This window comes from Haliotis asinina, chromosome 11 (genome assembly GCF_037392515.1).
Source record: "Haliotis asinina isolate JCU_RB_2024 chromosome 11, JCU_Hal_asi_v2, whole genome shotgun sequence".
Lineage (NCBI taxonomy): Eukaryota > Metazoa > Mollusca > Gastropoda > Lepetellida > Haliotidae > Haliotis > Haliotis asinina.
The window spans coordinates 9,516,914-9,589,002 of record NC_090290.1 but is presented as its reverse complement, the minus strand read 5'-3'; the positions used below and the strand labels follow the sequence as shown (position 1 = coordinate 9,589,002).

The following is a 72,089-nucleotide window of genomic DNA, read 5'->3' as shown; positions in this document are numbered from 1 at the left end:
GAACCAATATCAAATTATTATACTTCATGAAAGAATGATAATTAGCTTTGTGATTTATCAGGACAAGTTACTTTGACTACTTACCTTGATGATCTTCACTGAAAACTTCAAAGTAGTCATGGAAGTTGTCAGATGGTGATGGTTGCACTATGTTCCGTTCATCTTGTTCCTCAGGGGTAGGCACATTTAGTTGGAGTTCATGCAGTGGGCCCTTTTTAATAAAGAGAAGATAAACTCAAATAATTTAGACCTCTACTAGTTTACATTGCTGGATAATTGTCAAAATGGAATACTCAGGCAATACATGAATATTCTACAAAAATTATATGAATGGTTGAACCCAGCAGCATATTTTAAAATAGCTACTGCACTTCAGTGAGTATCAGTGTGATAATATTCAGTGAATAAAATGTAATCAATGATGATGTTACTATGTAAATATTGATGAGAACGTTTTTGGAGAGCAAATAGCGTAATAATTTACTGGTTGAAGCTTCAGTCTCTTCCTAGGATTTCGTGCCTTCGGTGGTAGGACATCTTGCGACAAGGCTGACAAAAGATCAGGATATTCCGTCAATGAACCAAACATGAGCACGTCGTGAATTACATAGAGTCAGATTTAATCTGAAAATGCAAATACGATATTTGAAAGTGCATTTGAAACATTACCTTCAGATGGTCCGTTTCCTCCGACGAAGTGCTGGCTGCAAATATAAGTCTCCTTCCTGACTTTTTCGATGGTAAAATTCTTCCGTCCGCAAAGAGAAATCCACTTTTTACATTTTTCTAAATTCGTCCTCGGTTTAGGGAATGGTATGAAAAAGATGCCACTGCTTGACGAGTTCAAATACCGCGAATCAGACCGACAGAGGCCGTGACAGCAGTGTTTCACAAGCATGTTGCTAGGGACGCTTGTCCGGTAAAATGGCGACTTCCGGTTAAAATGTCGCTTACAACAACCAAAAAGGCAGAAAGACTATTGAGCAACTCCAGATGCTACCATGGGAACCGGCTTAAACGACCAGTTGATGGCACTTTACTGCTGTACTCGTACTCGATGTAAACGAGTGCAGACAGCAAAACCCTTTGGTTAACCTTTTTGCTTACAATGTCGATAAACATCAGGTTTTGGCACGGGAATGTTTCATTGGAAACCTCCGACTAAAGCCCTTGAATATATATAAGTTTGATAGTTACAAATACACCCCTTTAAATTTATGAGCCACGATCTGACATATGACCCCATTTTGCATGTATGGGAGCGCCCTCCAGAACATCCATTTGGAAAAAGAGGGAAACGGGTCGTCGTCTACATATAGTAAAGTTAAATTTCCTCGTACGAATCGTGTTGTGACGGTGTTTTAAGACACGTGTTAAACCGTACCTGTATTGGTTTCACGCCATGGTCAGCATGTATTGCACGTGCTGAATCGACAATTTACCTGTAGCACCCAAGTGTATTCTCCAGACTACTTGCCTCACCTGCTTGTCACAAACGCGTTCACTGCGCTGGCTCATCTAATACTTGTCAAGCAGTAGACCTGCTTCATTTCAGACGTTAGCTTTGCAGGGACGACGTAGGTCATAGATTTCATCCCTAGTGTCGGGGACTGTTGTGTGATACATTATGCAATTATTCACAAGTCGGTAATATCACAGTCATTAGTCAGATAATGTTACTGTCAGCTCCCGATCGTTTTGACTTTTGCTATTTACAACCACATTACGATAGGCTATGGAACTTAATGTTTATCACTGGGCCGTTGATGAATAATTATGCAATTCTGTATAAATACCTCCGTGAACCGTCCTGCCACAGATTGTATCCGACAGCAGCTGCATCTAGCTGTGCTGGAACCCGGCAAGTAATCTACTGATCAAGACAGATAGCTGGACTAGTTTCAGGTTCGTTCAATGTAGTACACAGTTTCACCGATAGGCTTGTATTGCTGAGTTCTCAGAGATGGATGTCAAGTCGGTTCTTCTCTTCACTGGATGGATGCTAGGTAAGGACAATCTTTCAAAGTGTGTCAAAACATCACCTTGAATAGTCTGTAAGTTTTACCAGGGTTTGTTAGTTTGGTCCGAAACGTTGATAGATTTCTTGAATTCTACTTAGCTTTGATCCAAGGCTGTACTGAATGCTGAACCTAGGATGTATAGTAATTCTACACTTAGAAGAGGCGAGTATAGATAAGCCGACAGTACAACCCTAGTATGCTATGCATTATTTCATAACGAAGGTATCATTTATTTTTACGTTAGAGACTTGTGGATGTATTATACTACAGGACCAAGAACCACAGTTGGAGAGAATGTAACCTTCTGAACAGATAAGATCCTGTATGGGGAAATAATTGATAGGTCGCTGATTAAAGCGAGTATTTGGTGGCAGAAATAATTTGAATGTTTAAGGTATAAGGCGGTTGTACATGACGTTGGTTTTCACATCTCGTCATACAATATGATAAACCACGCCTCCTGTTCTTAGTGTTTCCTGTGTAAACCTTGAACTATGATATGTTTTCTTTCCATCTCCTGTTATTGATGATGAAGCGTGTGTATCTCTGTGTGTATGACGGTTTCCTTACACCTGCCAGTATGCTCTTCTCTCATAATGTATCTTGTGTGTCTCTGTGTTCCCGGTTTCCTTACACCTATTGTTATACTGTTCTTTTATGGTGACACTTATGTGTCTCTGTGTTTCCGGATTTCTCAGACCCTTTGTTATGCTGTTCTTTCATGGTGACTCTTGTGTATCAAGGTGTTTCCCATCTCCCTGTACCTAACATTATGTTGTTGTTTCATATCCTTGTATATCCCCGTGTTTCCTGTCTCCTTATACCCGATGTTATGATGTTGTTCCACGTCTCTTGTATAACACTGTGTTTCTGACCTCCTTGCACCTGATGTTATGATGTTGGCCCATGCCTATTCTGTGTCGTTATCAATGTTTTGATATATCCCTACTCTTGTGAATCTCAGACAGTATTCCCGCCTCTTGTCCATCTCTGCTCTATTGTCCCGCCTGCTCCTGGTTTGCTCCTCCTATCTGTCGCTCATGATGTCCTGTAGTTTAACGCCTGCTGTCTGCCCGTGATGATGTCCTATTGTTTAGCATCTGCTACCTACCCATGATGATGTCCTGTTGTTTAATATCCACTGTCTGTTAATGATGATGTCCTGTTGTTTAACGCCTACTGTCTACCCGTGATGTTGTCCTCTTTTTAGCGTCTCCTATCCATTCCTGATGATGTCCTGTTTTTAATATCTTCTGTCTGTTAATGATGATGCTCTGTTGTTTAACGTCTAATGTCTGTCCCTGATGATGTCATTTTGTTTCACATCTTTTGTCCTTGATTGCTATATTTTGTATATGTGTATATAGTATTATACTGGCAGTAAAATATAGCCACATAGATTGTTATTGGCTGTATACTCGAACGGACTTAAAGTAATGTAAACCTATTGTCCTCCTGAGAGGATATGTAAGTACCAAAACAACTGAAAGTTAAACTTATCAGAATTTATAAACGTTGTGGGGTTTTTTTTAAATTATGGCTAAAGTTTCACACTATCGCAGAGTGTGTGCTTGGGCCTATGCAGGTAGCAAAGATACAATAAGTCCCCCTAACGGTCCCCAGTCTGGTGATCCCTCATTTGCTGACGATCTCTAGTTCATTGTAAATGCTGTAATGTCAAAATAGTATATAATTTTAAGCTACATTCTAGTTTTATAACTCTTTTTGTGATATTCTTGATATTTTACAGATTTTATAAAATATAATGATAAAGTATTAACTGTTTTAGTGTGATATTCTTATTTTACTATCCTTTGGCGACATATTTTATAAAATGAAATGATAAAAGAATTGACTGATTCAGTCACGGTACGGCTGAAATATTGCTAAAGTAACTTTTAACTCACTCACATTGTATTGTCCTGTTCGGTGGTTTCGTCTGTTTATCTCTGATCCTGTTCTGTTGTCAGCCTCGGTTGTTTGCAACCCCAAACAACGCCTGGTTGCGGATTTGTTTCGAAATTACGACAAACGGGTTGAACCCTTTGGTCCTAACACCACCCTCGATGTGAGGATGGATCTCACCCTTGTCCAGATATCTGACGTCGTAAGTGTTTCTAACCAGAGATGTTCCTTCACGTTGTATAACGGAATGTGTGAAATGCAAGACTCGCGCACTACTCTGGAACTCTGTAATAGCTATAACGTAATATTTACTGGTTCAATAAATTTGCACACTTTCACAGTGCCATTAAAGGTTCAAGAGAAACAACGTTGTATTTACGTTATATATTGAACACCGCGAGAGAAAAATGGTTGTTTCTATTATGTATGGAATACATCAAGGGCAGTGCTAATATATTTACGTAAAAATAGTATTATTAAATGTAAACAATGATGATGTTTACCTTCTTGAATATTTGAAGAAAATATACTTATGCCTTTACGATAAATATTGCACAGTTCAACACAGTTTGTGTTAGAATAGACTAGTTTATCTGCTTACCTTATATTTGGAACAGTTCAAGAGAACTAATGATAGCCTGCATTATATATTGACTAGTTCAAGAGAAATAGTGATATGATTTCGTTAAATATTAAATAGTTGAAATAAAATTGCGACACGTTGACGGTTGCATTTTACTTTGTTTTGAACAGTTGTGTCCTGAGTACATAACATTTTACTGAGTTACTGATTTTATTTGTTGTCCTGTCTGATTTTTAAATATGGAATGAAGTGATGTCATCATTATTCCTTATCAATTATTGTAGGATGAGAAAAAGCAAGTGCTGACTACAAACTGCTGGATATCTTTGGTACGTACGCGTGAGTTCGGTTTTAAGACTGTTTTGATGAGTATTCGAGTTGTATGACAACTGAACACTTTCGTATGGGAGTAATCCGAAAACATGATGCAGGCGGGGAACTTCAAAGTATTTCTTTGTATGTACCTGGAACAGAGCATTCACATATAAGTACAAGTCATCAGCTTCTGGTGTAACGTTACAACTGAAACTAGTAAATTTTCCCACATTTTTATAACATTAAGAAATTTACATCATTTCTCCAGAATGCTCATCTCGACTAACCAAAAGCAATCAAAATTCTTCAAAACGCCGCGCTGTCCCATATTTGGCTGTCTCGAAGGTTCCCTAACATCCACAGGTTGAAACGTCATGTCATTTCATTAACTGACCAGTTCAATGAATCATGGTATTCCAGTGCTCAAATTCCATCTAAAGGAAACATTAATTTTATCATTAAAAAGCTCACTCACTTTAGAACCTTATCTTTTTGATCTCCCATCAAAATGTCGTACCTGTTTGACAAAATTAAGAACTTCCGATCAGAGGTTGTCCACTGAAACGGGAGGACGGTTTAATACTGATCTGAAAACTAGAACATTTACAATTTGTAAAACATAATGTTTTTGTGACGACGTTCATGTTATTGTATTATGTACACATCTTAATGTTGAATGTAAGAAGACCAAAAATCCACAAATGGACAGATGTATGTCATTTATGAAATCAGATTATAAACCACTGCTATTTTTAGTCATTTCTAAATCAAAATATCAACTCATATATTACTGCATTATACTCGGTTGTATGTCCTCTATATCATTCTGTATGTTGCAAGACAATCACATTCGGTTCTATTCTGTTCTTCAACTTCTCCACACAGGGGGCCAATTAAAGGAAGCCATTGATTTGCACAACGTTAATGCTCCGTGAATTTTATTGTGATATACAACCCCTTTTCATCTAATAATACACTCACTTCTTTTCTACCTGACAGATGTGTACATATGGAGTATTGCCGATGATCCTGGTTGCAGCAAGTAATGTGTTTCTTAAAGACCTTTATTGGTGTTTGCTACCGAACCTGAATATGCCTCTGCAGGTTTAGGAGCATTGTGCAAACCATATTAAGAGACAGTATAGCATAAATCAAGGTATATTTTGTAATCTTTTCCTAGACATGGATAGATGCAGCGTTAGCATGGCAACCAGGAAAATACAAGAACGTGACAACCATACGGATCCCGTCTGACTCTATCTGGACGCCTGACATGAGACTAAAAAACTCGTGAGTACCTCCCGATATCAATTATAACATGTATTATGAGGAAAGTACTTAAGAACTAGTTGATCTTTGACGTGGATGTGTGTCCTTGAAATAATACAATACTTTGAAATAGTGTTGGGTATACCACTGTCAATGAGATGTTATCAATCATCATTTTACATCAATACCGCCCTCTTGTGTATGCGTAGGTGTGTGTGTGTGTGTGTGTGTGTGTGTGTGTGTGTGTGTGTGTGTAGCGGTAGTGGGGGTTGTATGAGGCCATATATGTGGGTGTGTAATTTTGCGTGTGCTTGTGCGTGTGTCAGTCTGTTTGTGTGGGTGCGTGTGAGGCTGAGTGGATGATGCTGTCATAATTTTCGAAGTGCATATTTGAAAGGTCTGAACACATACATTTCTCTGTGAACAAAGTTAACAACTTGTATAAAACCTTGTTTTAGCTGCATTTTAGAAGTTGTGACGAACAATATTGAACGAGCTTTTATGGACAGCAGCCTCTTTATTTCATGAGATTCTTTTTCGGTCAATAAATAATGGATGGTGAATTTGACACGGGGTTGGGGGGTCGGGAGAAGATGTTGGTTCCTAAAGAAAGACCAGAGTAAGCACGAAGATATCTATTTGCTTCATTGGTAAAGCAGCGCATCAGATCAGCCAAATCCTAAAACTTCTATCAAGCACACACACAAAGGACTTTCTCTGCATCCTCCACCCTCATCAGTTTTCTTCATGCCAATGGAGGAAAACCACCTGCCGTGAGCAACAACAACCCGAAATCTGTTGTCTATGAAATAGACCGTAATTGTAGACAAAACTACACAGGCAAAACATCGGGACCCGTCAAAACTAGTGTCAAAGAGCATCATGTTTCCATTACCAATTCGGACATGAAATCAACTATTCCTGACCACATCAAAGCTAACCCCAATCACTATATGGAGTGGTTTGAAATCACTACATGCAACTCACCGAAGCATTTTCTGTCAAACGACAAAAGCCGACTGTCAACCGTGACCCTCTTCCACCATTTCTAATCAATTGTATAAACTCAATCTGTTGTATAAACATCTTCTCTTTTGTAACTGATCTTTTTTTAAACCATAACAACAACAACCTCGCCATACTTGTTATGCATGTCCTTTCGCCTGCCTTTGATACCTTTGACCACAACAGTTTGATGGACTGACTACATACTCATTTTGGTACCTATGAAACTGTTCGGAAATGATGCTTCACATACTTCTCTCACAGAACTCAATCTATTTAAATTGGTGCGCTCCAGTCATCTCCCTCAGTAGCCAAATGTGTACCCCAGGGTTCCGTGTTGGGACCAGTCCACTTCACGATGTATATCAAATCTTTGGGTGACCTTATAGCATAGTACCGGGTCATTAGTCACTTTCATGATGATGATTTACAACTGCTTGACAAACTCAGTGACTAACCAAGCCTTCTCCATACACAACTTGGATAGCAAAACCAAAAATCTCTCCATGGAAACTGAAATAAATCAGCCGTACAAAACTATTCACTGTTAACACATCTAGCATTATGGCACCAACCAACTCAAGACACCACAGCTCTGCTTGTTCGCTCCCTCATTCAGTCAAGACTGGATTCCTGCAACAGTCTGCTTACAAGTGCAACATCTCCCCTCGCCCCACCCCCAAATAAAAAACCCAATAAACCCAAAACAAAACAAAAGAAAAAAACAAAACAAGCGAAATAAATACAAAAACAAATAAAGCACATGCAGTCTCCCCAAACCAAAGATGCCCGTCTTGTTACCCGCTCTAAGCCCACCTGTGACATACATTGCATTGTGAATGCCTGGCACTGGTTACGAGTGCATGAAAGAATTGATTTCAACCTACTCAATCTCGCTTACCAGTGTGTTAACTCCATTGCTCCCTCACACCTGTGTGATCTTCTCACATCATGCAATCCTGCTAGTGCCCTCAGATCCAGTAACCAACACCTTCTTTATCCGCTACCATTCAACCACAAGGCATTTGGTGTCCGTTCTTTTGTCTCAATTGTAACTACATCATGGAAGTTACTTCCGCTTACAGTATGTACAGTCCCATCTCTTCAAGTGTCCTAGCACAACCTGAAAACACAACTTTTCAGTTGATACAAACGGTAGCTCTCTCCAAATTTACGAAACTCTACTACTGATTCATGTGACTTTTGATGTGTTTGGGTTTGAGCATGTCCCTTTGTGGAATGGAGTATTGGGCAGTAAATGTATTGTCGTTATGTTTTACATAACAAGGTCCGGAGTAGAGTAGGCCTTCAGCAACCCATGCTTGCCATTAAAGGCGACTAAGCTTGTGATAAGAGGCGACTAATGGGATCGGGTGGTCAGCCTCGCTGACTTGGATGACACACAGTATCAGTTCCCAATTGGGCAACTCGATGCTCATGCTGTTGATCACTGGATAGTCGACTACAGGCTGCCGCCACATAGGTGGAATATTGGTGAGTGTGGCTTAAAACTAAACTCACTCACTCACTATTACATATTAAATCTAGTATGCAACAGAGAGGGTTCAGGTAATCCCAGCAGTTAGACTGGTAAGGCTATCATCAGCACAGTATGGAATACTGTAAGGGACATTCTTTCCATCTCGCACTTTTGACATTTTAAGCTTGTTTCTAAAGGTCGAGATCGCGTATTGCATAGCTCAGGGTCTTTGTCTCGCTCTAAACACAGCTCAGACGGCGAATGTGACTTCTAACAGGAAAGGCTGCCTAGTCAAACCCACAAAGAACTTTCCAGAGGATATGTAGGCCTGATCTTCCACAAGATGATCAATAACTTCTCCCCCGTGTAACGTGATCGTAACTGATCCATCATTAGCTACCTTGCCACGTTTGAAATAAAGGATATTACATTTGTCGAGTCCAAATGCCATGCCATTACCATTAGAAAAGAACTCAGGCAGAACTTCTTTCAAAATGGTAGCTCCATGTCATCCACGTGAAGGAGATGAGTAAGCGATGCTTGGGATCTGTGCTGTGGAGGTCCAGGATGGTAACCGTCCTCTTTTTTTAGCGGAAAGCTCAAAGGATTTAAAGACAGACAAAACAGCAAAGGCTTAAAGGAATCCTCCTGAAATATACCCCAGCAGATTGGAATAGATTCCGAAATCTGCACCTACCCTCGAGAGTACTGAAGCTGAATCGACCAGAAAGTCATTACAGAGTAAATCAAGTAGCCGCACAGACAGGTCAATATAGTGAAGAGACTTCAGAATCTTTTTGTAGTCAATCGAACACATGGAGAGGTTGCGATGGCATGTTTTTGCTTCTTCTGTTATCATTTTCTGTAAAAGAAGTTGATCCTTGCACCCCCAACATCCTTTTCTTCTGCTCTGTGTAAATCATGTCAGAAGGTGACACGTGGTTTGTCAAACACTCTCTGGATAGTTTGTATTGTGTATTAAAACATGCGATAGGACGGAAGGATTGGTTGTCAGTCAAGTCTCCTATCTTTGGGAGAAGCATTGTGCCACCTTTTAGACCTATGGAGGAACATGACCTGTGTCCACGACAGTGCTGAAACAGTGAAGTAATGGTGTTTGGACACAGGAGAACAGATCACAATACCGCTTTTGAAGGCCATCAGGTCCTGGTCCTGTATCAGATTTGGACTTTTTAGGACAATTTTAGGAGATGTAACAGGTAAACGACCTAGTTACTTTCTCACGCATTCCATATTCATAATCACTGACCCATGGTGCCTCAAGTATACAGTCACAGGATACAACCCATTTAATGACCCTTTCACTGGCGTGCATGGGAGGTTATTTATCATGCTCACCATCACCACTTGTTTTAACTTGCCTGTAGAAGAGCTTTTCATTATTTGTAAAAGGTGTAGCTTTTTCGATAAATTTGTTGCTTTTTTCAATTTTTTAAGGAAGTCGACAATTTGCAGACGTACCTTTTCTTTTGTTGTTTTGTTGTTTTGCAATAAAATTTTAATTTTCTGCAAACTGGCTTTTTTATTTTAGACTTGGAATTCCCTCACGATCTTAATTTAAAACACAGCTCCACCTTGGAAAAATTTCTTCCAGTTTTCATATAGCTGGAATATTGCTGAGTGCGGCGTCAAACGTAACGCACTCACTCACTTCCTGCACCATTCCTGTTCACAACGGTTAAAGAATCTAGAGAACAGAGAATTTGTTCAATCAATAAAGCTTCTTCAATACTGTCTAAAGCCTCTTCACATATTCACATTTTAGACTGAAAGTGTTTAATCATTTGTATTCACTTCTGGTGCAGAGCAGAAGTAGACAACCAAGTGTCATGAAGCGGACTAAACAATGCCGTTCTGGTGTCAAGTGGAATCGTGTCTGTGTCCTACCAGGTCATCTTGAAGACGTGGTGTCAAATCGACGTCGCATTCTTTCCCATGGATCAACAACAGTGTATGATGGCGTTCGAATCGTGGACATACAATGGCGATCAACTCAATATCTCAAATGGTGAACGAGGGCAAGCATTCTTAGGTGAATACATTGCCAGTGCGGAATGGGAACTGACCTCATTCCTGAAGTACCGACAGACCTTGCAATACCCATGTTGCCCGGAGCCCTACTTTACATTAATATACATAGTGACCCTGAAACGGTGGCCCCTATTCATTCTGATGTACCTCATGATACCCTGCCTCATCATCACTTTGGTGGCTCTGCTGGGACTCCTGGTGCCCAACGAATCCGGAGAGAAAATATCTATTGGAATCACTTCTCTTCTGTCAATGATAGCGTTGTTGCTTGTTATTTCGACATGGTTACCACCGACGTCGTCTGCAATTCCTCTGCTTGGTACGTTTTGGGTTTTTTTTATGAATAGTTTTACTCACTAACTGACTCACTCAGCATTACTGGCAACTTTCTTGAGATTTTTATCCCCTCTGGTTCATGTCCACAAATTCATTTACAAGACTACAAACGAAACAGTTCCATTTCCTTTGAGTATAGATAAACTTTCTCATTTTAGCGATGTTTTGACAATATATCATGCACATCTCAACTGAATCCTACCCATGAGAGAGAGACCCAAATCAGATTCATCTATAGAAACTTTTGTGACATTTACCACTTTCATTCCTTCTTGTCTCAAACGTTGAGACCAGCAATTATTGATGAGGTTTTACTTCATTTCTTACATGTACTGGTGAGTGAGTATGGTTTTACACCGTTTTTGTTGCAAGATTCCGTCAAAACCATGGTGGGAAACAGAAGAAATCGGCTTCCCAAAATGTACCCATGTGGGGAATCGAGCCGCAGTCTTCGTGCGGATGCTACGACCTTTGCCCCCAGGGTACACTATATCACACACCTCATATATATCATGCATACTGCATTTGTGCTACATTATGCTATATTTTCACTATATTTATACTCTGTTTACGTATAGGAGAAAACACGCGTCCGAGGTTTTGGTAGACATTGTAAAGCCGGAGGCGAAGGGATTCCCCGTCCCCGATGGTTTTATATTGTCTACCAAAAACGAGGAGAAGTGTTTTCTCTAACATATATACCGTCAGTGATGGGTAATGAAAATGTAGATAATTATTTAATGAACCTACATAACAATAACCGGAGCGAGCGTAAAATCAATTTAATGAAAGTAACTATAAGTAGATACTTTAAACTCATCACCTCGATCGAACCAGTGGCCGTGCGGTAGAGCGTCTGACTTCCGATCTGATATTTGCGTTTCTAATCCCACCAGGGAAACATTTGTTTAGTGAGTTTAGTCTTGATCGAATTTCTCAGATGATTTAAAACACTCATGTATCATTTGAATATTGATGTTCATATAAAGTTAGGAAAAGTAAAATCTGGTAAGCGGTCTTACTGACGAAAAGTCAAAACTATCCCTCCAAAGGAGAAACTTCAAATGTGTTTACTCCCTGAAAACAAGGCACGTTACCCATGAGACTGTTTCACTGATTATGAAAACACAAAGATATACCATCTGTTTCTAGCACTCATACACCAAAATGTTATGTCCCCACCAAATCTGGATTTTTCTCTCGCAGGTCGGTACTTCGTGATCAATATCTTCATTGTGTCTCTGAGCATTTGTCTGGCTGTGTTAACTCTGAATATCTATCACCGAGGGACGAGAGGACATAAACTGCCACGACTTGTCAAAACGCTGTGTTTCGGTTTCCTTGCGAGGATCCTGCTCATCAAAATTGACCTGCCACAGACTACCGATGAGAACATGGTATGTTTGTGATGTTCACTCTTCGATAATATAAGCTATGATGAAAATATGTGCTGTGACTGAGACAGTTACAAATATCTATTATTGTCGAGATTTATTGTATAATTTTCACACGCAGACACCAATTCCTGCTGATGACGAAGCTATGGATGAAGGCAAAGCAGCACTCACGGGGACGGAGGGACAGCCCGGTGGAGGGAACAACGTAGTTGATGTTCTCAACCGACTGCTCCACACAGAAGAGAAGGCCATGGACCTACACAAGAGGAGGATGACAACACAAGACAGCCTTGACGAGGCTACATATGAATGGAAACAGCTGGCCATCGTTCTTGAACGCGCTCTGACCATCATATTTCTCGTTGCCACTGTTTGTACTGCATTTGTAATGTTCAGATAGACACACCGCTGACTAAAGTGTTTGCTAATCAGACGGTATACCTAGCTACTAATTCTTGTGAGTGAAGCACCAGATGGTAGTCTCATGAGTTACGCGTTTGCTAGTCAGATGGTATACTCAGCTGCTATCTCCGGTATGGGTAGAACCACGAGGTAGCCTTGTGGTAAAAAAAAAATTGTTCACGCATCAGACTGCAGGCCTTGCTTCTATTCCACACAAGTATGGTGATCTACCTTCAGTTGTTGGTGATATATAGCCCTATTTTACATTGTCTTGCCCAAAAAGTGATATTAGTTTTACCTTTCCACACTAGGTTTTAAATTGTAACTCTGATGTTCTAGTTGTTTGATTGTCCTTTGAAAAAAGTTTTGTATGATATACATAGATTCCATTTCAGTGTTAAATGTTCTCGTCACGATATGGCTGCAGAACTGCCGATGTGACGTTAAATACTAACTCACTCACTCATATATGTTCTACTTTCATCTTCTATTCTCCAGCACAGGCTAGCAGTTAAGCGTTCATTCATCAGGTCATTAACCTGACTGTCACATTTGATCACAACTCTTACAGCCTCGATAGCAGGAAAATGTAGAGTGGTGGGTACTTTTACTGACTATACACACGTAAAATTATTACATTTGGATCGTTGTTGTACAATGAATAACACAACCGCATCACAAGAGGAGTGACCCGGAGGCCGCCTTCCAGTGAATATGTGGTACCACTTCACAAACGTTATTGACTTCAATATTGAGGCGGTGCCTATCCCCCAAAAGGAGATATTTTGCTTTGGCTGTGGTTGAAATGACCAAATGCATAATGGGATTTGTAATAGCGCTACCAGTAGCAGGATCTAGTCTCAGTACGTAATTAAGGTGAACATATTGGTAGTGAATGATGCGTCAGACAATCTCAGTATATCTCTGCATGTTGTTTTATGTGACAATTAATTGTGTTGACATATTGGTAGTGAAAAATACCTCAGACAATGCCAGTGGTTACTACGTACGAGGGTGAACATACCGGGCCTCATATTTTTCATACAATGCCCTATGAATATCACTTTGGCATGGTGGCGTGACGTCATGAAACGATGTTTCTTTTGTGATGTTTGTATTTACATGCGGCAACAGTGAGTAGCCAACGTGTTTGAAAGTAGTTTTTAAGTTCATTATCTTTTTTGTGACGACTTCGTTATAAACAGAATAATATATTCGTGGCCCGCTGTCTTACTTACTCGCTCGAGAAAACCAACATTTATGCACTAATGTCGTCAACAAACCATGACATGGTCACTCGTATGGTATCCTCTGTATCGCTATATGTTGTGTTAGGTGACAGTCAATTGTTTTCTTGGTAGTGAATAACATGCCAGACAATATCGGTACATCTGTGCATGTTGTCTTATGTAAGAATTTATTGTTTTAGCATACTGGTAGTGAATACTACTTCATTAAATATCAGCATATATTATATCTCGGCACGTTCTGCAATGTAAAGTTCATTGTAAAAATCCTGGTTGTCAATAATACACCAGACAAAAATATCAATACATCTCTGAATGTTGTGTTATTTGACAGTTAATTGCTTCAACATGGTAGTAAATGATACGTCAGACAATAGCAATACCTTTCTACATGTTGTGTTATTTGACAGTTAATTGCTTCAACATGGTAGTAAATGATACGTGAGACCATAGCAATACCTTTCTACATGTGTTATTTGACAGTTAATTGCTTTAACATGGTAGTAAATGATACGTCAGACAATAGCAATACCTTTCTACATGTTGTGTTATTTGACAGTTAATTGCTTCAACATGGTAGTAAATGATACGTCAGACAATAGCAATACCTTTCTACATGTTGTGTTATTTGACAGTTAATTGCTTCAACATGGTAGTAAATGATACGTCAGACAATAGCAATACCTTTCTACATGTTGTGTTATTTGACAGTTAATTGCTTTAACATGGTAGCAAATGATACGTCAGACAATAGCAATACCTTTCTACATGTTGTGTTATTTGACAGTTAATTGCTTCAACATGGTAGTAAATGATACGTCAGACCATAGCAATACCTTTCTACATGTGTTATTTGACAGTTAATTGCTTTAACATGGTAGTAAATGATACGTCAGACAATAGCAATACCTTTCTACATGTTGTGTTATTTGACAGTTAATTGCTTCAACATGGTAGTAACTCTTTAAAAGTCATATTGGTCTAAATATATTCCCACATCAAATAATATTCAATGTCCCCATTTTTGAGAAGCTCAGTCTTTCGTGACATCACCACTTACGTGTCAAACAAAAATTAGCGATTATACATAAAAATGTCAGCAATTTCACCGAGCTTTGTAGTAGTATTGACTGTGTATTTTTTTCTACGAAAACTCGCAATCTGATGAACGCATCCAGCCCAAGGTAATTTCAGTTATAAACAACCTTGTAGAATGAAATCCAAAATGTTCCTTCAGAAGCATCATATTCTTGTGATCACAAATGGTGAATCAGCTTACTAGCTGTCCCATTCAATAAAATGTCTGTGAAACGAATTCATAGAACAAATGAACAGTTGTGTGGGCAGCGGATGGACCGTTAGATGAAGAGACTGTGATTGCATGTGGTCCCATTTTTAATCGTTTTATCAGTTTCAAGGTAAATTCAGAAATTTACGTACATAAGAACAAATATGGATGTACACAGCTATTGTTCCCTTCACAAACAACTGAATTTGTTTCCGAGGTTAGTCATGACAGGATTTTCTTCTCTTGTTCTATATTGAGTATACAAAGCAAACCACACAATCCTATCTTGACTCTCAGAAGGAAACAAACAACAAAGTAATCTTTTCTAACAATGAAAAGATGAATCCAAAACGATAATGTGCAATTGTGTCCATGAGCTCATAAACTCACAAACTGGCTCTAACATGCAATTCTGCAGAGGGTACTGGCTTAATTTGTTTTCTGCAGAATTCTCGTACCCTGCAAAATGTTTCTGTTATATACGATCTACTATCTACCAGAATTTTTAAAAATAGGTTCGTTCATAACATGGATTGCATTGGATTTTTTTGTATGAATTTTCATTGTTTAAATAACACACACTGTTGGGTCTCCATAGAACACTTTGCGCACCATGGAGAGTGTGTGAATGTTACCAACTACATTTGGTGTTCCACCATACATAGGCAAAATTGACATGTTGCATGTCTCACTTCCACTTACCGCTGAAAGTGTCCTGGATAAAAGACTTCTAGATGTGTTGTAACTTTTTTATTGAGTAAACGAGGCTTCCCGGCGAAGAAGGTTCAATTATTTTGTCTGTTCTGCTTTACATCCTTGCAGTTCCGTTGCCTGTGTCCCATTTGTTCAGAATCTTTTTGAAGATAAAATTCATTCCATGTCACTGCTATTACAGCGTCGCCTCAGCCCGAAACGTCTTCATCTGACAGTATTCAGCCATTATTCCATGCCGGGGAGGGAAAATGTATCTATAGAGGACAATACAGTGTAAAATTGAGGTATAGGTTGCCAGCAACTGAGGGTAGATCACCATACTAAGGACCATGGGGACTTACAGTACATTTGCTTCCTGCATGGACCTTAGTTGGATTTACATCATCCCTTCAGCTGTTAGCAATTTAGACAAATCTAGCCGTAATAATAAAAGAACATTGATTCTAAGATTAGAAACCTGGAAAACATAAATTTACTTCAAATGTTTTTGAATTTAAGAACCCTCTCAGGAGGACAATTATTTTACAGTACTTCAACCCCCTTTGGGGGTACAGCCACTAACGATTTGAGTTACTAATTTAATCTTCCAATTTTTTAATATTTGTCTATTTACAAATCGGTTAACAGATCTAATTCTTTTAAAAGTGCGATAATTAAATGAGAACTAGCATTGTTGAAAAAGTCCTTCATAGTTCATGATTTGAAGTAGTTGTCCTTTGTGTTGGAATACTCAACACAGTCAAGTAAGATATGCTTGACTGATTCTTTCATTACAAGGGATGCAGAACGGAGGATCCTCACCTTTTAGTATGAATTGTAGGTTTATAATCTGAGTACGGTATAGGAAAAGGTGTCACAGATTGGCAGCATGATCGGCCATTGTGTTACCAGAAATGCCTACGTGGCTGGGTAACCAACAAAAGACGATGTCGCATTGGCCAGTAGCAAGATCATTATACAATTCAATAATTTATATCAAAAATGGATAAGTTTTTAATAGCCTGAAGACAAGAAAGCGAGTCTGAATAGATTACGTACTGTTTATGCTTAGGATGTCTTTGAATATATTTAAGAGCTGTTAATATTGCATTTGCTTCAGTTGTGAAAATAGAGCTGTTTTCCGGCAATCTAGACGATATTGTTCTGGACCCAATGACCGTGGCATAAGCTTAGAGATAACAGACAACTGTACATGTACAGTTAATATATTCACTTCTGTGTCCTATAATTGTTGTCTCCTACACAGCTGCTCACTGTTAAGTCATTGCCAATATATATCAAGTAATTCAAAGATATTGCTCTTCACCAAGCTCTTAGACATATTCTCCTTTTCTTGTTTAGCATCTTATCACTCGTTAACTGCGTGTTACTTTTTTCGTGCATTTATTCAGTCTCCGATGCCTCTACTCTTGGTGGATATCCTATTTGTATCCTCAAATGATGTTCGTATTTTGACAGTAGTTTCCAGCACTCCAGTGGTGTCACTGATAGCTTTTATTGACGGGCGCGTTGCTCAAAGCTATCGTACCTCGAGATGAGCCATAGCTTTGTTCTATTCAAAATTGCTGACAGACGAGTGGCAACTGAGTGGTTTGTGAAAGCAAGTCCAGGTGGACAATAAACTTGGGTCATGCGAACAGATTCCAAAGAGATTCTGACAAGAAGATTTTCATAACCGCGTGATACTGTACTACTCTGACATACATCTACCATCCCTCACCACACACACCTCCCCTGCTGAAGATCAGTGACAGATATATCCTGTCGAAAGTCTATCTTAGTCTTAGTCATTAGGCGTTAATGCATACTTCATTCGTTACACATAGTCTAAATTCCACAGTGACAAATCCATGCAACAGGAATAAATCCGCACCTGTGTGGAACCTAGCAAATATTCTGCTGATCAAGAGAGATAGCTGGAATAGTTTCAGGTTCTATCAGTGGTGTACACAGTTTCACTGATGGGCTTGTGTTGCCGAGTTCTCTGATATGGATGTCAAGGCGACTTTTTTCTTCATTGGATGGATTCTAGATAAGGACAATCAGAGTGTGTGAACATGATACTTTGAATACTATGGACACACTGGCTTCAGCGGACATTTCATGTAAGAAGTGATTTGAATGTTTAAGAAAATAAGACTGCAACTACGTTCACACATTGTTGTTTTCATCCTGATGTTATATCTTACTGCTCCTCTAGTCGTCCTAATGCTTACTGTGCCATTTTGATGTTCCCTCGAGTCATCTTACTGCTCTTCCAATAATACAATTTACAGGGAGCAAAAGGGAGGAGAAATGAATTTTAGGGATGCAAGGACCAAACTCCAACTCATTCACAACTGGAGCTATCCTCATGCTGTTATGTGATAGGTGTTGGGTGTGATAGTTGTTGGTAACTTTGGAAAGGAGGAATGGAAAGGTTTGAAACCGGCCAGTAGTTTTTCTGATTATCTCTATCTAGGTTAGTTTTTATTGGGAGTAGCTGAATGACATCAAGACATCGGGAAATGTGTCCTGCTGTAAAGATAAGCTAACAATCATTCATACGACTACTAACAGAATGTCCAATTATTAAAACCAAAGCATCGTGGGAATTGGATCCTCAGAGCATGTAGAAAGATGAGTTATAACTTCGCGTTTAACTTTGTGTATCCCTGTGTCTCTGATCCCCTTACGCCTGATATTATCCCGTTGTTTCATGTTTTCAATCAGTGATGATGGTCTGTTGTTTCACGTCTCCTGTCTACCTATGAAGAAACTGCTACTAGTGCGCATTTTCTATAATTTGTATCATATTGGATTAAGTGATAGTTGTGATAGTTATGATATAATGACTTGGTCACTTTTCGTATTGTAACTGTTCAGTGGTACCAGGGATTTAGCGGCACACCCATTAAGGGAGCGCTTTAGATCTGAATCCCTTTAGGCGCTCTGCTGTAAATGAGTATGTGTTTTGACTGTTTATAAACACGTGGCTGAATGAGAAATTTCTAAGTTAATGGCGAAGTGGCGACACTGTGCTCGAATGATCTAGAATATATGGCTGTATATATAAAGGCTGCTTGTTGTGTTGACGGGACACACACACGGACTTACACTTGAAATAACTGGAGCCGTGTACATCATTCGACTTATCCGCATATGTCTACCTCTTCAACTGATTGTACATTCAAGACCACTCGCTGTGTAACATTTGACATAACTGTATCTCACTGAAAACCAAGACTGTGGTAATTTGATATTGCATGTGTGGCCCACAACTTTAGATCTGACTACTTAGCTTTGTACTAGAATCACTAGAACTTTCAGTTCTTCATTCCCAGGATTCTTCTGTTGTCAGCATCAGCAGCTCGCAAACCGAAACAACGCTTTGTTGCTCATTTGTTTCGAAATTACGACAAAAGTACTGAATACTTTGATCATAACACCAGACTGGATGTTCGGATGGATTTAAACGTTACGCAGATACCTGACATCGTAAGCATACTTGATCACAGTCAGAACGTTTACCTTGGATAACAAATAAGGTTTGCATTATATAAAAAAATCAAGAGAAATAGTGATATGTTTACGGCATTACTGACATGTGACAAGTGGCATGTTTACTTTACACATTGAATAGTTCAAGAAACAAGTGGTATGTTTACTTTACACATTGAACAGTTCAAGGAACAAATGGTATGTTTACGTTACATATTGAACAGTTCAAGAAACAATTGGTATGTTTACTTTACACATTTAATAGTTCAAGAAACAAGTGGTATGTTTACGTTACATATTGAACAGTTCAAGAAACAAGTGGTATGTTTACGTTACATGTTGAATAGTTAAAAAAACAAGTGGTATGTTAACGTTACATATTGAAAAGTTCAAGAAACAAGTGGTGTGTTCATGTTAAATATTGAATAGTTCAAGAAACAAGTGGTATGTTTACGTTACATGTTGAATAGTTCAATAACGAAGTGGTATGTTAACGTTACATATTGAATAGTTCAAGAAACAAGTGGTATGTTTATGCTAAATATTGAATAGTTCAAGAAACAAGTGGTATGTTAACGTTACATATTGAATAGTTCAAGAAACAAGTGGTATGTTTATGTTCATACTGAACCAAGGAAGAGAAAGAGTGATACGTTTACATTTAATGTTGAAATGTTCAGAACACAAAGTGACGTATTAACAGACAGCCAAACAGGTTTAATTCAGTAAATGTGGTTCCAAGTACATTTGAAATTAATGACAACTATTGGTCACTTGACATGAGATATTGGTTTTACACATGATTTATGATATGATCGATAATCTCCAGAGTATACGTTCAAATAAATTACAACCACTACCCTTTTTCTGCTTTACTTCTTTTTTCCCCTTTTTTCTTTTCATTTTATATATCCAGCAAAGTGTCTGCGCTGCCTACGCTACGCGAACCAGTATCTAACTGATTAATCTGAACAAGAGGTATCCTGATAGAGGTAGAGGGCGCGCTTGCATATATGTCTTGAGGGTTTTGGACCTGTCAGTTTGTCCGTATACCCACCCCTTCTAAATATTCAAAAGTTCAATTTCCTCGTGCGAATCGTGTTGTGATGGTGTTTTGCTGAACTAAGACACCTGTTAGACAGTAGCGGTATTGATTTTACGCCACGGTCAGCATGTAATGCACATGCTTGATTGCCAAGCTTGAGTGTCAAGCATCTACCTGTAGCAACCAAGTGTATTCGTCCAGATTACAGTAGACCTGCTTCATTTCAGACTTACGATTTGCAGGGAGGACTGTTTAGTAGGGAAAACAACGTAGGTCATATATTTCATCCCCAGTGTCATCCACTGTTTCAGGCAACGCTTGTCCCTTTCACACAATCAATTGACGGACTGTTTAGTACAGCCACGTGATATATCATGCAATTATTCACAAGTCGGTAATATCACAGTCATTAGTCAGATAATGTTATTGTGAATTCCCGATCGTTTTGACTTTTGCCATTTACAACCACATTACGATAGGCTATAGAACTTAATATTTGTCATTGTGCCGTTGATGAATAATTATGTAATGTTGTCTAAATACGTGAACCGTCCTGCCACAGAATGTATCCGACAGCAGCTGCATCTAGCTGTGCTGGAACCCGGCAAGTAATCTACTGATCAAGACAGATAGCTGGACTAGTTTCCGGTTCGTTCAATGTTGCACACAGTTTCACCGATAGGCTTGTATTGCTGAGTTCTCAGAGATGGATGTCAAGTCGGTTCTTCTCTTCACTGGATGGATGCTAGGTAAGGACAATCTTTCAGAGTGTGTCAAAGCATCGGCTACAACTTGTGCATGATGCTGTTTTCCACATCTCTTCATACAACATGTTACAACAAGCCCCCGTGTCTTCTCGTTTCCTGTATAAACCCTGAACTATGCTATGGTATCTTCCCATTCCCTGTTATTCTTGATATTGCTTCGTTGCTATTGTGTTTCTGATCTCCTTACACTTGGTGTTATGCTGTTGTTTCATGATGTCTCTTGTGTATGCCTGTGGTTCCGATCTTTCCATCTCTGCTCCATTTTTCCTGTCTAACCTTATGATGTTCTGTTGTTGCATCCCTCCTGTTTGTCGCTCATGATGTCCCGTTGCTTAACGCCCACTCTCCACCTCTGATGGTGTCTTATTGTTTAATATCTACCGTCTGTTGATGATGGTGGTCCATTGTCTAACATATGTCCCTGATGATTTCATTTTGTTTCACGTGTTCTGTTCTCCCTTTAAATCGTTTGATCCAGAAATCGTTTGATCTCTTCATAACAGTTCTAGTTTACAGCAGAACGGCTCTAAATGTTCAAAGAAAACCAATATCGTATATTCAGACGCTCTTCCGTGCTTTCAAGCTATAAGGCATCCATTTTCAATAGAAAATATTGAATCATATAATGATCTTGTACTGGCCTATACGACATCATTGTCTCTTGGTTACCCAGACACGTTTGCATTTCTCGTAAAACAATGGCCAATCTTGCTGCCAAGGCAGCACTCAACAAACCTGTGACACCACTTCTTGTTCCATACTCTCACTATAAAGCTAACATCAGATCTTACGTCGGTGATCTCATGCAAAAGGAGGGGGAGATACGTATAAAAAAATACTTGAAATGCAACCCGAAATTAGTTACACCTACTTGGGCTGTCAGTCAACATTTGAAGAGGTCATTATTTATTTATTGAAAGGTGAGTATTCCCCATTTTGCATCCATCGTGATGAAAGAATTAGGGTCAAGCATGTCCATCTTGACCGCATAGATTTTTCCATCACGAGGGAAAACTATTTCAGAGCCAAAACAGTTAAGGATCTTTTTAAAGATCTGTAAATTACCATTTTATTATTGAACTATTAACGGAAATTGAATTAACTGATCAATTTGGATTGCTATATTTTGTATATTCGTATATATTGTTATACTGGTTGTAAAATATAGCAACTTTGATTGTTAGTGCCTGTATCCTCGAACGGGGTTAAAGTAATGTAAATCTATTGCCCTCCTGAGAGGATATGTAACTAACAACACCATCAAGGGAAATTTAAAGTTGTCAGGATTTGAAAACGAAGCTATACTGTTTTTGTGGGTTTTTTTAAAATTATGGCTAATTTTTCCCACTATCGCCAGTGTCTGCTTGGGTTCATGCAGGTGGCAAAAGTACTGTACGTCCCCATGATAGTCGCTAGTATAGTGATCTACCATCATTTGTTGGCGATCTCTAGTCCATTTTCAGGATTGAATGTCCAAATAGTATATAATTTTAAGTTACATTCTAGTTTCAAAACACTTACTGTGATATTCTTACTTTACTATCCTTTGGCGACATATTTTATAAAATAAAATGATAAAAGAATTGACTGATTCAGTCACGGTATGGCTGAAATATTGCTAAAGTAACTTTTAACTCACTCACACTGTATTGTCCTGTTCGGTGGTTTCGTCTGTTTATCCCTGATCCTGTTCTGTTGTCAGCCTCGGCAGTTTGCAACCCCAAACAACGCCTGGTTGCGGATTTGTTTCGAAATTACGACAAACGCGTTGAACCCTTTGGTCCTAACACTACCCTCGATGTGAAGATGGATCTCACCCTTGTCCAGATATTTGACGTTGTAAGTGTGTCTGACCAGAGTTGTTCCGTCACGTTGTATAATGGAATGGGTTAAATGCTGCAAGACTTGAATCTTGAAATCTGCAATAGCTGTAACGCACTGTTTACTGGTTCAATAAATTTGCACACTTCCACAGCGATATTAAAAGGTCCAAGAGATACAGAGTTATGTTTACTTCATATAATTGAACACTTCGAGAGAAATAATGGATGTTTATATCATATATGGAATATATCAAGGAAAGTAATACTATATTTACGTTAAATAGTGAATAGTAATATGAAAGGTAGACAATACTCATGTGTTCACCTTCGAAATTGAATATTACTAGGAAACATAGAGATACGTTTATACTCAATATTGCAAAGTTCAAGAGACATTGTGAATTGTTGGCGTTAATGTGGACTAGTTTACCTGCTTACCTTATATTTGGAGCAGTTCAAGAGAACTGATGATTTTTTACATTTTATATTAAATAGTTCGAGAGAAAGAGTGTTACGATTTCGTTTAATATTGAATAGATAAGACAGAATTGCGTCGCGTTGACGTTTGCATTAACGTTGTTCAGTACAGTTGTGTCGGGACAACGTGACAGTTTAGCTACGTATTACTATTTCCGGGACATCGTTACTGAGTTACTCATTTTATTTGCTGTCGTTTCTTCACCTACGGTGATATTTTAGATATAGAGTGATACGAACTGATGTCATCATTATCCCTTACAAATTATTGTAGGACGAGAAAAAGCAAGTGCTGACTACAAACTGCTGGATATCTTTGGTAAGTATGCGTGAGTTCGGTTTTAATTCTGCTTAGAACAATTTTTAAGTTGTATGACAACATACCAGTTGCGTATGGGAGTAATCCGATTACATTATCTCTTAACATACATATGGGCATTAATTAAGCACCGCCAAAGATAATTGTCGATTGTAAGAAAAAGGAATCAAACAGAGAAGTCAACCAGTTATATCTAAATACACATGCAGTTAGCATGAAATTCACGTGCTGACTCAAATGCATGCTTTGCAAAGGTCTGTCATGGTACAAGCGATTGATGGGTATAAAAATGTGAAATGAAGTATCCTCCTTGCTTTCTTATCGATGCATCAATAAGTGAACAGTGCAGAAATTGAACATTTTTGGACATGCTGAGGCGTAGGCTTTCTGAAAATACCAAATGGCAGATTATTGGTATGCATGAAGCTGGTTCGTCCTGTCGCAGCTTTGGGTCCAGATTGAATATCAGTGACAGTGTCATTAGTCGCCGTGTAAGGAAACATTCGGCCACTGGTTACATCAAGGATCGTCCACGATCAGGAAGGCTGAGAAACAATCACTCCCCGTGATGACCGTGCACTAGTTAACCTAGTGAGACGCAGGCCCATGACCAATGCCAAAGATCTCAGAGTACAATGGAGAGTGGGTGTTCGTCTCTTAACCAGCACAATCCGAATGAGGCTCAGGTCCGCTGGACTCTGTGCACGCCTTCCCATCAGACGTCCCATGCTCACTGATAGACACAAGGCTCAGCGTTTGGCGTGGTGTAATCAACGGTAAAACCACAATCTGAGGATATGGCGCAGGATCCATTAGTCCGATGAAACCTGTTTTCTTCTTCGTGTTACTGATGACCGGTGGCGAGTGTGGAGAAGGAGTAAGGAGGTTTATCAGCAGCGGATGATCCATGCAGCTGAACCCTTTGGCGGTGGCTCTGTAATAGTGCGGGGCTGTATCTCCTATGACTGTAATCTGAATCTTATCACCATTCAAGGATACCCAATGGTCAGAGATACCAACAGGAAGTAATGGAAGCTGCTGTTGTCCCGCATTTTGATAACCACCCCCACGCCAGTAGGCTAGTATTTAAGGACGATAATGCTAGGCTCCATCGTTCCAGAGCTGTTTTCGCATACTTGCAGACCAACGCAGTTGACAGATTACCTTGACTTGCGAGAAGCCCTGATCTCAACCCAACTGAGCATTTATGGGACCATCTGGGGCGTCAAGTTCAAGAAAGGGATCCACCTGTTCAAAATCTATAGGAATTAGCCCTGGCTTTTCATGAGGAATAGCAGAGGATTCAAATGATGCGCGTTCGACGTTTGATTTCCAGCACCAGGAGGAGGGTTGCAGCACTTTTTCGGGCGAGGGGAGGATACACCAAATACCGATGTTACCATTACTGCTGGCTTAGGATTGTACAGTGAACGTTTTTTGGGAACGTTGGGTTTTTTTTTGAGACATTGTCTGTGTGGTAACCATAGTTTTGGACATGATTATTGATGACGTTTTTAGTGCCCCCATGTTTTGACCGTCAATAAATTACAGCCGAAAGTAGCAGCAGTGTTAGTAGTTGATGGACTGACACTTTAGATGGTTCAGTTAACGAAATTATAATCATGTGTTTGGTTTCCATGTCATGAATGACCAGTGTGTTGTGTTAAGCACAATCTTATAGCACGAAAATGGATGGTGCTTGATTAGTGCTCATGTGTATATATACCTGAAACAGAGCATTCACGTACAAATCACCAGCTTCTGGTGTGAAATTACAACTGTAACTAGTAAATTTCCCCACATCCTTTATACCATTATGAAACTTTCATCAAAATTTCATTGAAGCGGCAGGACGATTTAAGACTGATCTGGAAAGCATAACATGTACAATTTATAAAAAGAATGCTATTTGTGACAGAGTTCATTCTATTGTATCATGTATACATCTTAATGATGAAAGTAAGAAGACAGATACTTCACTTTTATTTTTGCAAAATCCACACATGGACAAATGTATCTCACTTGTGAAATCAGATTGTAAATCACTCCTATTGAAACTATCACGCTTTGCTGAAAGTGTTTTAGTCATTTCTAAATTGTGGATAAATTTCATTGTGATATATAATCCCATTTCATTTAAAAATACACGTCAATCTACCACACAGACAGGTCAAATGCACTGAGATGTGTACATTTGGATTATTGTCGATGATTATTGCCTGGTTGCAGCAAGTACGTATTTGACAGTGTGTTTCTTAAAGAACTGAATATGCTTCTGCTGGTTTTAGGAGTATTGTGCAAACTAGATTAAGGAACGGTATGGCATTAATCAAGGCATGTTTTGTAATCTTTTCTTAGTATTGGATAGATGCAGCGTTAGCATGGCAACCTGAAAAATACAAGAACGTGACAGACATCCGGATCCCGGCTGACTCCATATGGACGCCTGACCTGAGACTAAGAAACTCGTGAGTACCTCCTGATATCAGTTATGGCATGTATTATGAGGAAAGTACTTAAGAAATAATTCATCTTGGACCTGGATATGTGTCCTTAAAATGATACAATAGCTTCAAATAATGCTAGTAATGCCACTGTCAATGGGATGTTATCACTTATCATTACACCAGTACTACCCTTCCGTGTATGTGTAGGTGTTTTGTGCGTGTGTATGTGTCTGTGTGTGTCGGGAGTGGGGGTTGTATGAGGCAGTATAAGGGTGTGTAATTGTGCGCCTGTTTGTGGGTGTGTCAGTGTGTTTGTGTGGGTGCGTGTGAGGTTGAGTGGATGATGCTATCATACTTGTTGAAGTATATATTTGATATATATTTGTCTGAACACATACTTGTCTCTGTGTAGACAGTTAACAGCATGTATAAAACCTTGTTTTAGCAGCATTTTTAGAAGTTGTGAAGTACAATATAGAACAGGCTTTCTGGACATCAACCTCTTTATTTCGAGAGTTCAACGTTTCCGCCATATAGATATTTTTTCCATCATAAATAATACTGAATTTGATGCAGGAGGGGGGGGGGCGATGCTGAAAAACCTAGACGAGAGTAAGCCCTAAGATATCTATTTGCTACCTTAGTGAAGCATCGAATCAGGCCAATTCATAAAACTCCTATCAAGCACACATTTATAGAACATTCTCTGCATTCTCCACCCTCATCAGTTTTCTTCGTGCCAGCCCAGCATGTGTTGTCTATGATACAGACCATAATTGTGGACAGAGCTACATATGCAAAACATCGGGATCCATCAACACCCGAGCCAAAGAACATCATGCTTTCAGTGACCAATTCGGACATGAAATCGGTTATTTCGGACCGCATCAAAACTAACCCCAATCACAATATGGAGTGGTCTGAGATCACTATTCTTGCCAGTTATCAAGCTTAACTACATGCAACTCACCAAAGCATTTCCTGTCAAACGACAAAAGGTGACTGTCAACCGTGACTGTCATCCACCAAGGTTAATCTATTGTGTAAGCTCAATTTGTTGTATAAACATTTTAGCCTGTTTTGTAACTGATCCTTTTTTATACAATAACAACATCGCCATACTTGTTATGCATGACCTTTCGTCTGTCTTTGATACCTTTGACCACAACAGCTTGATGGATTGACTACATACTCATTTTAGTAGCTATGGAACTGTTTGGAAATGGTGCTTCACATACTTCTGTGACAGAACTCATTCAAGACACTCAGGCTCGCTTTCCAGTGTGTTAACTCCACGGATTCCTCATACCTGTGCGATCTTCTCACACCATACAATCCTCCTCGTTCCCTCAGATCCATTACCCAACACTTTCTTTATCCGCTACCATTCAACCACAAGGCATTTGGTGTCCGTTCTTTTGTCTCAATTGTAACTACATCATGGAAGTTACTTCCGCCTACAGTATATACAGTCCCATCTCTTCAAGTGTCCTAGCACAACCTGAAAACACAACTTTTCAGTTGATACAAACGGTAGCTCTCTCCAAATTTACGAAACTCTACTACTGATTCATGTGACTTTCGATGTGTATGGGTTTTTGAATGTTTTTGCATACTTTGAGCATGCCCCGTTGTGGAATGGAAAATTGCGTAGTAGAAATACAATCGTCATGTTCCCAATTGTGCAGATCGATGTTCATGCTATTGATCACTGGATTATCTACAGGCTGCCCCAATATAGAATAATGCAGAGTCACACACTCACTTTTACACATTAAAGCTAGCGTGCAAAAGAATGGTTTGGGTGATCCCAGCAGTCAGGCTGGTAAGATTTATCGTCAGCCCAGGGTCTTGCCAAATCAAACCCACCATGAACTTTCCAGAGCGTGTCAAAAGGGGTCTGCGGTTGGAGGAGCTTTTCCTAAATCTTGCCAATCAGACGGGACAGGAAAAGGGACAGGAAAAATAATGATATAAATAAAGTCATTGGCTCTATTGGAAAGGACAGGATCAAGTTTGTTAGCAATATTCATTCTCATACTGTATATGGGCATCATTTTCCATGCCTCCATGGACATGTTCATACATGACATGGCACACGTGGTAGTGTAAGCAGCGAGCCATGCCATATCCTTTAAGATATGTTGTGACAAGGAAGGGCATCCACTGACAAGATGCTGCCAAGAGTCTATTTGAATTAGTTGTTTTGTTTAGTTGGTTTGATGAATTTGTTCTTTTCCTATTTTTTAGGGAAGCGACAATTTGCAGAAGTAACTTTTCATTTCTTGGTTTGCAATAAAAGTTCAATTTCCTCCAAACTGAATTTTGTATTTTAGACATGGGATTCCCTGATGATATTTTAAAACACGGCTTCACCAAGGAAATATTTTCTTCTAGATTCAGTGCGTATTACAAGAAAGCCTTCTGTCTTTATTCTGTTGTTATTATCATCATATGGTCAGTATTTATTTACATAATCGCCTCTTCCACAACCGCCCCTTTGTGTACTCACTAACTTTATCAGATCACTTGCTAACCTGTTATGTTAACTATGGTGTCTACACACACAAACACACTCTCACAAGCACACGTATACGCATACGCAAACACAAACGCACACACTCACGCACACTCTCACACCCACTTTCACACGCACTGGCGCTCACACACTCACACACACACTCACAACCTCACACACACAGACATGCACACACACAAATATATATTCGTCATTCATCATGCATCATCCCTGCTACACAACAGTACAAGAATTGTACGCCCCTCCTAACAAGATCACGAAATCACAGCAGCAGAGAAATATAGGTATTTATCAAAATACATCGGCAACTAAGACATCGAACTATCTATACTGTTTTGTAAGGGTATAGAGTGTCTTTATGAAGTAGCTATGATAGACTTAGTGCTCTACAGAGCTCGGATGGGACTGTTTAGACAGCCGAGTGGTACGAGACAGATCAGCCATTGTGACAGGTACACACCGTACTCCGCTAGCTCTGATGTGCCCTACAGACTAGCTCTGTGTTCTGTGCTCTTCTCACTACATCTTCTGCTATCATTCTCACTAGTGCACTTGGTTGAAGCTTCTGCAGATACTGGCTCCCCCCATTGTGATCTTGTGGCGAAAAGAAATGTTTGTTTACATTTGTGTGACAGTAGTGACGTCACGGACAGCTCAGCTCTGACAAGTGCCGTGAGTTACAAATACCTGAGGGCAGGAGCAGCTTTGCCTCTTAAGAGACTGATCCCGTCTATGCTTCTGCTGTCAGGTGACATAGAACTCAACCCTGGCCCTGTAGATGGTTTAGAGGAGATGATGAGCACCATTTTGGAACAGATTAAGGCTGGTGAGGTCAGATTAGCTACAGACATCAGATCGATTAAAGATGATATCAACAGCATGAAGATTGACATACAGAAGTTGAGAGATGATATTAATTCCAATAAACAAGAGCAGCATGTGATCAGACTGGATGTCGACGCACTAGATGAACGGGCGCATAATATGGAGAGTTATCTAGAGGAGTTAGATTATAGGATAGAAGACCAGGAACAGCGTAGCAGACGAAACAACCTAGTTCTGTATAATGTACCTGAGGGTGAGGACCGAGAGACTTACACTGACAGTAAGCAGAAAGTGTTGGACATTCTTAATAAGGCCATGGAAGGTACTGATCTTCCACCCTTAGTCTCCAGGGATATTGAGAGGGCCCACAGATTGTCTGGTAAAAGGGGGGACAAGCCAAGGCCTATTATAGTGAGAATGTGCAATTGGGAGGACAAATGGCGGTCGGTCAAGCTGAGAAGTGAATTGAAAAGTCAAGGAGTGGGGATCGCTAACGACTTGACCACATTCCAACGTCAGGAGCTACAGCGACGGCGTACAGAGAACCCCAACATACGTTACTACTTTAAAGGTAACAAGTTGATGGAAGTTCCCTTGAACAACACGGCTCACTCGAACAGGGCTACACGACCACGTTCACGCACACGTAACAACGCTTGGGGTGGAAGTAACCAGGGACTTAGCCGGAGACCCAGGTCTGAGTCACGTCACGCGGACATGGACGACACCCAGTAGGGGTGTGGCCAGGGCCTTGAGTCTCATAAGGAACATTTTACGGCGCATCGGAAACACTCATATGTAATGAGCCAATTCCTAACATACACATTACTACTACAAATGACCATGATAACCCGACAGACTCAGTGATTTTTTTGTTTTGGAACATTGGTGGAATTATACACAAATTATGTGACACCGATTTTATTGACTATGTTAAATCATTTGATGTAATTGACCTGAGTGAAACTTGGAGTAGTGATGTAGAATTACAGAATATCTTCCCTGATCATGATGTGATAGTGAAAACAGCAGATAAATTATCTACTAGTGGGAGACTATCCGGTGGAATGGTAGTGTTAATACGTCGTCAGTTTTGTAGTTATAAGAAATGGATAAAGCTAACAGATAATGCTATCTTCATATTATTTGATCGAGTTCTATTTGGTTTAGACAGAGACATTCTATACTCATGTGTTTACATTCAACCGGAGAGCTCGACCTGGTATGATAAACTATCACCAAACTGTAAAAACGGAATGCTTCTGTATCAAGAGCCCTTATTAGATATCATTTCTGGTTTACCCGATGTTTATATCCTCAGTGGCGGAGATTTTAATGCCCGAACTAGTACAAACCCAGATTTTGTAGAAGATGACCTTCTAGATTATACAGAAAACCAAAATGCATCACAGTGGGACTTTTTAACAGACTATTTTAATTTGAAACGTTTTTCCGCCGACAGAACTTTAAACAACTTTGGTAAATCCTTACTAGATCTTTGTTCTATCATGAATATTCATATTATGAATGGGCGCTGTGGTGGTGATACAGAAGTTGGAGACTTTACTTTTATAGGTAACAACGGGGCAAGTGTAATAGATTACATAATATCATCGTCTGTGTTATTTGACCATGTTTGTGACTTTAGCATACAGTCACGTACTGAATCAGATCATCTACCTGTTACCTTATCAGTAAAAGCACAACATGTTAGATCTTTAGATAACACTAAAAGAAATTCAAATAAGGCCTATAGGTTTTATTGGCAACAGGATAAAGTTGAAGTATTTAGAGAAAATCTATTGTCTGAAAACATTCAGTTATTGTTTGACAAGTCAGTCGATTCTGCTTTTACAAATATAGACGATAGCATTAGATATGTCACAGATGCACTGTGTTCCGCAGCGGGAGATATGAAACGTAAAGTTGGTATGATACGTAGAATACCAAACAAATGGTATGATGGAACTTAAGAAATTGAAAAGAAAACGGTGTAAATTACTAAACAAGTTTAGAAAGGTAAAAGACAAGGAAACGTTTGAAGATTATTGTCAAGTAAGAAATGAATATAATGCAGTTTGTAAAAAAAAAAAAACTTGATTATTATAAGAACAAAAAAGCGGATATAGAAAATAATATAGCAGATTAAAAAAAGTTCTGGAATAAACTTAAGTCTTTGAAGAATCCTACCATATCAAACAACAGTATTGACATGAATGACTGGCATCAGCATTTTAGTGGCCTCTTCAATTTCAGAACTGATCAACAGAAAGGAGTAAATGATAAGGTAGAAACATTAAACGCATCTGAAACCTCTGACTCTAGTTTTGAGATAACAAAGGATATGTTGGATTCTCCGATCAGTAGAGAAGAAATACGTGATGGTATCAATAACTTAAAATGTAATAAATCGCCTGGGGTTGATGATGTTTTACCTGAGATGATTAAGAGCTCAGCAGATATAATAGCGCCCTACCTGGAACTGTTGTTCAATATCATTCTTGAAAGCGGAACGTATCCATCCAGTTGGTCCATCGGTATTATCGTTCTAATTCATAAACAAGGCAGTGTTGACAATCCAAACAACTATAGAGGAATCACACTTTTAAGTATTTTTAGTAAAGTTTTCACTTTTATCATAAATAAAAGACTAGTGACGTGGGGGGAAGCAATGAATAAAATCAGCGAGTCTCAGGCTGGATTTAGACATGGGTATACGACCATAGACAATATGTTTATCCTACATAGTATTATACAACGTTATCTTAATTTCAAGGGTGGTAAATTATATGCTCTTTTTGTTGATTTTGAAAAAGCGTTTGACTCTGTCGACAGGAAGAAACTTTGGGATACGTTCAGTACTCATGGACTTAGCCCGAAAATGAAAAATCTGTTACACAATATCTATGAAAATGTAAAAGCTTGCGTCAGAAATAATAATGAATTGTCAGATACATTTAACCTAGAGCTTGGAGTGAGGAAAGGTTGTATACTTAACCCATTCTTATTTTCGTTTTTCATTAATGACCTAGCAACTCAAATTGAAATGAATTGTGAAAATGGAATCCAATTGCATCCAGATATTGTACACGTATTTCTGCTGCTTTTTGCAGATGACATTGTCCTATTCTCGAGCACTGTGGCAGGTTTACAAAAACTAATAATGGAACTAGAGACATATTGTGATGAGTACAAGTTAAAGGTTAACAGGAATAAAACTAAAGTAGCAATTTTGCAAAAGGGGAGGGCGCCTAGCGAAAAATGGCAGTACAGGGGCATAGAACTAGAAACCACCAGTTCGTATAAATACTTGGGAATATTTTTTAGTCACTGTCTCTCATGGCTAACACATGCTAAATACGCAAGTCTGCAAGCTCAGAAGGTCATGATAGGTCTCTATAAGCAGCTGAATGTATTTGGAGATTTAAATATAAGTTCGTACTTCAAGATATTTGATGCAAACATTTACCCTATAATAATCTATAATATAATCATCTACCAGATATTGAACGGGTGCAATTACAAGCTTGCAAGAAATTTCTTGGTGTTAAACACAATACAGCGAATTTAATGGTTTACGGAGAATGTGGTAGATATCCAATGTCGCTATTTACGAGTATAAAGGTAATTAAATATTGGTTAAAATTATTGAATATGCCCCCGTATCGTTTACCCAAAACATGCTACAATATGTTGGTACTATTTGATAGAAACGGCCACACTAACTGGGTTACTGCAATTAGAAAATTTCTATTCTCAAAAGGCTTTGGATATGTCTGGAACAATCAATATGTCGATTTTAAGAACTTGTTTATTTCAGAATTAACGAGAAGACTAAAAGATATGTATTTGCAAGAATGGTTTGAAAACATGTCTCTTTCGAGCAAATGTCTTTACTATAGAATGATTAAATATAATTTAGACCAGGAAATGTATCTGTCAGTTATTAATGTCAAAAGGTTTAGAACGGCGTTAAGTAGATTTAGATGTTTCTCGCACAATTTATATACTGAGAGTGGAAGATTTAGAGCGATTGATAGAGAGAATAGGATTTGTAAGCTTTGTGATCAGTGTGCCATTGAAGATGAATATCATTTTCTTTTAATATGCCCGGTGTATACTCGATTGAGAAATCTTTATATCAACAAATACTACAGTGTGCATGCAAACCAACACAAATTTGTTGCGCTATTGAGTAATAGAAACAAAATTATACTTCAAAACCTGGCAATGTTTGTGTATTATGCAATGAAATTCAAAGCTGAATATATGTTAGAACATAATATTAGTTACATGTAGGTACCCATTTGTCATAACTAATTACATACCATGTGATGCGCTGAATAAGATATGCTATGGCATGTTGTATCTGTATGCTGCACTTACAATGATTTTTATCTAAAGTTTTGAAGTTGAAGTTTTTGATGTTTTGCTTGTACTATATTCAGTATTTTTGAATATATTTCAGTATATTTGAATAAAAGTTGACAATGGACAAGAATTTAGGGAAGAGAGTATTCGTTATCAATAAAGCTTCTTCAATACTGTCTAAAGCCTCTTCACGTATTCACATTTTAGACTGAAAGTGCTTAATCATTTGTATTCACTTCTGGTGCAGAGCAGAAGTAAACAACCAAGTGTCATCAAGCGGACTAAACAATGCCGTTCTGGTGTCAAGCGGAATCGTGTCTGTGTCCTACCAGGTCATCTTAAAGACGTGGTGTCAAATCGACGTCGCATCATTTCCCATGGATCAACAGCACTGTGTGATGACGTTCGAGTCGTGGACATATAATGGCGATCAACTCAATATCTCAAATGGTGAAGGAGAGGAAGCACCCTTAGATGAATACATGGGCAATGGGGAATGGGAAGTGACCTCATTCCTGAAGTACCGACACGCTGTACGATACACATGTTGCCCGGAGCCCTATATTACATTGAAGTACTTTGTGAAACTGAAACGTTGGCCACTGTTTTTCCTCGTGTATCTCATGATGCCCTGCCTCATCATCACCTTGGTGGCTCTGCTGGGACTCCTGGTGCCCAACGAATCCGGAGAGAAAATATCTATTGGAATCACTTCTCTTCTGTCAATGATAGCGTTGTTGCTTGTTATTTCGACATGGCTACCATCGACGTCGATTGCCATTCCCCTGCTTGGTTCGTCTTGTTTTTCAAAAATATTTTTACTCACTAACTGACTCACTCAGCATTGCTGGCAACTTCTTTGAGATTTTTGGCCCCACTGGTTAACGTCCACAAATACTACAAGACGAAACAGTTGCATTTCCTTTGAGTATAGATGAATTTTCTCATTGTAGCGATGTTTTGATTATATATCATACATATCTCAAATGAATCCAACCTATGGGAGACAGACCCAAATCAGATTCATCTACAGAAAAGTTTTTTGAGCAATATTCCATCAAAACCATGGCATTGAACACTAGAACTGGGCTTCATTATGCTACATTTACACTACATTTGTGCAACATTTGTACTGCACGTTATCAATGTGACTGTTTCACTGATTATGTAAACCAAAGATATACTATCCGTTTCTAGCACTCATACATCAAAATGTTATGTCCCCACCAAATATATCTAATCTGGGTTTTTCTCACGCAGGTCGGTACTTCGTGATCAATATCTTTATTGTGTCTCTGAGTATTTGTCTGGCTGTGTTCACTCTGAATATCCATCACCGAGGGACGAGAGGACATAAACTGCCACGACTTGTCAAAACGCTGTGTTTCGGTTTCCTTGCGAGGATCCTGCTCATCAAAATTGACCTGCCACAGACTACCGATGAGAACATGGTATGTTTAATGGTCACTCTTCGATAATGTAAGCTCTGGTGAAAATACCTGCTCTGATTGAGGCAGTTACAAGTATCTATTTTTGTCGGGATTTAATGCATAATTTTCACATGCAGACCCTAATTCCTGCTGATGACGAGGGTATGGATGAAGGCAAAGCAGCACTCACGGTGACGGAGGGACAGCCCGGTGGAGGGAATAACGTGGTGGATGTTCTCAACCGACTGCTCCACACAGTAGAAAAGGCCGTGGACCTACACAAGAGGAGGATCACAACACAAGACAGTCTTGACGAGGCTACGTATGAATGGAAACAGCTGGCCATCGTTCTTGAACGCGCTCTGACCATCATAGTTCTCATTGTCACTGTGTGTACTGCAATTGTAATGTTTACATAGACTCACAGCGGGCTAAAGTGTTTGCGAATCAGTCTTGCTATCATTTCTCGTCGGGGAGGAACCATGAGGTAGCCTTGTAGTTTACGGGTTTGCTAATGAGACCCAGCTACTATTTTCGGTACGGGTAGAACCAAGAGGTAGCCTAGTAGTAGAAAAACTCTTCACGCATTGCACTGCAGGCCTTGCTTCTATTCCACACACTATATACTTTTATCTTCTGTTTCCCAGTACAGGCTAGCAGTTAAAGCGTTCATTCATCAGGTCATTAACCTGACTGTCACATTTGATCACAACTCTTACAGTCTCGATGGCAGGAAAATGTAGAGTGGTGGGTACTTTTTACTGACTATACATACGTATAGTGACTAGACTTGGATCGTTGTTTTACAATGAACAACACAACGACATAACAAGGGGAGTGACCAGGAATCAGCCGTCTAGTGAATATGTCGTACCACTTCACAAACGTTCTTGGCTTCAAACGTGAGATGGTGCCTATCCCTCTAAAAGGAGACGGTTTGCTTTAGTTGAGGGCAATGAGGTTGAAATGCCCTACAACTGCTTTATGGGATTTGTGACAACGCTGCGAATGGCAACATGCAGTCTCAACATGTAACTATGGTAAACTATTGGTAGTGAATGATGCGTCAGACAATGTCAGCGCCTACTGCGTACGAGGTCGAACATACCAGGCCTCATATTTTTCATACGATGCACTTCCCCCCATCATCACGATGGAATTTTGCTAAAGCTGACTGGGATTTGTATGAAATTCGCTGCTCTGCAAAACTAACACCTGATGCTTTTGTTGATGTTTCTGATCCGATAAAAACCTTCTCTAAAGAACTTCTTCAAATAGCTGATGAATGTATCCCGAAGTCCTCTTCAAATCCACACATACGTAAACCATGGTTTACTGCTGACTGCAAACAAGCTAGGAATGCCCGGAAGAAAGCTGAACAGTATTTCCGTCGCCATCCTATGGTCCATAATTTAAACAAATTTAAAATTTTAAATGCTAAAGGAAGGCGTACTTTTAAACAAAACAAACGCCAGTCATGGCAAAATTACGTTTCAAAAATAAATTCACGTACGCCAATTTCAAAGGTATGGAACATGATCCAGAAAATAAAAGGTAAGGGCTCTAAATCTAGTATTCACCATCTTAAAGATGGGAATCAGTTATTGACTAATAAATCAGATATTGCGAATAAACTTGGTGAGACTTTGGCGAAATATTCTTCCTCATCAAATTATGTACCTGAATTCCAAAAATATAAAAAACAGCAGGAAAAGAAATATATTAATTTTACTTCAGAGAATGGGGAAGACTACAATGAAACCTTTTCAATACATGAACTTCATACTGCTCTTGACCAAGCTCACGATACTGCTTCCGGAGCTGATGGTATTCATTATCAACTTCTGAAGCACTTGCCAGAATCCTGTTTAGAGACACTTTTACATATATTTGATGACATTTGGACAACTGCAAAATTTCCTCCCTCGTGGCGAGATGCCATAATTGTACCCATCCCTAAACCTGGACGTGATCATACTGATCCATCGAATTATAGACCAATTTCACTAACGAGCTGCGTTTGCAAAACCATGGAACGCATGATAAATAATCGACTTGTTTGGTACTTGGAGACTAATAACCTAATAACAGATATACAATGTGGTTTCCGTAAAAATAGAAGTACCATCATTCATTTAGTGCGTTTAGAATCTTTTGTTTAGAATGCCATAATTAATAGACAACATGCTATGTCAATCTTTTTCGATCTAGAAAAAGCATACGACACGACATGGAAACATGGGATTTTAAAAGATTTACATGACTTTGGATTACGAGGCCGAATGCCTCAATTTAAATCCAAATTTTTAAATGACAGGCAATTTCAAGTCCGAGTTGGTTCTACCCTGTCTGACCATTATACTCAGGATCAGGGTGTCCCGCAAGGCAGTATTTTGTCTGTCACTCTGTTTAGTATTATGATCAACAGTCTATCAAAGGTTTTAACTGATTCAATCGATGGATCACTTTTTGTGGATGATTTTAATATTTCTTGTCGTGGTAAAAATATGCGCACCATTGAACGGCAATTACAGTTGTGTTTAAATAAAATAAATAAATGGTGCCTTGAAAACGGCTTTAAATTTTCTCAAACAAAAACTAATTGTATACACTTTTGTAGAAAATATAAACCGCATAAGGACCCAGAACTATCTTTAAATGGCACTCCAATCAAAGTTGTGAAGGAGGCTACATTCTTGGGTGTAAGTTTCGATTCTCATTTAACCTTCTGACCACACATTAAATCTCTTAAAGTTAAATGCCTGAAGGCACTAGATTTGCTGAAGGTTGTTTCCAATTCTAAGTGGGGAGGGGATCAAACTACCCTCCTTCATTTATACAGATCATTGGTACGATCCAAACTTGATTATGGTTCCATTGTGTATGGTGGAGCCTGCAAAAGCAAACAGAAACTATTAGATTCTGTCCATCACCAAGGTCTAAGACTTTGTCTTGGGTCCTTCAGAACTTCACCTATTGACAGTCTCTACGTTGAAGCTGATGAACCATTTCTTACACAACGCCGTATAAAATTGTCTTTACAATATATTACTAAATTATACTCCAATGAATCTAACCCTGACTATAACTGTGTGTTCAATCCCCTTTATGAGGATTTATACAATAAAACATCTTCTCTTGTCCCGCCTCTAGGACATAGAATTAAACCATTTCTTTCTTCGGCCGGCATTGAGCTGGAAAACATAGCTCCCTCCCGTCTTCTTTCTTCTCCTCCTTGGCAGTTGGTTAGGCCCCAAGTGGACTTAACATTAACCACATTTAAAAAATCAGAAACTAATGAATTACAATATAAGCAGGAAAATAATCAACTAAAACATAAATATAGCAATTATATATCCTTATTTACAGATGGGTCCAAGGATGGTGGCTCAGTGGCTTGTGCCACTGTCATTAGATCCAGAACAATATCTTCTAGATTACCAGATAATAGTTCTATCTTTACAGCAGAAGCTAACGCCATACAAACGGCTCTTAAATACATACAAAGACACCCTAAACATAAACAGTATATAATCTATTCAGACTCTCTTTCTTGCCTTCAGGCTATTAAACATACCTTTTGTAGACATCCACTTTTAATAGAAATTATGGAATTGTACAATAATCTTGCTACTGGCCAGTGCGACATCGTCCTGTGTTGGTTACCTAGTCACGTTGGCATTTCTGGTAACACAATAGCCGATCTTGCTGCTAAGGCAGCACTCAACAAATCTGTGACACCACTTCTTATTCCATACTCTGATTATAAAGCTACAATAAGATCTTATATCCGTCATCTGATGCAGAAGAAGTGGGAGACCCAGGTAAGTATAAATACATTACATGAAATAAAACCTAATATCGGTTATATTTACTTGGGTTGTCAGTCCAGATTTGAGGAGGTCATTATGCGACGATGTCGCATTGGCCATACGAGGTATACTCACGATTATCTATTAAAAGATGAAGATCCCCCGTTTTGTATCCCTTGTGATGAAAGAATCACAGTCAAGCATGTCCTGCTTGACTGTGTTGAATATTCCATCACAAGGGATAAATATTTTAATTCACGAACTTTGAAGGATCTTTTTAATTATGTTAGCTCTCATTTAATTATTGCATTTTTAAAAGAATTAGATTTGCTAAATGAATTGTAAATAGATATATATTTTATGCTAGGAAGTTTGAACTAGTAACTTAGAGTGTTAGTGGCTGTATCCTCGAGGGGGGTTAAAGCACTGTAAAATTATTGTCCTCCTGAGAGGGTACGTGAGTCCCAAAACATTCGAAGTCAAATTTGATCTTCCATTTTTTCTTAGCCGTAGTATTTCTGTCATTTTAATTTGTGGCTAATCTTGCAACCAGCAGCTGAGGGGATGATGTAAATCCAGCTAGGGACCATGCAGGTAGCAGAAGTACTGTAAGTCCCCATGGCCCCTAGTATGGTGATCTACCTTCAGTTGTTGGTGATCTATATAGCCTGTTTTTATATTGTATTGTCTGAATAGGGATAATAATTTTAACTTTTCACGCCAGTTTTATTTCTCATTGTGATATTCTATTTGTTTTACTGTCCGTTGTCGACAGGTTTTTATGATATACATAGATTCTTTTTTAAAGAATACTCTCGTCACGATATGGCTGCAATAATGCCGATGTGACGTTAAATATTAACTCACTCACTCACTCACTCATACGATGCACTAGGGCTATATATATCATTTTGTCATGGTCACGTGACGTCATGAATAATGCTATGACATCACGTTTCTTTTGTGTCGCTGCATGTTGTTTTAGGTGACAGTCAAGTGCTTTAACGTATTGGTAGTCAATAATACATCAGGCAATATTGGTACATCTCTGCAGGTTGTGTTACGTGACAGTTAATTGCTGAAAATATTTATAGTGAATAATATGTCTGACAATATCAGTATATATTATGTCTCTTTATGATATGTTATGTAACAGTTAATTGTTAAAAATATTGGCAGTGAATAATATGCCAGACAATATCGGAACATCTGTGCATGTTGTGTTATGTGAGAATTTATTGTTTTAGCATATTGGTAGTGAATAATGCGTCAGCACGGTGTGCTATGTAAAGTTCATTGCAAAAATACTGGTTGTGAATAATAAGCCAGACAAAAATATCAGTCTATCTCTGAATGTTGTGTTAGGTCAGAGTTAATTGCTTGAACATGGTAGTAAATGACACATCAGACAATAACAAAACCATTTGGCACATGTTGTTATTTGACAGTTCATTGTTTTAACATATTAGTAGAGAATGATAAGGTAGAAAATATTAGTTTTATCTATCCCTTCATGTAGTGTTGTGTGACAGCTAATAGTTGTAAACATATTGGTGCTGATTGTTAGTGGCAGCAAATGTGTCACGTGTTGACGTGCCAGTAAATTGTGGAATACAGTTGTCAAAAACGAGCAATGATTTGAGCTGTACAGTCAATATCGAGTAAAGTTCATAACTGTCACTGTTTAGAGTTATCTGCCCCTCGTTACTAGCGAACATTGCAACTTGGCGGAGATTCAAGGAAACATATCGGCACGATACAACAGCTCACATAAATGAGTGAAGTGCTGTCTTATTTTAAAAGCGCTTTTCAGAAGCAGAAAAAGTTTCACACGGCTTACCTCCCAGAGTCCTTTGGAGGACAGGGTTCCTGGCCGTTGGATGAACAACGTCCTTCGCAACACATACCTGAAGGAAAAAGAAGAACAATGACAGAGACATTGGTATTGTGTAAACGTTGGATGTTCCGATACATTTACACAGCGACAGGGTGTGCCGTTGGAACCGACCAACACAGCTAAAATCTGTAAAAGTCATTTTGGTCTAAATGTATTCCCTCATGAATCATTACTCAGTGTCAACACTTTGAAAAGCTCAGTCTTTCGTGAAAAATACACACATCATCACCTAAGTGTCAAACAGAATTGAGCGATTTTGCATTAACATGTCATGAATTTCACCGAGCTTTGTATTAGTATTGACTGTGTATCGTTTCTACGAAAACTCACAATCTGATGAACACATCCTGCCCAAAGTAATTTCATTTATAAACAATCTTGCAGAATGGCATCTAAAATGTTCCTTCAGAAGCATCATATTCTCGTGATCACAAATGGTGAATCAGCTTACTAGCTGTCCCATTCAATAAAATGTCTGTGAAGGGAATTCATAGAACAAATGAACAGATGTGTAGGCCGCCGATGGACCGTTAGATGAACAGACTTTGATTGCATGTGGTTCCATTTTTAATCGTTCTATCAGTTTCAAGGTAAATTCAGAAATTTACATACATAAGACCAGATATGGATGTACACAACTATTATTCCCTTCACAAACCACCGAATTTATTTCCGAGGTTAGTCACGACTGCATTTTCTTTTATTTTTCTATATGGAGTATATGTATAACTGTGGACCTTCCTTTTGTTTGACGTGCTCGATCCGTGAAGGTCCCGGGGTGGAATAAGCCTTCAGCAAACCATCCTGGCCATGAAAGGTGACTATGCTTGTCGTAAGAGGCAACCAACTGGCTCGGGTGGTCAGGCTCGCTGACGTGGTTGACACATGTCCCTGTATTTATTCCGTTTCTCCATTTTCAGTTGGATTAGAAATTTTACCTGATTCCGGTGCTCCTTTTATACTCTGCTAGTGAGTTCAACTGACGTCTTTCGGGCTGTAACATAATATGACTACGAATGATGTTAATGAATATTAATTTTACATTCTGGAACGAATATTAGGAGCATCACATCATTCCCCATATAGTGGGGAAACCACATTTCAGTGCCTAAACCACATTATTTTCCTTTGTGCCACGCCCTCCCGCCAATGTAGTCTTTCTCACAGTTCCCGAACCACATTATTTTCCTTACTGCCAATCCCTCCCAACAATGTAGCATTTCTAACAATTCATGAACCTTATTAATTTCCCATCTGCCTTGCCCTCAATGCTATGCTAAAGCCGTAGATGAGCAAGTCTAAAGTTCCTTCCTACCAAATCTTCCAACTGACTGAAGCTCCTTTTTAATATAAAATGTATTTATTTGTTGCCATAAAAGTGTATTTATTCAGGGAGACGAAGGTTAGTCTACCTTGCTTGTAGAGATAACAGACAACAGTTCATGTCCAGTGAATATACATATTCCCTGCTGTGAATATAATTGTTGCCACCTACACAGCCGCTACTATCATTGTCAATACATATCAAGTTATTCAAATGCCAGTTGAGGTAATGATCCTCAAACAGCTATTAGCCATATTCTCTGTTACTTGTTCGTCTCGTCTTATCACCCTTTTGCGGCATGTTACTTTTTCCGTGCATTTATTAAGTCACCGACACCTTTACTCTTGATGGACTTTTGATGTTCGTAGTTTGACAACGGTTTCCAGCACCATTATGGTACAACTGAAAGCTTTAATTGACGGGTCCGTTGCACGAAGTGACCGTACCTCGAGATAGGTCGTAACTGTTCAAAGTTACTGAGTGTCTACGAACTAAGATGGCTTTGTGAAAGAAAGTCCGGGTGGACAATAAACTTGGGTCATCCGAATAGATTCTAAAGAGATTCTGACAAGAATAGGTTCATAACCACGTGATATTGTCCCACTTTAGCCTACATCTATTGGTTCCTCCTCACACGCACCAGACTTCTGAAGATCAGTGACAGATATCTCCCGTGGAAAGTCTATTTTTTGTTGCACAGGATTAATGAAACGCCTTTGCTGTTAAATCGAAGCATCAGATCTGTTTAGGACTGGGAGAATGATGCCATGCCAGGAAATTCAAACATTTCCCAGTGATATGTGTCCAGGTTTGCTGAGTTTCGTTAAAAACGACGATTGAACTATTTTAGGTAATTGTGGAGTGACTATTCATCAACTCTAATATCAGGCAGCGCTGATCTCCATCACACAGTCAGTGGATGGATTACTTTGTAGGCCCATGTGATACATTATGCAGTTATTAGCAACTTGGTAATATCACTAGTCAGATAATGTGTCATTAGTCAGATAATGTATCGTCTACCCCCGATCGTTTTGACGTTTGCTATTTACAACCTCATCACGTTAGGCTGTAGAACGTCGAGGTTATCACTGGGCGTTAATGCATATATCATCACACATAGTGCTGTCAAAATTCCACCGTGACACAATCCTGCCACAGGAATGAATCCGCACCTATATCTGTGCTAGAACCTGGCAAATATTCTAATCGTCAAGAGAGACAGATGGAATAGTTTCCGGTTCGGTCAGTGGTGTACACAGTTTCACTGATAGGCATGTATTGCTGAGTTCTCCAAGATGGATGTCAAGCCGGTTCTTCTCTTCATTGGGTGGATACTAGGTAAGGACAATCTTTCAGAGTGTGTGAACATGATGCTTTGAATACTATATACACACTGGCTTAAGCGGGCATTTCATGTAAGAAGTAATTTAAATGTTTAAGATATAAGAAGGCTGCTACTTTCTCATATAGTTGTTTATAATCTGATATTATGCTGTTTTTATGTCCTGCTGCTCCTCTAGTCACCCTCCTGCTCCTCGTGTCATCGTACTGCTCTGTCAGTGATAACTTACAGAGAGCAGAAAGGAGGAGAAAGGGATGTTGGGGACGAACCTTTTGTGAAAAAAAGTGATTTCGAAAGTGGCCAAAACACATCACCGCAACCTCCCAATGTGCTCGATTGACTACAAAGAAGCATGCGACTTTGTCCCTAATGAATAGATTCTGAGGTTTCGTCATTGCATTGACCTCCCTGGGCAAGTCTTTAATGAGTTGCTAGTTAACTCAACTTGAAATATACTCGCAAGGACAGGTGCAGACTTTGGAATCTATTCCACAATATCCCAGGGAGGCTCCTTCAGCCCTTTGCATGTCCTAAATCCATTGAACCTTCCGCTCTGTAAAGAGGAGGATTACAATCCTGGATCTTCTCAGCTCAGATCCCCAACACCGCCTGCTAATATCCTTTACATGGATGTCATTGAGATCTTTGCCAAAGGAGACACTTAGTTGAAAGATCAGGTTCTCGTTTGGACTCGGCAAATGTAATACTCGTCATTTGAAATACTCTTCAAATATGACATGGTAACTAATAACGTATCTACAAGAGGAATGGCTATTGATCATCTTGTGGAAGATCAGGCCTACACCAATCATGGAAGGCAAGATCGAGACAAGACTCAAACTGCACAAATTTAAGAAAAACCTCAGGCCAAGTAATGCTTAAATATATTCTCAAATCTAAAACAATCTGGAGCTCGAAACAAGGTCAAAGTCGCCAATACATTTGCTGTGCAAGTCCTGTTTTATTCCTTTGGAGTAGTTGATGGGACAAAACAAGACATTCAGAGTCATGACCGCCTGAGCAGAATGATCATGTCTGATAACTGAGCTCACCACCCTCGTTCCTCTCTGAATCGGACGTATGTTGTACTCAATTCTGGACGGCTGGGTTTAATTAATGTGGAGGCTCTTCTTGATATAATTGTATTGTGTCCTTTCGCACATATGTATTTATGGGATGTTGTTTTCTGGTGATGCATGTCACGACTCCCGATGTTATCGAGGAGTGAAGTGTGTGGAAATGAAGAGCAATCCCACCGACTCCTTCCCGTCTCAAATGTGAAACTGGGGACTTCCGTTTTGCTGCTCAGGAGCAGTCACTTCTCATTCGTAGTCACCAAAATGTAATTCTTAAAGAAAATATGAGCATGAAATGTCAGCAGTGTAATGGATCTACAGAGACTGTCCAACGGCATGTTAGTGGATGCCCTTCCTTGGCACAAACAGCGTATCTTGAAAGACATGATGCCGTAGTTGGCTGCTTCTGCTACCGTCTGCGCCATGAGTCCGAGGTCCATCTATTGTACGACTCTGAACATGTCCAGGGCGTCAAGAAAAATGATGCTTTCAAACTTCTTTGAAATAGGCCCATATACAATCTCGCTTGCGTCGCAAGTACCCTGTCGTCCTCCGTATCATGGGTTTGGTATCTCCTAATCTCTTGGCGCTGACACTCTGTGTCATGCAGAAGGCTGCAGTGTTGGAAAGTCTACACATATTCTCCAGAATGTTCTTGGTGGGCGCGGCTAGGCAGCATTTCCTGGGAGAAGCTAGTGTAGTTGTTGCAAGTTTCCTGAGCTGATGATGAGCCTTACCAGTCTGACTGTACCAGGATCACTGCTGCAACCCTTTCTGCTGCATATTAATCATATCCTGTAAAACGTAATGATGAATCCTGTTAGATTCAAGGTCTTCAAGGGGGTGAAATTGTCTTTAATCGAGATCCAAAAGAGTGAAATGAAGGAGAGAGATTTATGTTTCGAGGCAGACTGTTTATCACCAAAGTTTGTGATGTCTCACTGAGGAATTGCCAGACGGTGGAGTTTGTCTGAGTGCAGTGACCTCTGTTGGCTGGTGGTAAATCAGTAAACAGGGTAGATGTGCTGGAGCTTAGAATTTCAGGCTAGATGCAACAGGAAGTCAGGGTAGTAATTGTAGAACAGGTGAAATCGGCTTGAATTTGGACACTCTTGACACCATCCTTTCTGTAATGTTCTGTATTTTCTGGATCCTTTGTAGTAATGATTTCTTGATTCCAAAGCGGAGGCATTTGACCTAGTCTCTCCATGGAAGGAGACGGGCTTGGATCTTAACATCTAATTTACATGGCTTTGTGCGATCCAAAGTTTAACTTATGATAACGGGGTGAAATCAGATGGGCATCAGCGGCAAAAGCTAGACAGGTGTTTCATCTCATGGTGATTCGTGATAAGAGCAAGATACTTTGACAAACATCCCATGGCCCAGGACAAAGTCTTGTAGAACACATGAGCTTAGTCCGACAGAATGTGATTGCTCGCCCTTGGTTTTGAAAACCTGTTGCCTTCCGTTGAGGTAGAACTGAAAGGGTGTTGATGAACTGTTGAATAACTGTTGATGAACAACATGTGATTAACAGCAACGAAAGCCACGGACATGTCAAGGAGAGAAAAAATGGCATATATCCTCTGACTCCATGAGAACGGCAACGCATTCACAACTAGCAGCAGAGCTGTCTTCGTGCTGTGACGGGCCTCATACGCTAGCTAACAGTCACCCAGTAAGCTCCTGTCAGATAGGTGTCATAGTTGTTGGTAGATTTGGAAAGGAAGGAAGAGAAAGGTTTGAAACTGGCCGGTATGTTTTCTGATTATCCGGATCTAGATTAGTTTTCACTGTGAGTAGTCGAATGACATCAAGACATCGGGAAATGTGTCCTGCTGTAAAGATAAGCTATAACAATCACTCATGCGACTAGTAACAGAATGTCCAAATATTAAAACCAAAGTATCATGCGAATTGAATCATCAGAGCATGTAGAGAGATGATATATAATAACTTTGTTTATCCATGTGTCCCTGATCCCCGGCACCCGTGGCGAGCCACCTCCTCGTGGTGGGTGCTGGGTAACGCCAAGAGCTCGCCGACACCCCCGTAGTGGACCCGGGGGGATATTTGGTCCACCAACCCGTTTGCCGTGGGTTGCGGCCCGTGTCGGCGGAGGAGGGGATCCTGGTGGTTGAGGGCAATAGGGGCCTGGAACCCCTATTAAAGATAAACAACCTTTAAAGCTTAATCCGTTTGCCGTTTCTAAGGCCATTTCTGGAATATGTGGAGAAGTGTCCAATGTCACTCGTCTTCGCAGTGGTTCGTTGTTGGTCGAGTGTGCACGGAGACAACAATCTCTGAATCTGATATCTATCAAAACATTTGCTAACGTTGAGGTTGTTGTGTCTGTGCACAGAACGTTAAATTCCTGTCGCGGCATCATTCGTGATAAAGCACGCTGTCTCTCTGACATGTCTGAAAAGGACATTGCTACGGAGCTCCGGGAACAGGCTGTCACATCAGTGAAACGTTTTACTGCTAAGAGAGAAGGAGTCATTATTAACACCAACACCTACCTCTTGACTTTTTCTCGTTCTAGTATTCCAACTTCAATTAAGGTAGGGTATTTCAATATCGGAGTGGAGGTGTATGTCAGCAGTCCACTCCGGTGCTACAAATGTCAGAAATTCGGTCATGGCTCACAATCATGTCGTAACGCTGTGGTGTGTCAACGTTGTGGAGACAACCACGAGGATACTAACTGCCAAAAAGATCCAAGGTGTGCAAATTGTGATGGCTCACATCCTACTTTTTCCAAGTCTTGCCCTGTGTGGCAAAGAGAGGCGAAGATCATGAAACTGAAATGTGAGAAAAATATCTCATACTTTGATGCTAAAAAACTCTTGCAAAACCAAAACTCAAATCCGTTGAATTTAACCTATTCAGCTGCAGTCTCTCGCCCTGTAGCAACGTCCTCTATAGCATGTCAGACTGACTTGACTTGGGTCAAGTCAGAAAGACCTGTTGTTTCTAATGCTTCACCTCAGTCCGCGGTCATTGCATCTACGTCCCGAGCCAGTCAGTCTACGTGTGGAAGCCAGACAGAGAGTTTATCTGAAAATCAACCTGACACGTCTTCTTCTCAACCAGTAACTACTAATTCCAAAAAAAGGAAAGAAAAGAAACTAAACAGGAACCAAACACCTACCAACCCCTCCCCACCAGAGGTTCCTTTAGAAAACACATTTGGGCCTCTAGATATGGAGGTTACTTTGTCCTCACAGGACAAACAGAGGAAAAATTCCTCACGTTCACGTGAACGGTCCCCGGTTGTAGCACCATGACTCAATTGGTCAATATTATTCAATGGAATTGTAGAGGATTGAATCATAACTTCAGTGAAGTGCAATTACTCGTACAAGATTATCAGACGGCAGCTTTATGTCTCCAGGAGACATATCTGAAAAACACAGACAGCTTTAACTTAACACGATATAGTAATTATCATTCCTTTTCTCCCTCTGGTGAAAAAGCAACAGGAGGCGCTTCTCTTTTGGTTCATCAGAGTGTCATACATAGCCCAGTCACTTTAAATACAGATCTTCAAGCTGTTGCTGTTCGACTGACCCTTCACATTGCACTGACATTGTGCAGCTTATATATTCCTCCATCTTCTACTATTCAACAGTCGGATCTCCAAAATCTGTATGATCAACTGCCGAAGCCCTGTATCATCATGGGCGACCTCAACGGACACAACCCGCTTTGGGGAAGTGCCCATACTAATAATAAAGGTAAAATCCTTGAGGAACTTATTTCAGACAATAACCTATGTATATTTAACAATGATTCACCCACCTATTTGCATCCAGCAACGGGGACATATTCTTCTCTGGATCTGTCAATCACCGATTCTACCTTATTTAATGAATTTGAATGGATGGTCCATGAAGACCTCTGTGGGAGTGATCACTTCCCAACCATTCTTAAAACACTCCACCCTGGTGATGATCCGCCATTGTCACGACGGAACTTCGCCAGGGCTGACTGGTCATTATTTAAGACATTATGTACTAATTACTTAAAACATGACCTTTTCGCGAACAGCAAAGATCCTATACTGTTATTTTCAGATATGCTGAACAACATTGCTGACCAATCTATACCAAAATCCTCTGCAGTTCCACACATTCGTAAACCATGGTTTAATAGTGAAAGTCAGCAGGCCAGAAAGAGTAGGAAGAAAGCTGAAAAATATTTTCGACGCCACCCTACTGTTCATAATTTGAATAAAGTAAAAATTTTCAATGCTAAGGCTCGACGTGCATTTAAGCAGAATAAGCGTCAGTCTTGGAGAAACTATGTATCTAAGATCAATTCCCGTACACCGATTTCAAAAGTGTGGAATATGATACAAAGAATTAAGGGCAAAGGTTCCAAGTCGACGGTACACCATCTGAAGGATGATGACAATTTGTTAACGGATAAAGCTGATATTGCCAACAAGCTTGGTGAAACTCTTGCCAAACATTCTTCTTCGTCAAATTACGTCCCTCCTACATTTCAACAATACCAGAAACAACAAGAGAAGAAACGGATAAATTTTAATTCGGATAATGGCGAAGATTATAATGAGTTATTTTCATTACATGAACTCCATACTGCTCTTGAGCAAGCTCATGATACTGCGACAGGGGCCGACGATATCCATTATCAGCTCCTAAAGCATTTGCCCGAATCATGTCTGGAAACTCTACTTAATATATTTGATGCGATATGGACTACAGGGAATTTCCCAACTTCATGGCGTAATGCCATTGTAGTCCCCATTCCAAAACCTGGCCGGGATCATAGCGATCCGTCTAATTACAGACCAATCTCTTTAACAAGTTGTGTCTGTAAAACCATGGAACGTATGGTGAATAACAGATTAACTTGGTATCTTGAAACCAATAACCTGATCACAAATATACAGTGTGGTTTTAGGAAAAACCGTAGTACCATAGATCATTTGGTACGTTTAGAATCCTTCGTTAAAAATCCTATAGTGAATAAACAACATGCTGTATCGATCTTCTTTGATCTTGAGAAAGCTTACGATACCACCTGGAAGCATGGCATTTTAAAGGATTTACATGACTTTGGGTTAAGAGGTCGTTTGCCTCTTTTTATATCAGAGTTTTTAAAAGACAGGCAATTTCAAGTCCGAGTGGGTTCTACCCTGTCTGATCATTATAATCAGGATCAGGGTGTTCCACAAGGTAGTATTTTGTCCGTTACATTGTTTAGTATCAAAATCAATAGCTTATCTAAGGTTTTAACTGATTCAATCGATGGATCACTTTTTGTGGATGATTTTAATATTTCTTGTCGCGGTACGAATATGCATACTATTGAACGGCAATTACAGTTGTGTTTAAATAAAATAAACAAATGGTGTCTTGAAAATGGTTTTAAATTTTCTGAATCCAAAACTAATTGTATACACTTTTGTAGAAAATATAAACCGCATAAAGACCCTGAACTATCTTTAAATGGCACTCCCATCAAAGTTGTTAAGGAGGCCAAGTTCTTGGGTTTAATTTTCGATTCTCATTTAACCTTCTTACCGCACATTAAATCCCTGAAAGCTAAATGCCTGAAGGCACTAGATTTGTTAAAAGTTGTTTCCAACTCAAAGTGGGGAGGGGATCAAACTACCCTCTTACACCTATATCGATCACTGGTCCGTTCGAAGCTCGATTACGGCTCCATCGTATATGGTGGAGCCTGCAAAAGCAACCTTAAACTTCTTGATTCTGTCCACCATCAAGGCCTTAGACTTTGTCTTGGGTCGTTCAGAACTTCACCTATTGACAGTCTCTACGTTGAGGCCGATGAACCATCTCTTACTCAACGTCGCATAAAATTGTCTTTACAGTACATTACTAAATTATATTCTAATGAATCTAATCCTGCATATAATTGTGTGTTTAATCCACTTCATGAAAATTTATACGACAAGAGGTCTTCTCTTGTTCCCCCTCTTGGGCACAGAATTAAACCCTTTCTTTCCTCGGCCGGCATTGAGCTGGAAAACATAGCTCCTTCCCGTCTTCTTTCTTCTCCACCTTGGCAGTTGGTTAGGCCACAAGTTGATCTAACATTAACTTCATTTAAAAAATCAGAAACTAATGAATTACAATATAAACAAAAATATCATCAATTAAAACATAAATATAGCAATTACAAACCCTTATTTACAGATGGTTCCAAGGACGGTGGTGCAGTTGCTTGTGCCACTGTCATTGGATCCAGAACAATATCTTCTAGAATTCCAGGTAACAGCTCCATTTTTACAGCTGAAGCTAACGCAATACTGACAACTCTTAAATATATTAAAAGACACCCGAAACATAAACAGTATATAATCTATTCTGACTCTCTTTCTTGCCTCCAGGCCATTAAAAATATTTCTTGTAAACATCCACTTTTAATTGAAATAATTGAATTGTATAATAATCTTAAGACTGGCCAATACGACATCGTCTTTTGTTGGTTACCCAGCCACGTAGGCATTTCTGGTAACACAATGGCCGATCTTGCTGCCAAGGCAGCGCTCAACAAATCTGTGACACCACTTCTTATTCCTTACAGTGATTACAAAGCTAGCATTAGAACCTACATCCGTGATCTGATGCAGAAGAAGTGGGACACCCAAGTTGGTGTAAATAAATTGCATGAAATCAAACCGTATATTGGTTACACCCACTTGGGTTGTCAATCCAGATTTGAAGAGGTTATTTTAAGACGATGTCGTATTGGCCATACACGATATACTCATGTATACTTGTTAAAAGGTGAGGATCCTCCGTTTTGTATCCCTTGTGATGAGAGAATCACGGTCAAGCATATTCTGCTTGACTGTATTGAATTCTCCATCACAAGGGATAAATATTTCAATGTCAAAACTGTCAAGGATCTTTTTAACACCGTTAATTCTCATTTAATCATTGGTTTTTTTAAAGGAAATTGATTTTTTGGTTGAATTATGAGTAGTATGTGCTGTAAATAGATGTATTTTAATTATCGGTAGTTTATATTAGTAACTTGAATTGTTAGTGGCGGTACCCTCAAGGGAGGTTGAAGTATTGTAAAACTATTGTCCTCCTGAGAGGGTACGTAAGTCCCAAAGCATTCTATGTAAATTTAAATCTACCAGGTTTTTAATTGTAGTATTCTTGTTATTTTAATTTTGGCTAGCATTTTGTACACTCGCCAGCAGCTGAAGGGATGATGTAAATCCAGCTAGGGTCCATGCAGGTAGCAAAGGTACTGTAAGTCCCCATGGTCCTTAGTATGGTGATCTACCTTCTGTTGTTGGCGATCTATGGCCTGTTTTTATATTGTATTGTCTAAATAGTATATTAGTGATATTAGTTTTAACTTTCCATGCTAGTTTTAATTGAAATTGTGATATTCTAGTTGTTTTACTGTCCTTCGTTGACAGAATTTTACAATATGCATATATTTCATTTAAGTGTTCATTCAAGTTTTCTCGTCACGATATGGCTGAGATATTGCCGACGTGACGTTAAATATTAACTCACTCACTCACTCCCTGATCCCCTTACACCGGATGCTATGCTGTTGTTTTCGTGATGACTCTTGTTGTGTCCTAGTGTATCCAATCTCCTTTTGCCTGATGTTATTCTGCCGTTTCATGATGACGGTTGGCACCAGGGTTTAACGCCACGCCTGCTGTATATGAGTAATTTGTTTTCTGTTCGTAAACACGAATGAGAAAGTTCTAAGTTTATGGCGAACCGGGTTCACTGTGCTAGAATGTTCTGGAATACATGACTGTATACATAAAGGTTGCTTCTTGTGTTGACGGGACACACACACACACACACACACACACACACACACACACACACACACACACACACACACACACACACACACACACACACACACACACACACACACATGGCCCTACACTTGAAATAACTGGAGTCCTGGACATAATTCGGCCTGCATCTGTCTGCCTTTTCGACTTCGGTTGTTGGCGATCTATGGCCTGTTTGTATATTGTACTGTCCAAATAGTGATAATATTCGCTTTTAAGTTTCTACGCTAGTTTTAAATAGTAACTGTGATAGTCTAGTTGTTTTACTGTCCTTCGTCAACAGGTTCTTCATAATGTGCATATATATATTCCTTTTTATGTCACGTATGTTCTCGTCACAATACGTCTGCAATATTGCCGACGTGACGTTAAATATTAACTCACTCACTCACTTTGTACTAAAAACGTCCATTAAGAATCACTGTAAGTTTCTAATTGTTCGATCAATATATTATTGAATATTTTAGACTTGTCAGTGTTATATTTGGCTGGTTCATAGGGAATTTCTTATGCCATTTGTCACAGGAAATTATTAACCGTATCTACATCCTGCTGCTTCACGTCTTCTGTATGCCCCTGATGATATCTTGTTTTTTGCATCTTTTGTCTGTTTTGTTATGATATCCTGTTGGGTGGTTTCGCCTCTTCATTCCCATGATTTTTCTGTCGTCAGCCTCTGCAGCTCGCAACCCAAAACAACGCCTGGTTGCTAATTTGTTTCGAGGTTACGACAAACGTGTTGACCCCTTTGGTCCTGACACCACCCTGGATGTGTGGATGGGTTTCAACCTTCTCCAGATACCTGACATCGTAAGCATACTTAAGAACAGTTACCATGGAGTGAGTGAGTGAGTTTTTAGTTTTTAGTTTTACGCTGCACTCAGCAATAGTCCAGCTATATGGTGGCGGTCTGTAAATAGTGGAGTCTGGACCAGACAATCCAGTGATAAAAAGCATGAGCATAAACCTGCGCAATTGGGAACCGATGACAAGTGCCCAACAAGTCAGCGAGTCTGACCACCCGATCCCATTATCCACCTCTTATGACAAGCATAGGGGATGCTGATGGCCTATTCTACCACGGACCTTCATGTGTCTTACCATGGACCCATTTAATATTGAAATGCACAAGACAAAATGTGATGTGTTTACAGACAGACAGGATTAATATTTTTAAAAGAAAAAAAATCCCGCAAGGTGTCTACGCTGCGGCAGTTGTTCCAGAGGTGCCCTGATAAAGGTAGTAGGGGTTGTTGCATATGTCTTTAGGTTTTCAGACCTGTCCTTTTGCTGTGTGATTTTTCCCTAATTTCGAGTCGCACAACGGGCGCCCCTTCACGACTGCGTCCGCCGTCTTTACTAACATTGACAAGTTCGGTTGTAACGGCCTATCTAATTGGTTACTGTGAGGTGGCGGAGCCAGGATAGGAAGGTAGAACAATAATCGATCCGTGGTCGAAAATGCATCAGGGTAATAAGGGAGATTTATCAGATTGTATACCCCCGAGATTTATCAAGGATGGATTTAAGAATAGACATCAAATGTTTTGTGCAAATTCCGACAGATTATATAAGATTATGACAGTTTTATTAGTACATTTAAATTTGTAGTTGGTGTTACCAGAAAAAAACAATAAGAACATGACAAATGATATGTTTAAGTTGCATATTGAACGTAGGTAATACAGGATATCATAACTGACTTACTTAATTTACTGTAGTTTTAAAATAATATGAATTGATTTTTAAATATGGAATGTACCGAACTGATGACGTCATTGCTTTTCATTGGTTGTAGGACGAGGAAAAGCAAGTGCTCATTACGAAATGCTGGATATATTTGGTACGTTGGCGTCAGTGTGAGTTGGGTTTTCCGCCATTTTGAACGCTTTTCCAGCCACATGGCAGCGAACCAGGTTCATGTGGAAATAAGGAAATGCAGGACGTGGGTAATGTGGACTGCTTGTCACTACATAACTGATGCCAACGACAATAGCCTGGCTATAGAGCAATAACATGTATTACAAGTTCAACATATTGTGTGAAACGTGTGCATGGTATACAAAGGCAGAGGTTAATTTGCACAACTATTATTATTTCGTGAATTTGATTGTTATATACAACCCCATTTCATTACAAAATATACACTAGTCACTTCAACCCCACAAATGGACTGAGATGTGTACATACGGAGAATTGACTATAATCCTGGGTACAGCGAGTAGATCTGAAATAATGTGTTTCTTACAGACCTTTCGTTCCTGTAGCAAAATACCAGTAATTTCCACTTCTTGAGTTATAGCATTACTGTACAAACCAGATTTAAAGCCATAATGTTCAACAAGACATAAACTGAAGTATATTTTCGTGGTCTTTTCCTAGAGATGGACTGATGCATCGTTAGCATGGCAACCAAAAAAGTACAACAACGTCAAAGACATCCGTGTCCCATCTGACGCCATTTGGACTCCTGACCTGAGAATAAAAAACTCGTAAGTACCCATTGATGTCAATGAAAGCAGGGGTTATGATGAGAGTATTTTAAAAATTAGTTTATACTGGACGCACATTTGTATCCATGAAAGCAAAATATTTAACGGAATCAGGATATGTAGTGTAATATAGCTAGATTGAAATAAAGTTTGTTATTCTATTTGTTTGCCAAATAGATTACTTTTATATGCGTGCCACCCTGGTAATAATAGCGGGTGTTATGGGGAAATTATTTTTAAATATTTCATATGTGCAGTGTTTGTTTCCCCGGTGGGGAATGGAAAGAGAGAAATCTTGAGGAGGGATGGGAGGACCGAGAGAGGGAGGGATTTCAAACTTGAGGGATTGCTTAAAGCCTCTTAAGCTGTTTACGTTTATGGACTTAAAGTGTTTGGTAATTTATGTTCACTCCCCTTGCAGAGTGGAAGAAGACAATCAAATATCATCCCACGGACTAACCAACGCCGTTCTGGAGTCAAGTGGGAAAGTACTTGTGGTCTACCAGGTCATCTTGAAGACGTCGTGTCAACTCAACGTCGCATCCTTTCCCATGGACCGACAAAGGTGTCAGATGATGTTCGAGTCATGGACATACAATGGGGATCTACTCAATATCACAAATGATGACCATTTCGATGCATCCTTATCTGAGTTTACTCCCAATGCGGAATGGGAACTGATCTCACTTACGAATGCCCGGCAGGCTCTGTATTACCCATGTTGTCCGGAGCCCTATATTACGTTAACGTACACGGTGACAGTGAGACGGCGGCCCCGATTCTTCCGGATGTACCTCATGATGCCCTGCTTCATCATCACCTTGGTAGCTCTGATGGGCCTTCTGGTGCCCAACAAATCTGGAGAGAAAATATCTATTGGAATCACTTCTCTATTGGCAATGATAGCGTTGATGCTTGTTATTTCGACATGGCTACCACCAACGTCGCTTGGGATTCCTCTAATTGGTGCGTTTCCGTTTTTGGCGGGTTTTCTTTGTTGTTGGTGTTGTAGTTTATTAAATATTTAGCTCGCTCACTCGGTTTGAGCATAGCAGTGTAGCATTTTGCCTCATTTGCTAATGATGTTTTGCAATTTGTCATGTACACTTCAACTGAATCCTACCTATGGGAGACATCTCCAGCCACTTTCATCGAAAGAAAAGCTTTTATGACATTTTCCGTATAGATTACTACTTCACCCAAATGTTGAGGCCAACGTAGCATTGAGGTCCCTGTTCGCCATAATTCATGCGCTTTCCCTATACAATCCCAGGTATACTAGTGAGTGAGTATGCTTTCAGCATTATTTCAGCAAAACCGCCACACACACACACGCACACACACACACACACACACACACACACACACACACACATACACACATACAGCTCATTACACTTACGCCACGTATACACGACTCATGTAGAATATGTATACAGCCTTTGTGTTTCATGATGCATTTGCACTATTTATATATAGCTTTCTCATGATGGTATATTTATACCATAACCAGTGTGACAAAAACTGTTTGTAGGACTCATGCTCTGTTCCCTATCCACTTTATTTAATCTGAGCTTTTTCTCCTTCAGGTTGGTACTGCGCAATTAATATAGTCATCGTGACCATGAGTATTTGTCTGGTTGTGTTCACCCTGAATATTCATTACGGAGGGATGAGAGGACACAAACTGCCACGAAATGTGAAAACTGTGTGCTTTAGTTTTCTTGCTCGGATTCTGTTCATCAAAATAGATCTGCCAGCGCCTACTGACCAAAACATGGTATGTTTTATTTTTATGCTTGAATAATGTTCGCCTTCTATTGATGAAAATATGGACTTTTATTTATATAGTTTCCAGTATGTATTTGGTCTTGGCGTTTAATGCACAATAGACTTGCCACGGTCTACTGACAAGAACATCGTATGTTGAATGTTCATTCTGAGATATCGTCAGGAATAATATGTGTCCAGTTGGTGCAAACGGGGACAATTCCTGAAAAGGCAGGCAGTATTTATTTGCGTTGCTCACAATTTATTGCTTGATTTAAACGCGCAGATGTTAACTCCTGCTCGTGTCGAGGCTGTGGAAGCAGGCGAAGCAGCACCCATCCTGACTGAGGGACAGCACTGTGAAGGGAATAACGTGGTGGATGTTCTCAACCGACTGCTCCGCACAGTAGAGAAGGCCATGGACCTACACAAGAGGAGGATGCCAACACAAGACAGCCTTGACGAGGCTACATATGAATGGAAACAGCTGGCCATCGTCCTTGAGCGCGCTCTCATGATCATATTTCTCATTGTCACTCTTTGTGCGATATTCTTTTAGACTCACCTGTAGGCCAGTGGCTGCAGTGTTCGCTAGTCAGTACGTGCGGGTTCTTTTTCTTGTAAGGGTAGAGCCAGGAGTTAGCTTGCTGGCTAAAGTGTTTGTTAGTCAGACAGTACATCCACCTACTATTTCTTGTAAGGATAGAACCTGGTGGTAGGCCAGTGGTTAAAGGTTGTGTTCGTCATACCGTTTAGTCAACTGCCATGGGTGCAACCAGGAGGTAGCATTTGTCCACAACTCACAATTGGCCACAACTCACATTTGATCACAACTCTTGCAGTCTCGCTGGGCAGAGTTGGTCTACCACTTTGTTCTTGGGTTCAAATTGAGGCGGTATCGATCCCAAAAATGACGTCATTTGTTTTGGGTTAGGTTGAAAAGACGTGCAACTGCAGAATGAGACCTGTGACAACGCTGCCAGTAGCAACATTCAGTCTCAACAGGTAATGGTTTAAAAATTTGGTAATTAATAATACCTCAGACAATATCAGTACATCTCTGCATGTGTGTTTTGTGACAGTTTATTGTGTTAACGTACTGGTAGTGAATACAGCGTGTTCACCTTGACCTGAGTTACTATACATATGCATGACCCGGGAGGTCAAATGGGACATGTCGTGGCAACTTCATTAAACAGGGGAGCAGAGAATGTTATTAATACTGCGTCCGTGCGAACCATGTCCACGTCAGAAACATTAAACCATCTTTGGCTTCTTTTTCTTGAAACGTTAGGACATTGCGGACGATTTCTCGACACTGAGATGTCAAACGGCAATCTTTTCTTGGCTGTTCGGACATGTTGACAATCAACTGACAAAGGTACACCCCTTTACAAAATAGACCCATCCAGTTGTGAAGCATTCACCCAAAGCATGATTATTCACTTGATCAGGTCATGCTCGATCGGTATATCTTTCCATGTGTAGTTGTGTGACAGTTATTTGTATTAAACGTATTGGTAGTGAATGATACGCCAGACAATATCGGTACATCTCTGAATGCTGTTTTGTAACTGTTAATTGTTGAAAATATTGGTAGTGAATAATACGTCAGACAATATACTTACATCTCTGCATGTTTTGTTATTTGACAGTTAATTGCTGATTAATACTGGTAGTGAATGATACATAAGACAATATCGGTATATATTATATCTCTGTTTGTTGTTTTATGTTAAAGATTATCGTTAAAATTATTGGTAGTGAATAATCTGCCATACAATATCGGTATGTCACCACATGTTGTGTTTTGTAAAATTTAAATGTTTTAACATGTTGGTAGTGAATAATACGCCAGACAATATCGGTACATCTCCCAATGTTTTGTTTTGTAACTGTCAATTCCTGAAACTATTGGTAAAGAAAAATAACAAGCCAGACAATATTCGGTACATCTCTGCATGTTGTGTTTTGAATAAAATTAATTGTTTTAACATATTGGTAGTGAATAATACGCCATACAATAAACAGAGAAATGGTACTTTAAAGGTAAACGTTTGTCAATGACTATAAATATCTAGGGATATTATTTACACATACACTAAACTTGAACAAATCCATTATGAATTTGGCAAGCAGAGGGAAAAAGGCTTTACTACAATTGCTCTCTGTTATACCGAAGTTGGAGGTTGTTGGTTCCAGTGTATTTTTCAAGTTGTTTGATTCCCAAGTGCAGCCTATTCTCCTCTATGGATCTGAAACCTGTTGCTTCAAGGAATTTTATGTCATTGAAAAAGTTCACCTTCTTGCATGTAAAAGGTTTTTCAAATGTTGGTATGTCTACCCCTAATAATGTGGTGTAAGGTGAATATGGGAGATTCCATATGTACATAATTTCTTACTTATTTTATTTATTTATAGGATATTTATCTAGCGCACATATCCACGCACTAGTGCATGCTCATGGCGATGGTATTTTTCCCTCGATCACTGGATGTCAATCTCAACAGTACATCGTATTTCAATCTCAACTCCCTGAGGAGTATACAACTCTTGCTTCCACTAGGCGCACCGAGTTTATTGTGGCTCTCTCATCCTATCAAGGTACCCAATTGACAGTTGGGTGGACTAGGACACATAGCCACACAGCCACAGAACGTTTACTGCACGTTGCTGTACCCGCAACTAGGTGTATGCACGTGTTCATGTGGCCACCATTGTCTTACTCCCGCTGTTTAAAGTACTGTTGTAAAATCATAAATATGTCAGAACATCGTCTGCCCCAAAAAGCCTACAATATAACTGTTCATGTAGATAACACTGGTAAAAACACTTGGGCAACCCGTCTTCGTAGTCGTTTGTTTAGATACGGCTTTGGATTTGTCTGGTTATCCCAAACCCTGGGCGATGTTAATGCATTTATCAAACTTTTTCGTACCAGGGCTATCGATATCTTTAAACAGGACTGGCATTCATTACTATATGAAAGTTCAAGATATGACTGTTATCGTGAGTTTAAATCTCTACTTGAACCTGAGCCGTATCTATACAACCTACGTGATACAAACCTTCGTAATGCTTTCATACGCCTGAGACTTGGTCTAAATGAGTTATATATCAATCAAGGAAGGCTCTGTCCATTCTGTAACACTGTTGAGAATGAATTTCACGTTTTTTTTTATTCGTCCTGTATATAATGATGTAAGGAAGATGTATTTCCCGTCATCGTTACGATCACACAAGAATGCGACAAAAATTTATTCAATACTTTCAAGTAAAGCATTCCTATTACAACATGAGACAGCTCTATTTATTCACCACGCGCTCATATTGAGAAGAGATGCACTGTAACGTGTGTCATATGTTGTGCATACTATACATATATATTTTGTATATGGGCCACTGGCCTTCATGCAATAAACTGATTGTGGTGATTGTCGTTGTCGCCATACAATATCAATACAGCTCTGCTTGTTTTGTGTAGTGACAGTTAATTGTTGAAAAGAAATATTGGTAGTAAATAGTACGTCAGACAATATCAGTTTTATCCCTGCATATTGTGTTATGTGACAGTTAATTGTGAACATATTGGTTCTGATTGTCAATAGCAGTAAATATGCGACGTGTTGACGGGCTAGTAAAATGTGAAATGTTGACCACTGCGTCTGCTTACCTGCCCCTAGTTATTTGCGTACATTGCAGCTAGGGGGAGCTTCAAGGAAACATATCAGCACGATACTACATATCGTGTGATTGCGATCTTACTTTAAGCGCTTTTCAGAAGGAGAACACGTTTCACATAGTTTACCCCCCGGAGTCCTCTGGAGGACAGTTAAGTGTAGTTGAGTTGGGTTTTTCTTCACATCGGCATTGTTAGGACAAGTTTCACATGGTTTACCTCCCGGCGATCTTTGGGAGACAGAGTACAAGACCGTTGGACGAAAAACGTCCGCCTGAACACATGCCTGAAAGACAAATGACAGATTACAGCGACACTGATATTCTGTGAACACTGGATGTTCCCATACATTTTCACAGCGACTGGGTTTGTCGTTGGAACCGGGAAACACAGATATAATCTGTAAACGTCATATTGGATGTGTTCTATTCACCCATGAAGCATTACTCAGTGTTGACGCTCTGCAATGGTCTGTGGTTCCTGAAAAATGTATGCGCACATCATCGCTTGAGTATAAAATAGAAATTAACAATCGTGTCAACACTTTCACTGTGCTTCTATTACTATATACTATGTCTTATTTTCTACTATATATTCCAAATCTGTAGAAAACGTATAAAATCATTTCATTTATGAATAACCTTGTAGACTGAGATCCATAATTATCTTTGAGAAGCAATATCATTATCGCAAATCTTGAAAACGGCATGGACCCGTGACGGTCCTGGGTAAAATAGACCTTCAGCAACCCATGCTTGCCATAAAAGGCGACTATATGATTGTCGCAAGAGGCGACTAACAGGATCGGGTGGTCAGGCTCGCTGACTTGGTTGACACTTGTCATCGGTACCCAATGGCGCAGATCGTTGCTCATGTTGTTGATCACTGGATTGTCTGGTCTAGACTCGATTATTTATATAGACCGCCGCCATATAGCTGGAATATTGCTGAGTGCGGCGTAAAACTAAACTCGTTTCCTCACTCGCTCTCTCAAAACAGCATGGGTGTCTTAAGAGGCTACTAACGGGCTACAAATTTCAGCATATCCCAATACCTTAGATGATGCTGATGTTGCAGATCACTGGATTGCCTGATCCAAACTTGATTATTTGCAGACCGTCGTCACTTAGGAATAATGTTGCGTGAGGCGGGAAACAACCTGTCCTAGCCTAATCTAACTATCCGAACCCAATCATCTATTTACTCACATCGATTAGAATAAGAGACACCAGTAGGACTGCACTGTAACGATGAATAATGCTGCAGTACAACAAGGTGCATGATTTCAATTTCCTAATAGCTAGTTGGCTTCTAATGTTGAGGTACATTCGAGGCCTGTAGTGTCTACATTACTCAACATTATAGGTAAAGTTGAGTATGTTTATTCTACGAGGAATTCAAAGAACGTTATATGATTGGGGATAAAAAATTACCAAAATATTACACATCCATTGCCTCAAAAAATAATTGGAAAGGTTGATGTATTAGATACAGGCAGATCTAAACTAAAGACGATGCAGTACATACATCGACTTGTAGTTTATATCCCTTGCATGTTTATTCATTGAATAATTAACTTCCCTTTGCTTGGGTCTCACCCTTGAATACTCAGTCTATCTTTGGAACAAAGGTTTATGAGTGTGTATTTACACATTTACCACTCACTATCCACTGAAAGAAACATACGGGTTATAACTATGTGGCATGCCAAAGAAAACAGATTGTATCAGTCTAATCACTGTTCTCTTCGTTCTTTATGCATGGGCAACGCTCATCTAAGCCTATCTTTATCAGAAATGGTTTCTATCATAAATTCTGTAAACCCTTCAAAGATTTGCTCCCATCTCTCTGTCACTGAGGTAAATTTCTGGGTCAAAGAGCACCACAGATACTCAGGGTCGTGATGTCTGTATGCGATGATACATTCAGGTTGCCCAGAGACTCCTTTCTTGATAAGTGAAAGATGAAATGTCTTCTGTGTCCGCTACAGCAAGTAAATGGATTTCACGTTCATCCACCGTAACACAGTATGCGAGGGGATTTTATGGGTTTTGTTTTCATCAAGCAAGCAACCACATTTCAAAGGGCATAGTGTAAAGTATGGAATGGATTTTGGATTGGAATTTGGATTGGAATGATGGAATGGAATTTGGAATGGGAATAAATGGAATATACTCATTTTGCACTGAACAAACCAAGAGTTGTGACACCCTCCAAACATAACTTAAATTGACAGTTTGTAAACAGTTTGGGAGTCACTTTCCCTCCCACTCACATCCTCGCCAATCTAGATGGCAGATAAGGATTGTAGCAGACAGGGTTGTGGCAATAGCCTGTCTCAGAGTCCCTTAACCGTTTTATATTCCAGTGTGTGCACCTAAGAGATATAGGAATCACAAACACGATATTGAAACCATCATAACGTTTGCATTAATAACCAGTCAGCATGTCATCATGGTAATATAAGCACATACAAAAGATTACCTTACCACACTTCCCTTTGACACGATATAAAGTAAGTCTGTGGATCTAGTTTTTGTGATATATCCTTAATACCACAAGTGACATCAGTTGATTGAGTGTAATATGTTGCTTTGTTTGACCAAATATGTCAACACATTGTCATCATCAATTAAACAGTACATAAACCAGCGTCCAGACTTTCTTTTTTTTCTAATGAACCAAGATCATGAAGGCGACAACCAGAAAATGTTTCCACCATTTGACATCTTCGAGTGATACAGATTGGAGGTTCACAAGACAGAGAAAGTGAAAAAATGTCCAAGAAAATTTTTCTCAAGAAATCTTATGCTGATGCTGTAAAAGGTAAATTTTGCACTATGTTCTCTATTGGTATCCTCTTAATTCTTATGAATGCGGTACAAATAACAAACAAACCAAACCTTAATTGTTCTAAATTGTTCCTAACATACATGTCACATGAAAAAAAACAAACAAAGGCACTGTTTTGGGGGGCAGTTAAGATATTAGATTTGAATATTCAACATTGAATCAAAGTATTTATTGAATCGTTTACTGGGTTAGTGAAATCTTAATATCTGAATGTTATTCCGTGACATATTGGCCCATGTTATTTAAACTTTATGTAAATTTCACAGGACCAACACAAGGGAAGACGGAATTAACAGGTAACTCTGATCCAGATGACAGCATTCCTGGGCATATTGAAATAAAGCCCCACTGGGCAGGATTTCAGTATTCCACCTGGCCCAAGACAACACCTATCACAATAGATACAACAGACTCAGACTCTTCACCAATTAAGCCCAACAATACACTGAGTCAGAAAAGAAAAGCCCAGATAGCTCTCCCATCTCCCATCTCTCGTTGCAGATAGCTCTCCCATCACCATTACAGAGTCAAGTGATGATTGTTGTAGTAGTCCACCAAAAAAGGCATCAATAAGTAGCCATGTCCGAGCCAGGCGAACCACCTCAAGAGAATTGTTTGCTGGAATGAGTTCTGATAGTGATTCATATCTTCCTGATATTGAAATAGATCAGTCAGTTGGAGAACATGGAGACCAAATGTCTTCAAAGGGAAATGATCTTGTTGTTGTTGTTGATGATGATGATGATGATGATGATGATGATGTTGATGATGACAATTTACCATCCCTTCAATATCCTATAAGATGTCTCAAGACGTCTTTTTCACATGTTCCAATAGAAAATACAGATCAAATGTTTAAGACATTCTATAACAGTGATCCCTCTTTACCAGTGTACAAGTCGCTGAAGCATGGAATATCAACGAAAGAAGCTGTTCTTCTGTTGCTAAAAAAACTGAACTCTAAAGAGCTAGCCTGCAACATACCATCAGGTATAGACAAAAATGTTTCATTTGTGTACAGCATTGAGAAATTAGGGCACTGGAAAAATGCTCTGTGTGATGGTATGGGGAGGTGGACCCAAAAGGGTACTCGTACAGAGACTGTCTTTGTAGACTTGAAGGCAGAGATAGTGAAACCCTGTACACGTTTCTCTGACAACGTGCTTCGGGTGAACAGGCGATCTTATTCATGTAAGTCATGTGACAAACTTCACAGGATTGTGATTACACTTCAAGATCCAAACACTGACCAGATGCTTGATCAGCTGTTCGTCCAGTATTACTTTGAAGGACAAGAGAAACAGGTTGAGGTACAACCACATGGAAACAGTAATAGAAATGAACAATTTACCAGAACATCCGAAACAGTAAAAGGGAGAATACAGGAATTGTGCAAAAACAATCTGATGAAACCTAAAGAGGTATTTCACACCATAGTTGAGGAACATGGAGGCTTAGACACTGTGCCAAGTGGTGCGATGATTCCTAAAGATCGACAGCAAATAAAGAACTTTAAGAAAAGTATCAAATCATCTCACAATTTTGACCCCCTCATGGAATGCACAGATCTGGCGAAAAAACAAGAAACACAGAACAATATATTTATAAGAGATGTGCGGTCAGCACCAGAATTTACAATGTTTCTAGCGACTGACCAGCAACTAAAAGACCTTGCCAAATACTGTACTGCAAACAAAAAATTTTCTGTTTTAGGGATTGACACAACCTTTAACATTGGAACCTTTTATATCACAGTTACAACATATAGAAATTTGATGCTTAATACCAAGAGTGGCCATGAGCCCGTGATGATAGGCCCAGTATTGCTCCATCAGAAAAAGACCTTTGATAGTTACTTTAAACTGCCATCCTTAATTCTGCAAGAATGTCCAAATCTGCGGAATTTAAAAGTTTATGGAACCGATGGGGATGAAAATTTGTCCAATGCATTTCAAGTGTGTTTCCCACAAGCAAAACATCTACTGTGTGATATACACATGGTAGATAATATTGACAGGAAGTTAAGGAGCCTATCAATTACTGGAAATATTGCGAAACAATACAGTAATGACATATTTGGATACGTAGTTGGAGACAGTAAGTTCAAAGGATTGGTCGATTGTTTTTCCCAGGATGAATTTGCTGAAAACCTATGTCAACTAAAAGGACCTTGGATGGAAAGGCATCCAAATGGGAAACTTTTCTGGGAATATTTCCTTGAACATAAATCTGAAGTCATAAAACAGTCCATGATGGCAGACCTTAGATCAATGTGTGGTCTGGGATTCCCCCCCAAGACATACAACCAAAATGCAAATGAAAGCATTAATTCCGTAATCAAGAATGATCTTCTCAAAGAGCGAGGACAAAAGCTGGATCCCTATGAATTTGTGGTGAAACTGGAAAAAATTATTAATCAACAATACAGTGAGGTCAAATTAGCTTTGATCGGGAAAGGTGAATATCGCCTCAAATCAGAATATTCACATCTGGGAATGTGTGAAAACTACTTCTGGAGGAAAACAAAGGAGCAACGTGAGGCAGTTTATAGAAAGTATGTACTTTCATTTTGTCTTTTATTCATGTAAAGCATTCTGTCACATCTTTTCAAAATACTTGGCGAGATTATCAAAATTGCTTGTAACTTGAGATGTTGTTAAGTACACCACAATGTAATGCATATCATCTACAAAGTAAACATATCAGACAACACAGGGAATGAAATGTATTGAGAAGCTGAAAACATCGCAATATCTGTAGCTAGCTGTAGCTATCAATTCTATTTGGAGACAAGAAGCCTTTTTTGGCATGTATCAATTAGCTTAGCCTTAAGGAACAATAATTGGTCATCTGCTCAGTTCTGGATTGTGAACCATACAATAGTTTTAGGATTATTTGAATGAATATGCAACTTTTAACATATGTAGCAGCCAATAATATTTTTTATAGTGTTAAATATATGGTATATCCTGATCTCATGAAGTTCATGAATATTGGATATATCTACATATTGTGTTAGGAAATGACTAATTAACATAAATATCAAACAAGATGTTTGAATGTTGGTTATGTTGTGAATCCTCCAAATACCAAGTAAAAGATTTTCTCGGTACTAACAAATCTACTGACAGCAGTAGAGGGATGTAACCAGAGTTGTTTTGACTGATATTTGTGGTAATATATTTCCTCTAACCTTAGACACGTATTACAAACACATTAAAAAGGTATATTGTGATAGAAGTGAAATGGAGTAATCCCATGTCTTTTAGTTTTAACATGCATTGTGTTGTTTTTTCAGGTTCTTTCAGGAACCATTACAGTCCTTCGTTCCAGATGATGATTGCCTCATTGAAAATGATCACACTGACGTACCTTCATTTGAGCAAAGTGACCATAGTTCTAAAAAACTGAAAATCAGTGCAGAGGAAAGTGAAATTATTTGTGTTCCATTTCGGACTTTAGCAGACATGTTTTCATGTGCAGAAGATCTTTTATCTGACAGTGGAAACATAAAAACCCTTCCTGGGTGTGAGGACAACAAATCCTTCTTCATCAAAAACACCTTGGAGTTAGCCAGTCCACACCTGTTAAAATATGCTCCTACAACTCTGACCATTTCATGTGATAGTCAGTGTAGAAGATTCCAAAGTTTCAGACTGTGCCAGCATTCCATTGCACTAGCTCAACACCTTGATGTATTGTCCGAATATTTAAAAAAATACAGGAGACAATCTCCCAGAGGCAGTATTACATCACTTGCTAATCACAACATGCCCAGAAACCGTGGCAGCAAGGCTACAAAGGCAACACAGAGGAGGAAAGGCAAAGCCAATTGTTTATCCTCGGTGCCAATGCAGTATGCTAAAAGTAGAGCAATGGATAAGGACAACCATCAGCCCTTCCATATAACCTTTATGGCAGGACTGATAAGAAAATGCTACGGGTGTGGTCAGCAGTTCACACCCAAAACAAGAGAACCTCCTAATGATTTACTTTTGAAACGATTTGATCACAGAATATACCAAAGTCCAAAGAGCAAGGAAAAAAGGAAAAGTATTTTTCTCCAAAATACTTATTTCCATTTAAATGCGGACTGTGCTAGAAGGGTTTGTCCCAATTTTGAAATGTGTCAAGTGTTGATACATAATGAAATTAAAGATCAGCTGAATGAGGAGCACAAGAGGATATTGTCGCGCCTACAGATCAAATACGACTGAAAATAGTGTATGACATGTAGTAGCAATAATGTTTCACAAGCTGATATTTACTTTGATAAACGTAGGGTTCTATCTCAAGAAGGGTATGTTTCTCATTTCTCATTATTTTACTCAGTCCCACGAAGTGCACTTTATCTAATACAGTGACGTTTGCTAATCATAAGTGTTTTGTGAAATCATTTATTTGTGAGAATGTGTACCAAACGTCATTCATGAAATCGGTCATGCTAATACTTCTTTTATTCAAAGACACACATAAATCGTTAAAATGTGCACTTCAAGATCAGGTCACAAGATAGTGACTTCAAGTAAATGTTTATCGAGTAATACAGATGTGCACAGTAGCTCAGACTCTTTAAATTATTTGAAAGCCATCATTCTTTACTGTTTAAAGAAGTTAAAGTATATAGATAGTATGGGTAGGTTCATAGTGGACATGGTCTAAGCTTTTTTCAGTTGAATTTGTCATATATATGAAATGAGAAATCATACAATTATCTGTGTTAATTTACCTTTGGAAAGCAGTTACAATTAGAAGGAAGACTTGATAACAGTATGTAACATTTGTGATAACATAGACGTTATTGATTGCTTTTTCATGATGATAACCAAGATAAAGATAAAAATTAGTCCCAATATATATGTTATTTTCATTTACATGGTGTTCTGTTGTGCTTTGTACGAATATCATGAGACTTTTGTGTTGAATAATCCGTTTCCCCTCTATATGCCTTACATCTATATATGTGTAATCTTGCCACAACACATGTGCCTGCCACAATGCAGGCGTGCCATTAGCCTTGCGTCAAAGATGTACAGAAGAATAATTACAAGGATACACATTAGTAATTGTATCCCCATAAATAAGCAAGTCTAGAAGTGTAGACACTACATGCCATCAGCTTCACTTCAAGACATCTTGTTTTTATTATCTACATAACCAGAGACCATAGAAAGTACATTTGATAGTATAAAACTGTATTTAAACTTATTGCCCCAGAGTCATGTGCCTTGAGTGTGTGGTGAATGGGCCTTGGCTGAAGCAAGACGCTGACACCCAGCTGACACCCACGTCTCATTGCTAATGTGCCATTTATCAGTGATCAGCTGTTTGTAAACTATCTTAGCAATTTGGGAATGGAGACTTGTTTATAAAGCGCAAATCTGTGTCACTCCAAATTCCATTCCATCAATCCAATCCAAAATCCATTCCAAAATCCATTCCATACTTTACACTATGCCATTTCAAAGTACGGTTGTTAGCCATGTGTATATTTTAACCCTGTATCTCCGGGAATTGATCATCTGTATCTGAGCACGTCACGTCTACCACGTCCACTGATTCTGATGAAAACGTTATTTAATGTAAGTTTCAATTACAAGTGTGGACAGATACTTCACACTTGGTTTAATTCACTTAACAAAGCGTACAGTTCAGCTCAAAGAAACGATAACCTTTAGTACGAAGCGTAGGGTTCCGCACCCATCTTTTATGAGGCGCGAGAGACTCCTTTGCTTATGAAAGTCTATTACCTAATCACTTCCAGATGGTATTTTCCTCGCGTTTTTTATGGCGCCGACAAGACTTCCATCAGCTTTATAAAAAAAACTATATATCTTGGTCCCCATTGAAAGTAACATTAAAGGTCCCCAGTGGATGTTCACCAAGCACCGTGATGAAACTGATACAATGTCTCCAATACCATGGTGAAATTGTGAAACTGAAACACTGTCAACAACACCTTGGTGAAACTGAAACATTGTCTCAAACACCATAATGAAACTGAAACATTCTCAACAACACCATGGTGAAACCGAAACATTGTCTCAAACACCATGGTGGAACTGCAACATTGTCACCAACACCATGGAGAAACTGAAAGAGTATCTCCAACATACTGGTGAACGTGACACATTGTCTCAAACACCATGGTGAAACTGCAACATTGTCTCAAACACCATGGTGAAACTGATACATTGTCACCAACACCATGGTGAAACTGATACGTTGTCTCAAACACCATGGTGAAACTGAAACATTGTCTCTAATACCATGTTGAGCCTGACACATTGTCTCAAACACCATGGTGAAACTGCAACATTGTCACCAACACCATGGAGAAACTGAAAGAGTGTCTCCAACACACTGGTGAACGTGACACATTGTCTCAAACACCATGGTGAAACTGCAACATTGTCTCAAACACCATGGTGAAACTGATACATTGTCACCAACACCATGGTGAAACTGATACGTTGTCTCAAACACCATGGTGAAACTGAAACATTGTCTCTAATACCATGTTGAGCCTGACACATTGTCTCAAACACCATGGTGAAACTGCAACATTGTCACCAACACCATGGAGAAACTGAAAGAGTGTCTCCAACACACTGGTGAACGTGACACATTGTCTCAAACACCATGGTGAAACTGCAACATTGTCTCAAACACCATGGTGAAACTGATACATTGTCACCAACACCATGGTGAAACTGATACGTTGTCTCAAACACCATGGTGAAACTGAAACATTGTCTCTAATACCATGTTGAGCCTGACACATTGTCTCAAACACCATGGTGAAACTGCAACAATGTCACCAACACCATGGAGAAACTGATACATTGTCACCAACACCATGGTGAAACTGAAACATTGTCTCTAATACCATGGTGAAACTGATACATTGTCTCAAACACCATGGTGAAACTGATACATTGTCTCAAACACCATGGTGAAACTGCAACATTGTCTCAAACACCATGGTGAAACTGATACATTGTCACCAACACCATGGTGAAGCTGATACATTGTCTCAAACACCATGATGAAACTGATGCATTGTCTCAAACACCATGGTGAAACTGCACCATTGTCTCAAACACCTTGGTGAAACTGATACATTGTCACCATAACCATCGTGATACTGAAACCATCGTCTCCTACATCACCTTGAAACCAATACAATGTATCCATCAACATTGCCTCCAACGCCTTAGTGAAATTGAAACATTATCTTCAACACTATGATGAAACTGATACTTTGTCTCCAAAGTCATGGTGAATCTGAAACATTGTTCCCAAAGCAATGGTGAAATTGCAACATTGTCTCAAACACCATGGTGAAACTGAAACATTGTCTCCTACATCACCGTGAAACCAAAACAATGTCTCCAACACTATGATGAAACTGACACATTGCCTCCAACACCTTGGTGAAACTGAAACATTGTCTCCAACACTATGATGAAACTGACACATTGCCTCCAACACCTTGGTGAAACTGAAACATTGTCTCCAACACCACGGTGAAGCTGAAACATTTATGTATCTGACCTAATGAAATTCAGACGTGAATACTGGGCAAGGGTAATGTGTTTAACACTGTTGAATACATCCTAAATGAACACATCCTGGCCAACCTAAACCTAAAATGGGTTTATAGTTATCCAATACTCCCGATTTCTACTAGCAATCAAACACTGTACAACCTTTCTGCTGTCAGGAGCTTGGCATATAGTCTGTCTCACAGTGCCTGAACCTGATTATTTTCCCTACCGCTTAGCTGTGGCTGCAATGTACTCTGCCCCACAGTATCTGAACCACATTGTTTACCTACTGCCTAGTTCTCCCTAACATGTCCGATATCCCTCTGTCCCTGAATCACATTGTTTCTCTAAAGCCTAGCACTCCCAGCAATGTATTTTGTCTCATTCCCTGAACCACATTTTGCCCTTCCTATAAAGTAATATGTTTCACACTCCCTAAAACTTCATCTTTCCTACTGCCTTGCCCTCCGACCAAGCTAATCGTATTGCTTTTACCGTGCTAGTCGTCACCGATAGCATTTACCATGGGGCTAGCTTGTTTGTATCTAATCTCAGCTGAAATGTAGATATTGGCATTAGTTTTATGTTCTCTCTCGTCGTGTAAGATGTCCGTATTAACATGGAACTCTCAGATTTCTCCCGGGAAGGAAGGCATGATGCGTAAACAGAAGCAAATTTCAGTACCGACTGGTCCTATTAACAAACATATTCGACGATCTGGCTCAGATGAGGGTCGTAAACTTTGTTCTGTTGAGTCAAAGTTTCTGAGAGTCGACGAGCTGCGATCGCTTTGTCAGTGAAGGCAAAGATGAACAATGAATGTTGGTCATCCGAACAGATTCTAAAGACATTCTGACAGGAACAGTTTCATAACCACATGTTAACATAACCCTGTTTTTTCACAGGGTTAATAA

At 39.3% G+C, this 72,089-nt stretch overlaps 2 protein-coding genes and 2 pseudogenes across 2 annotated transcripts; 3 read left to right on the top strand and 1 right to left on the bottom strand.

Moving 5' to 3' along the window:
* LOC137256492 (uncharacterized) overlaps positions 1–120 on the bottom strand; it is a 1,837-nt pseudogene extending 1,717 nt beyond the window's left edge.
* A 1,839-nt stretch (positions 121–1,959) lies between these two features.
* Positions 1,960–12,763, top strand: LOC137256491 (neuronal acetylcholine receptor subunit alpha-7-like; annotated as a pseudogene).
* Positions 12,764–21,099: 8,336 nt separating this feature from the next.
* LOC137256177 (neuronal acetylcholine receptor subunit alpha-2-like) lies at positions 21,100–37,774 on the top strand. Its single transcript, XM_067793883.1, has 7 exons — positions 21,100–21,288; positions 23,009–23,145; positions 23,881–23,925; positions 26,284–26,393; positions 34,355–34,899; positions 35,368–35,558; positions 35,675–37,774. The coding sequence occupies exons 1-7, from the start codon at positions 21,246–21,248 to the stop codon at positions 35,954–35,956; spliced, it is 1,353 nt and encodes a 450-aa protein (XP_067649984.1). The 5' UTR covers positions 21,100–21,245; the 3' UTR covers positions 35,957–37,774.
* Positions 37,775–43,868: 6,094 nt separating this feature from the next.
* LOC137256490 (neuronal acetylcholine receptor subunit alpha-7-like) lies at positions 43,869–57,652 on the top strand. Its single transcript, XM_067794328.1, has 7 exons — positions 43,869–43,911; positions 53,505–53,641; positions 54,630–54,674; positions 55,214–55,323; positions 55,745–56,289; positions 56,913–57,103; positions 57,380–57,652. The coding sequence occupies exons 1-7, from the start codon at positions 43,869–43,871 to the stop codon at positions 57,650–57,652; spliced, it is 1,344 nt and encodes a 447-aa protein (XP_067650429.1).
* Positions 57,653–72,089: the final 14,437 nt, after the last annotated feature.

Coding starts and splice junctions, on each gene's coding strand:
- LOC137256490 (XM_067794328.1), top strand. CDS start 43,869: ATGGATGTCAAGCCGGTTCTTCTCTTCATTGGGTGGATACTAG. Junction 54,675..55,213: donor CGAAATGCTGGATATATTTG/GTACGTTGGCGT, acceptor GTCTTTTCCTAG/AGATGGACTGATGCATCGTT. Junction 56,290..56,912: donor GCTTGGGATTCCTCTAATTG/GTGCGTTTCCGT, acceptor TTTCTCCTTCAG/GTTGGTACTGCGCAATTAAT.
- LOC137256177 (XM_067793883.1), top strand. CDS start 21,246: ATGGATGTCAAGTCGGTTCTTCTCTTCACTGGATGGATGCTAG. Junction 21,289..23,008: donor CTTCACTGGATGGATGCTAG/GTAAGGACAATC, acceptor TTCTGTTGTCAG/CCTCGGCAGTTTGCAACCCC. Junction 34,900..35,367: donor GATTGCCATTCCCCTGCTTG/GTTCGTCTTGTT, acceptor TTTCTCACGCAG/GTCGGTACTTCGTGATCAAT.